This window comes from Salmo salar, chromosome 16 (assembly GCF_965601325.2).
Source record: "Salmo salar chromosome 16, fSalSal1, whole genome shotgun sequence".
NCBI lineage: Eukaryota > Metazoa > Chordata > Actinopteri > Salmoniformes > Salmonidae > Salmo > Salmo salar.
The window spans coordinates 96,119,064-96,187,485 of record NC_138306.1 but is presented as its reverse complement, the minus strand read 5'-3'; the positions used below and the strand labels follow the sequence as shown (position 1 = coordinate 96,187,485).

Genomic DNA, 68,422 nt, shown 5'->3' with positions numbered 1-68,422 from the left:
TCATTATAGTTGTTAGAACTTCAACCATAGTTACTATAGAAACCATCATTAGTTGTTAGAACTTCATCCATAGTTACTATAGAAACCATCATTATAGTTGTTAGAACTTCAACCATAGTTACTATAGAAACCATTATTGTAGTTGTTAGAACTTCAACCATAGTTACTATAGAAACCATCATTATAGTTGTTAGAACTTCAACCATAGTTACTATAGAAACCATCATTATAGTTGTTAGAACTTCAACCATAGTTACTATAGAAACCATCATTATAGTTGTTTGAACTTCAACCATAGTTACTATAGATACCATCATTATAGTTGTTAGAACTTCATCCATAGTTACTATAGAAACCATCATTGTAGTTGTTAGAACTTCAACCATAGTTACTATAGAAACCATCATTATAGTTGTTAGAACTTCAACCATAGTTACTATAGAAACCATCATTGTAGTTGGTAGAACTTCAACCAGTTACTATAGAAACCATCATTATAGATGTTAGAACTTCATCCATAGTTACTATAGAAACCATCATTATAGTTGTTAGAACTTCAACATCAGTTACTATAGAAACCATCATTATAGTTGTTAGAACTTCAACCATAGTTACTATAGAAACCATCATTATAGTTGTTAGAACTTCATCCATAGTTACTATAGAAACCATCATTATAGTTGTTAGAACTTCATCCATAGTTACTATAGAAACCATCATTATAGTTGTTAGAACGTCAACATCAGTTACTATAGAAACCATCATTATAGTTGTTAGAACTTCAACCATAGTTACTATAGAAACCATCATTATAGTTGTTTGAACTTCAACCATAGTTACTATAGATACCATCATTATAGTTGTTAGAACTTCATCCATAGTTACTATAGAAACCATCATTGTAGTTGTTAGAACTTCAACCATAGTTACTATAGAAACCATCATTATAATTGTTAGAACTTCAACCATAGTTACTATAGAAACCATCATTATTGTTGTTAGAACTTCATTAATCATCATTATTCTGTGAGTTCATTGGACTTCAAAAGGAAAAGAATTTGAGCTACTTTGTTAAGTCCTCGAAGTGAGCTGAATTTGAACAAGCTTGTTGAGTAAAATTACAAATTCATGTTTAATAAAAAACACTTTAATACCGCATCCATCCTCATCATATTTCCCAGCATGCTCTATTGTAGGTTGAATTTCAGAATTGTTGGTTTCAATACCTGTGTTTCTGCATATACATTGAGTGATTAATCTTATGCTACACAAAATTAAATAACATTCATTTTTCTAAACTAATTACAAGTTTGACTTATTGCCACTGTTACTGAGATGGCTGTTTCAGTTCATATGATTTAGGAAGTCTGATTAGTGAATTTTCCTTCCCTGGCAGTCATTCTTATACAGGTTGAGTGAGATTAAAGATTCCAACTGTTGGATCTTCTCAATCTGGCTGGATTACAATAATAATTAGAGCACATTTGCAAGCCAGAATAATGTGATTTGCAGCCCTGATGTGGTTTGTAAACCAGGAGTTTCAGACCACTGTGGTATCTCCCTCCTTCCTTCCATCCTAATCGTCATCAATGCTATCATCGTTATCTATGAATGTCATGTTCAATAGTAGACTGACTCACCGCTGGCCAGATGACAGCACCGTAAGAGTCCAAGGCCTCAAAGATGCTGATCTCCTGTCCTACGTAGCAGAACACCTCTTTACCAAACTTGGAGTAGGTAGTGGGGGCCCAGGCCTGCTTCTCCTGCTGCTGGGGTTCAGTCTCCTTGGCTTTGTCATCTGATTCCTCTTCACCGTCTATCACTGTTGTCTCGCTATCGTCTTCCTCCTCCTCCTCATCTTCATCTTCCTCCTCTTCGTCTTCCTCATCTTTCTCCTTCTCCTCCTCCTCTACTTTCATGAAAGCAGTGTCCTTCTCATCTTTGTGATTTGTGCCTGAAGGTTCCATAAAAATCTGAGATACGATTATTTTACTTCAACTGCTCTGATATACAGTAGCACTGATGTTGAAATGACAAGTTAGCTACTAATTGTACAGTCAGCACTCTCTTCAGTCTCTCCCACACTTTGTAAACACAGCGTCCAACACTTGAGTTTTTATCTCTCTCCCCCTCTCTCCCTAACTTCACCCCTCCCCGAACCATGTTTGGAAAACAACATATTTTTCCCCGCTTACAGCCTGTCAAAGCTAAGTACTGTAATGAAATCCTTACCCTCTTAGACACCCTTCCACAGCCCTCTTTCATTCCCCATATGGACTGCCTCACAGCGGAGTTGACGAGAGTGCAGAAACGGGCCACTTTTAAATCCTTTATCAAACCAATCCATCACCTACCTACTGCAGTCCTTGGATTTATTTGGGACGGTGGGTTTTGGGGTCAACCCTCCGCTCTTCTGTCTTGGTTTTTCCATCTCGTATGGATTAATTAAAGTATTTTTCTCTTCTTCTTGTTGAAGATCGTTGTAACTGCGTCTTAGGAAGTCTCAGAGTCGAGGTTTTAAGACTTTATCAGAATCCTGCAGGGTCGTCTCAGAGTCGAGGTTTTAAGACTTTATCGGAATCAGAATCCTTCATCACACCAACCCAACTCTATATTTAGAGACGGAACCATCTGAAACACACACACAAACACATTTTAGATTTAAACAAACAAATTGAAGTCACCGTAAACTGTCAACTCCATCTCCCTGATATACTAAGATAGGATATGAATTTTGGTTCAAATATGTTTATTTTAATTAGGTTTTAGAGTCATGAAGCAACTGAGGACAGGGCCTGAAATTAACACCAGCCACCCGCCAAATGTGGGTGGATTTTTGGCAATGGCGGGTAAAGATGTTTATTTCATCAGTCACGTTGGCGGGTGGTGAGGGGTCAGGGGTCAGGGCTACACAGTGCCAGCATTCCGCTGGCATTTGCAAATTAAAATAAAGTTCAAAAGTCAAGTATGAGCACATTTATGGCAAAATAAACTGTGTAGTAGCCGTTTTTTCAAATGATTTCTGCCATTTTGTTTCATAGCTGGTAATCACACAAAGAATTAGGAATCCTAAAACCCTCGTCGTGCAGCAACACTGCCTGGCTTTTGGGCTTGTGGGCTGTGAGCAGCTGTGAGCACTGTGAGCGAAGTGCTGAAAGACTGATTGTTTTAGAAGCGCTGCCACAGGCATAATAAACGTTGCTCTAATTTACTTGAAAGTGTTTCTTGTCTTGTTCAGCAGCCAGGTTGTTTTTCAGTGTTTCAGTTTGTTTCGACTGCTAGCAAAGAGACGTCAGCTACTAGTCAGAATCTCACAGGCACATTACCACGGTAACCTCCCGTCCTTAAAGGGGCAGCTGAACATTTTTGTTTGTCTGATCTGTGTGATATTTTGGTTAAAAGACTCAAATCACAAAAAAATTGGCAATATACCACATTACTTCTTACTAGTAATACATTTATTGTTTTAGAAACATTACAAAGCATGCTCATCAGTTTTTTGGGTGTAATTATGGCAGAAAAATATTTAGGCTGGTTAAAAAATCTGAGTGGCTGGTCCATTTTTTTAAATCGACCTGCCACATTGGCTGTTGGACACAAAAAGTTAGTTTCAGGCCCTGCGATCAGCTCCTTCTCACGCACCTAGAACCTAACGCTTCAATATAGCCTAAACATTTGTCATTTAACTTTTAAAATGTATTACCTTTTATGTGTGGCACAAACACAACCAGTCACAATGTTTTAATCTGATCAGGCTACATCAAAAGTCTCCTGTAGGCAACCTGTGTACGTTCATCCAGATGGTGGTGTCAAAAAACATAAACCATGATGTTGAAGCGCCCAATGTCGCTATGCTTTGCTTTCGGTTGTGGTGCATTAAAACGGTTGACAGTCAGATTTCCACCTTGCTGATCATTGTCCTCAGCCAGCTCTGATCGTGGTGTCGGTCCAATGAAAACAGGCAGGGAAAGTTAGCTTGTCCGTCCGTGGTGGTCGGCGAACTCTCAATCTTCTGGCCCCTGCTGTCACGCCCTGACCTTTGAGAGACGTTTTACTTCCTCTATTTTGGTTAGGTCAGGGTGTGATGTGGGGTGGGCAATCTAGTTTGTGTATTTCTTTGTGTTTTGGCTGAGTATGGTTCCTAATCGGAGGCAGCTGTCTTTCGTTGTCTCTGATTGGGAACCATACTTAGGCAGCCCTTTCTCCCCACTCCTTCAGTTGTGGGATCTTGTTTTCGTACAGCTCAGTAAGAAAAGAAAAGAAAAGAACGTGACGTTCGTTTGCCTTTGTTTGTTGTTTTGTTTAGTGTTCTGAGTTATAATAAAATTTATGATGAGCACTTACCACGCTGCACCTTGGTCTCCTCCTTACGACGATCGTAGCACCTGCGTGGTATTGAACGTGGCAAAAGTCGATATCCACGTTTATAAACACAGGGTTGCTACAGTTATTGTTATTTGTGGTCGAGAAGGTAATATTTGTTTCTATGAGAGGGGTGTGTGAAGATATCTTTTACTTTGGGAGGGGGGTAAAAATAATGTATGACATCGCCTCTGCCCCAATAAATTAGGAGACGGTTCCTTTACATGTGTGATAGTGATAGCTGATACTTTGGTTTATCAAAATATAGAATTTATCAAATGTTGTTAATATTAAGAACATATTTTTTGTGATTTTTGTTTTGTTCTGATTGTCCCGTATTTCAAGAATCCCTGAAGTAATTCAAATTATTCTCTAAAAGATTGGTGTCAAAATCATGGGGTTGGAACCGGTTCCGGGAACAGAACCAAAAACCCCGGAAAATAATGAACATTGTTAAGGAACAGAAACAGAACCTGGAACGAAAGTTATCCATACTGTCTGAATACTACTTTCATGAAGATTACAGTCTGAATAATCCCAACATTTCATGAAGGCTACAGTCTGAATAGTCCCAACATTTCATGAAGGCTACAGTCTGAATAATCCCAACATTTCATGAAGGCTACAGTCTGAATACTCCAACATTTCATGAAGGCTACAGTCTGAATACTCACAACATTTCATGAAGGCTACAGTCTGAATACTCACAACATTTCATGAAGGCTACAGTCTGAATACTCCAACATTTCATGAAGGCTACAGTCTAAACAACACATACACAACAACACAAATACAATCCATGTAATATCTGTCCTGAGTCGTGACCTGTGTTGGCTTGACTCTGGTATATCTGGACCAGGTGTTCTTAATGTTCTGTCCACTCAGTGTATGTGGCTTGTAATATCTGTCCTGAGTCGTGACCTGTGTTGGCTTGACTCTGGTATATCTGGACCAGGTGTTCTTAATGTTTTGTACACTCAGTATATGTGGCTGTAATATCTGTCCTGAGTCGTGACCTGTGTTGCCTTGACTCTGGTATATCTGGAGCAGGTTTAGTAACAGTCTTATCCTCTGGGTCTGATTTAGCCTCCTTGTAGGGGACACTTAGAAATGAGGGCTAATTAAAAACAGGGAGTTCTCTGGATCCCGGGTTCGTTTGGATCACTAAAATACCACTGTCTACATTACGGTGAGGTCAATGACTCATGTAGCTGTGTTGGAAGCATAGCTTTATGGAATGGGAGATTGAGGGGTATCCCCAGCCAAGAGGAAATCTATGGGAATCCCATATCACCACTTAGTGAGACTGAAATAGGATGAGGTATGACAGAGAGGATGAGGTATGTCTTAAGATGTCTCAGGATGATTGATGGATGAGTTATGTCTTCATGGATCTTTCTCGGGGGGGGGGGGGGAGGGGGGGGGGGCGTCGAAAGGGCAGACGAGGGCGGGGCCAAATCCCTGACGGACACCTTCAGGAAGCTGCAGAAGTGAGTGGAGGTGGGCTGACCCTCCCTTGACCTTAAAGGGATAGTCCACTCCAGAATGAAACTCCTATCAATTTTGGTGAGTCTATGTTCTATGAGTGGGTCAAAATAACAATCGTCACCGTGATTTATTAACTTCGAAGTGGGTCCGTCTGTGAAATCAGGAAAATCGTTTTGTTGCCCGAAATCTTTCACGATAAGGTTCTCGTCACTGGAGAAAAACGAACTGTTAAAACAACGACGGTCCAGATCACCAAATCAGCCGATAGATAGTATGGACAGACTGGTTTAGGACACGTCCATCTGTCTATATCGATAGATAGTATGGACAGACTGGTTTAGGACACGTCCATCTGTCTATATCGATAGATAGTATGGACAGACTGGTTTAGGACGCGTCCATCTGTCTATATCGATAGATAGTATGGACAGACTGGTTTAGGACGCGTCCATCTGTCTATATCGATAGATAGTATGGACAGACTGGTTTAGGACGCGTCCATCTGTCTATATCGATAGATAGTATGGACAGACTGGTTTAGGACACGTCCATCTGTCTATATCGATAGATAGTATGGACAGACTGGTTTAGGACACGTCCATCTGTCTATATCGATAGATAGTATGGACAGACTGGTTTAGGACACGTCCATCTGTCTATATCGATAGATAGTATGGACAGACTGGTTTAGGACACGTCCATCTGTCTATATCAATATAATATATAATAATAATATAATATAATATAATAATATATATATATATATATAATATATAATAATAATATATACAACTTAGTTTTTCGCTCCAACTATCATCGTTGCAATGTCACTTTCTTTTCTCTTCCCACTTGCCCTCAGAGCCGTTCACGTCAGCCTTTATTGTCCAACTTCCTGTGTCGTGACATCACGTCCTGTATTGTTTGTGGCCCTAAAAAGGGCTTTTGCCGGAGCAATGTCAGAGCCTATCCACTGCATACAATCTGCATCTTGAACATGTAGAGATTGTAGACTCCTAAAATGTATCGTTCCGTTTGTTAAAGGCGATGATTTTTACAGCTAGCTAGCTACTTCACATGCTGACATCGACCGCGGTATTATCGTGTTCAGGTACGTTTGCTGGCCCCAGAGAGATGGTACACCATTGTGGGTTTTGTAGTTGACTGGAGCCGCAACAGATTTCTGCAACGATTTTCACACATTGCTACCAACCTAATTATAGTGACAAAATGAAACGAATTAAATTAGTGTTTAACGCTGTAAATCATCGGAATGAGTGTTATTTAACACTGTAAATCATAGGAATGAGTGTTACTTGTGTGGATTATTCCTTTAATAACAAAGAGCATCAAAGTAAGCTCAGAGCCTTTATTGTCCAACTTCCTGTGTCGTGACATCACGTCCTGTATTGTGACCTCACGTCCTGTGTTTTGACCTCACTTCCGGGTATGGTGACATCACGTCCTGTGTGTTTCAGCTGGATCCGCTGTGCCACCTTCCCAGAGAACTGACTTCCCATAATGCATCAGGAGAACTACACACTCTTCTACATCTGAACTGGACAGAGGAAACCCTGTCTCAGTCGTCTGAAAACTTAACTCTGGGGGACAGACTTTGATTTTTCACTGGGACATTACAGACATTTTAATACCAAAGTTACACACAAGAATGACTTTCTAAAGAGGTGTTGAGTGTTTCTGAGTGGTCCAGTCTCAGGACTGACTTAAATTTGCTGGAAAATCAGAGACAAGGTTTGAATATTACTGTCCATCAATGATTCCCGACCTAATTTTACTGAGCTTGAGCAATTTTGACAAAAACAATGGATATACATCTACAATGGTCAGTTAACAAAAAACTGGTTCGCTCATACAGACATTGAGTCATGTGGCCGTGGCTCGCTATATAAAGCAGGCAAACAGGCATCGAGACATTCAGTTACTGATTGATTCAACGTTAGAATGCACAACTCGTCGGTCCTTGTCACGGATTGGCTATTGCAGCAGACGACCGGGTTCCATTCCCATCAGCTAAAAACAGCTACAAGCTTGAGTCCATGTCCCCGTCCTGCCTGCTGTCAACGGTACAGGCTGGTGGCGGTGGTGTAATGGTCTGGGGGAATGTTTTCCTACCACACGTTAGGTCCATTGATACCAATTGAACTACAGGCCAACCAATTGTTTCGGGTAATAAATCCCTAACTGAGCCACTTTCTCAATATGTGGACTGTCACATTAGGGATTTGGTGCATATGTTGCCCTCTTACCTCAAGCACACAACATACTTTTTTGAAGAAGTTAGAGACTTGTTCAGTGGACTCGAATGACTTGTTGTGTATTATGGACGTCTCTAGCCTTGTCATGAAACAATATTTGAATCAAATAACAAAACTGGATCACAAAAAATTTGATCATATTACTCCAGTGTTAGCCTCCCTACACTGGCTTCCTGTTAAGGCAAGGGCTGATTTCAAGGTTTTACTGCTAACCTACAAAGCATTACATGGGCTTGCTCCTACCTATCTTTCCGATTTGGTCCTGCCGTACATACCTACACGTACGCTACGGTCACAAGACGCAGGCCTCCTAATTGTCCCTAGAATTTCTAAGCAAACGGCTGGAGGTAGGGCTTTCTCCTATAGAGCTCCATTTTTATGGAATGGTCTGCCTACCAATGTGAGAGACGCAGACTCAGTCTCAACCTTTAAGTCTTTACTGAAGACTTATCTCTTCAGTAGGTCCTATGATTAAGTATAGTCTGGCCCAGGAGTGTGAAGGTGAACGGAAAGGCTGGAGCAACGAACCGCCCTTGCTGTCTCTGCCTTGCCGGTTCCCCTCTTTCCACTGGGATTCTCTGCCTCTAACCCTTTTACAGAGGCTGAGTCACTGGCCTACTGGTGTTCTTCCATGCCGTCCATGGGAGGGGTGCGTCACTTGAGTGGGTTGAGTCACTGACGTGGTCTTCCTGTCTGGGTTGGCGCCCCCCCCCCCCCCCCCCCCTTGGGTTGTGCCATGGCGGAGATCGTTGTGGGCTATACTCGGCCTTGTCTTAGGACGGTAAGTTGGTGGTTGGAGACATCCCTCTAGTGGTGTGGGGGCTGTGCTTTGGCAAAGTGGGTGGGGTTATATCCTGCCTGTTTGGCCCTGTCCGGGGGTATCATCGGATGGGGCCACAGTGTCTTCTGATCCCTCCTGTCTCAGCCTCCAGTATTTATGCTGCAGTAGTTTATGTGTCGGGGGGCTAGGGTCAGTCTGTTACATCTGGAGTATTTCTCTTGTCTTATCCGGTGTCCTGTGTGTATTTAAATATGCTCTCTCTAATTCTCTCTTTCTCTCTTTCTGTCTTTCTCTCGGAGGACCTGAGCCCTAGGACCATGCCTCAGGACTACCTGGTATGATGACTCCTTGCTGTCCCCAGTCCACCTGGCCGTGCTGCTGCTCCAGTTTCAACTGTTCTGCCTGCGGCTATGGAACCCTGACCTGTTCACCGGACGTGCTTGTTGCACCCTCGACAACTACTATGATTATTATTATTTGACCATGCTGGTCATTTATGAACATTTTAACATTTTAACATTTTGACCATGTTCTGTTTTAATATCCACCCTGCACAGCCAGAAGAGGACTGGCCACCCCTCATAGCCTGGTTCCTCTCTAGGTTTCTTCCTAGGTTTTTGGCCTTTCTAGGGAGTTTTTCCTAGGGAGTTTTTCCTAGCCACCGTGCTTCTTTCACATGCTTTGCTTGCTGTTTGGGGTTTTAGGCTGGGTTTCTGTACAGCACTTTGAGAATATCAGCTGATGTACGAAGGGCTATATAAAAATAAATTTGATTTGATTTGATTTGATCACCCCCACTGACTTCCTGTTGAGCTTGACTAATTAAATATTGGCGAATAATTATTTTAAGTTTGAAGACTGTTATTATCAGTTCAAGGAATTGCTATGGGTGTCAGGCTGTTCAAAGGATCGGACCAAAATGCAGACTCTGGTATATCTGGACCAGGTTTAATAACAGTCTTATCCTCTGGGTCTGATTTAGCCTCCTTGTAGGGGACACTTAGAAATGAGGGCTAATTAAAAACAGGGAGTTCTCTGGTTCCCGGGTTCGTTTGGATCACTAAAATACCACTGTCTCAAGTTTGTTAAGTTATGCCAAGCTTGAGGAATCCACTTGGTCAACTTTACTTGGCCATCTCCCGTCTCTTATCAATACATATTGGATATCGCACTGCTTCTTGACACACTGTCCACTTAACCCGGAAGTCAGCCGTACCAATGTGTCGGAGGAAACACCGTACAGCTGTCCCAGCGTGCACTGGGCCCGGCCCACCCACAGGAGTCGCTAGTGCGTGATGGGACAAGAACATCCTTGCCGGACTACGCGGGGCCAATTGTGCACCTCCCCACCACCCGGTCGCGGCCGGCTGAGACAGAGCCTGGACTGGTACCCAGCTAGCGCTGCGATGCAGGGCCTTAGACCACTGAGACAGAGCCTGGACTGGTACCCAGCTAGCGCTGCGATGCAGGGCCTTAGACCACTGTGACAGAGCCTGGACTGGTACCCAGCTAGCGCTGCGATGCAGGGCCTTAGACCACTGAGACAGAGCCTGGACTGGTACCCAGCTAGCGCTGCGATGCAGGGCCTTAGACCACTGTGACAGAGCCTGGACTGGTACCCAGCTAGCGCTGCGATGCAGGGCCTTAGACCACTGAGACAGAGCCTGGACTGGTACCCAGCTAGCGCTGCGATGCAGGGCCTTAGACCACTGAGACAGAGCCTGGACTGGTACCCAGCTAGCGCTGCGATGCAGGGCCTTAGACCACTGAGACAGAGCCTGGACTGGTACCCAGCTAGCGCTGCGATGCAGGGCCTTAGACCACTGAGACAGAGCCTGGACTGGTACCCAGCTAGCGCTGCGATGCAGGGCCTTAGACCACTGAGACAGAGCCTGGACTGGTACCCAGCTAGCGCTGCGATGCAGGGCCTTAGACCACTGAGACAGAGCCTGGACTGGTACCCAGCTAGCGCTGCGATGCAGGGCCTTAGACCACTGAGACAGAGCCTGGACTGGTACCCAGCTAGCGCTGCGATGCAGGGCCTTAGACCACTACGCCACTCGGGAGGCCAAATCAGTAATTTCTATGGAGGAATGTTGGCAAACACTCAAGGGAGTCACCAACATACTCTGCATTCTTGGCTTTTTAAAATCGTTTGGCTCATAGCTTCACTGGAAGACAGGGGTAATAGAACAGGGCTTTCTGCTAGCTGCTCTGCTCGTCATAGCTTCACCGGAGGACAGGGGTAATAGAACAGGGCTTTCTGCTAGCTGATCTGCTCGTCATAGCTTCACCAGAGGACAGGGGTAATAGAACAGGGCTGTCTGCTATCTGCTCTGCTCGTCATAGCTTCACCGGAGGACAGGGGTAATAGAACAGGGCTTGTCTGCAATCTGCTCTGCTCGTCATAGCTTCACCAGAGGACAGGGGTAATAGAACAGGGCTTTCTGCTAGCTGATCTGCTCGTCATAGCTTCACCGGAGGACAGGGGTAATAGAACAGGGCTGTCTGCTATCTGCTCTGCTCGTCATAGCTTCACCGGAGGACAGGGGTAATAGAACAGGGCTTTCTGCTAGCTGTTCTGCTCGTCATAGCTTCACCGGAGGACAGGGGTAATAGAACAGGGCTGTCTGCTAGCTGCTCTGCTCGTCATAGCTTCACCAGAGGACAGGGGTAATAGAACAGGGCTTTCTGCTAGCTGATCTGCTCGTCATAGCTTCACCGGAGGACAGGGGTAATAGAACAGGGCTTTCTGCTAGCTGTTCTGCTCGTCATAGCTTCACCGGAGGACAGGGGTAATAGAACAGGGCTTTCTGCTAGCTGTTCTGCTCGTCATAGCTTCACCGGAGGACAGGGGTAATAGAACAGGGCTGTCTGCTAGCTGCTCTGCTCGTCATAGCTTCACCGGAGGACAGGGGTAATAGAACAGGGCTGTCTGCTAGCTGCTCTGCACGTCATAGCTTCGCCGGGGGGCAGGGGTAATAGAACAGGGCTGTCTGCTATCTGCTCTGCTCGTCATAGCTTCACCGGAGGACAGGGGTAATAGAACAGGGCTGTCTGCTATCTGCTCTGCTCGTCATAGCTTCACCGGAGGACAGGGGTAATAGAATAGGGCTGTCTGCTATCTGCTCTGCTCGTCATAGCTTCACCGGAGGACAGGGGTAATAGAACAGGGCTGTCTGCTATCTGCTCTGCTCGTCATAGCTTCACCGGAGGACAGGGGTAATAGAATAGGGCTGTCTGCTATCTGCTCTGCTCGTCATAGCTTCACCAGAGGACAGGGGTAATTAATATGGCTTTCTGCAGTGCAATCTCACATGTCAGACCTTGGACAGACCCCAAGACAGGTCATCAGGGGGAATTTGTAACTCTGACCTCCATTAAAAACTGTTTTGATTTCGTCAGCGTTTGGCCTGGATACGAGAATTTGACCTGGATACGCCAGATCTCAGGTTTCTGGTATGACCGTTAAAACCAAATCTAATCCAGCCTGAAAACCTTTTTTTGTTGGAGGTCCTTGGTATCCCCCTGCCTCTGTCCTACATAGCTCGGTATGAGGGGGTCTGATGGGGGGGGGACAGGGCTAAAGGAAATGGCTGGTCCACAGAGAGTGATGTCCTACATAGCTCGGTATGAGGGGGTCTGATGAGGGGGGGGGGGGGGGGGGGACAGGGCTAAAGGAAATGGCTGGTCCACAGAGAGAGGGAGTGATGTCCTACATAGCTCGGTATGAGGGGGTCTGATGAGGGGGGGGGGGACAGGGCTAAAGGAAATGGCTGGTCCACAGAGAGAGGGAGTGATGTCCTACATAGCTCGGTATGAGGGGGTCTGATGAGGGGGGGGGGGGACAGGGCTAAAGGAAATGGCTGGTCCACAGAGAGAGGGAGTGATGTCCTACATAGCTCGGTATGAGGGGGTCTGATGAGGGGGGGGGGACAGGGCTAAAGGAAATGGCTGGTCCACAGAGAGAGGGAGTGATGTCCTACATAGCTCGGTATGAGGGGGTCTGATGGGGGGGGGGACAGGGCTAAAGGAAATGGCTGGTCCACAGAGAGAGGGAGTGATGTCCTACATAGCTCGGTATGAGGGGGTCTGATGAGGGGGGGGGGGGGACAGGGCTAAAGGAAATGGCTGGTCCACAGAGAGAGGGAGTGATGTCCTACATAGGTCGGTATGAAGGGGTCTGATGGGGGGGGGGACAGGGCTAAAGGAAATGGCTGGTCCACAGAGAGAGGGAGTGATGTCCTACATAGCTCGGTATGAGGGGGTCTGATGGGGGGGGGGACAGGGCTAAAGGAAATGGCTGGTCCACAGAGAGAGGGAGTGATGTCCTACATAGCTCGGTATGAGGGGGTCTGATGAGGGGGGGACAGGGTTAAAGGAAATGGCTGGTCCACAGAGAGAGGGAGTGATGTCCTACATAGCTCGGTATGAGGGGGTCTGATGGGGGGGACAGGGCTAAAGGAAATGGCTGGTCCACAGAGAGAGGGAGTGATGTCCTACATAGCTCGGTATGAGGGGGTCTGATGAGGGGGGGACAGGGTTAAAGGAAATGGCTGGTCCACAGAGAGAGGGAGTGATGTCCTACATAGCTCGGTATGAGGGGGTCTGATGGGGGGGGGACAGGGCTAAAGGAAATGGCTGGTCCACAGAGAGTGATGTCCTACATAGCTTGGTATGAGGGGGTCTGATGGGGGGGGGACAGGGCTAAAGGAAATGGCTGGTCCACAGAGAGAGGGAGTGATGTCCTACATAGCTCGGTATGAGGGGGTCTGATGGGGGGGGGGGGGACAGGGCTAAAGGAAATGGCTGGTCCACAGAGAGAGGGAGTGATGTCAGTATCTGATTCTGTTGTGGTATTGTTGTACTGTGACCTTTTATACTTGTTTTTGACTTGGTAACCAATAGCAGGCCATTTCTAGATTTAACCTATCATAGAGGGCAGAGGTTGCCGGGTAAACTGATTCAAATGGCAGATTGGAGGCAACCCCCATTCCAGTATGTTGTTGTTTGACGTTTAGATTTTCTGACCAGGTCAGTATATACAGTATCTCTCTTGGTAGTGTTATTGGGGGGGGGGGGGGGGGGGGGTCTGGTGTTGTAGTGTTATTGGGGGGGGGGGGTCTGGTGTTGTAGTGTTATTGGGGGGGGTCTGGTGTTGTAGTGTTATTGGGGGGGGGGTCTGGTGTTGTAGTGTTATTGGGGGGGGGTCTGGTGTTGTAGTGTTATTGGGGGGGGGGGTCTGGTGCTGTAGTGTTATTGGGGGGGGGGGGTCTGGTGTTGTAGTGTTATTGGGGGGGGGGGGTCTGGTGTTGTAGTGTTATTGGGGGGGGGTCTGGTGTTGTAGTGTTATTGGGGGGGGGGTCTGGTGTTGTAGTGTTATTGGGGGGGGGTCTGGTGTTGTAGTGTTATTGGGGGGGGTCTGGTGTTGTAGTGTTATTGGGGGGGGGTCTGGTGTTGTAGTGTTATTGGGGGGGGGGGGTCTGGTGTTGTAGTGTTATTGGGGGGGGGGGGTCTGGTGTTGTAGTGTTATTGGGGGGGGGTCTGGTGTTGTAGTGTTATTGGGGGGGGTCTGGTGTTGTAGTGTTATTGGGGGGGTTCTGGTGTTGTAGTGTTATTGGGGGGGGGGGGCTGGTGTTGTAGTGTTATTGGGGGGGGGGGGGCTGGTGTTGTAGTGTTATTGGGGGGGGGTCTGGTGTTGTAGTGTTATTGGGGGGGGGGGGTTTGGTGTTGTAGTGTTATTGGGGGGGGGGGTCTGGTGTTGTAGTGTTATTGGGGGGGGGGGTCTGGTGTTGTAGTGTTATTGAGGGGGGGGGGGTCTGGTGTTGTAGTGTTATTGAGGGGGGGGGGTCTGGTGTTGTAGTGTTATTGGGGGGGGGGTCTGGTGTTGTAGTGTTATTGGGGGGGGGGGTCTGGTGTTGTAGTGTTATTGAGGGGGGGGGGTCTGGTGTTGTAGTGTTATTGAGGGGGGGGGGGGTCTGGTGTTGTAGTGTTATTGGGGGGGGGTCTGGTGTTGTAGTGTTATTGGGGGGGGGGGTCTGGTGTTGTAGTGTTATTGGGGGGGGGGGTCTGGTGTTGTAGTGTTATTGGGGGGGGGTCTGGTGTTGTAGTGTTATTGGGGGGGGTCTGGTGTTGTAGTGTTATTGGGGGGGGGGTCTGGTGTTGTAGTGTTATTGGGGGGGGGGTCTGGTGTTGTAGTGTTATTGGGGGGGGGGGTCTGGTGTTGTAGTGTTATTGGGGGGGGGGGTCTGGTGTTGTAGTGTTATTGGGGGGGGGGTCTGGTGTTGTAGTGTTATTGGGGGGGGGTCTGGTGTTGTAGTGTTATTGGGGGGGGGGGTCTGGTGTTGTAGTGTTATTGGGGGGGGGGGTCTGGTGTTGTAGTGTTATTGGGGGGGGGGTCTGGTGTTGTAGTGTTATTGGGGGGGGGTCTGGTGTTGTAGTGTTATGGGGGGGGGGGTCTGGTGTTGTAGTGTTATTGGGGGGGGGGGGGTCTGGTGTTGTAGTGTTATTGGGGGGGGGTCTGGTGTTGTAGTGTTATTAGGGGGGGGGTCTGGTGTTGTAGTGTTATTTGGGGGGGGTCTGGTGTTGTAGTGTTATTGGGGGGGGGGTCTGGTGGTGTAGTGTTATTGGGGGGGGGTCTGGTGTTGTAGTGTTATTGGGGGGGGGGTCTGGTGTTGTAGTGTTATTGGGGGGGGGTCTGGTGTTGTAGTGTTATTGGGGGGGGGTCTGGTGTTGTAGTGTTATTAAGGGGGGGGTCTGGTGTTGTAGTGTTATTGGGGGTGGGGGTCTGGTGTTGTAGTGTTATTGGGGGGGGGTCTGGTGTTGTAGTGTTATTGGGGGGGGGTCTGGTGTTGTAGTGTTATTGGGGGGGGGGTCTGGTGTTGTAGTGTTATTGGGGGGGGGGTCTGGTGTTGTAGTGTTATTGGGGGGGGGGTCTGGTGTTGTAGTGTTATTGGGGGGGGGTCTGGTGTTGTAGTGTTATTGGGGGGGGGGGGGGTCTGGTGTTGTAGTGTTATTGGGGGGGGGGTCTGGTGTTGTAGTGTTATTGGGGGGGGGGGTCTGGTGTTGTAGTGTTATTGGGGGGGGGGTCTGGTGTTGTAGTGTTATTGGGGGGGGGGTCTGGTGTTGTAGTGTTATTGGGGGGGGGTCTGGTGTTGTAGTGTTATTGGGGGGGGGGTCTGGTGTTGTAGTGTTATTGGGGGGGGGGGTCTGGTGTTGTAGTGTTATTGGGGGGGGGGTCTGGTGTTGTAGTGTTATTGGGGGGGGGGTCTGGTGTTGTAGTGTTATTGGGGGGGGGGTCTGGTGTTGTAGTGTTATTGGGGGGGGGGGTCTGGTGTTGTAGTGTTATTGGGGGGGGGTCTGGTGTTGTAGTGTTATTGGGGGGGGGGTCTGGTGTTGTAGTGTTATTGGGGGGGGGGGTCTGGTGTTGTAGTGTTATTGGGGGGGGGGGTCTGGTGTTGTAGTGTTATTGGGGGGGGGGGTCTGGTGTTGTAGTGTTATTGGGGGGGGGTCTGGTGTTGTAGTGTTATTGGGGGGGGGTCTGGTGTTGTAGTGTTATTGGGGGGGGGTCTGGTGTTGTAGTGTTATTGGGGGGGGGTCTGGTGTTGTAGTGTTATTGGGGGGGGGTCTGGTGTTGTAGTGTTATTGGGGGGGGGTCTGGTGTTGTAGTGTTATTGGGGGGGGGTCTGGTGTTGTAGTGTTATTGGGGGGGGGTCTGGTGTTGTAGTGTTATTGGGGGGGGGGTCTGGTGTTGTAGTGTTATTGGGGGGGGGTCTGGTGTTGTAGTGTTATTGGGGGGGGGTCTGGTGTTGTAGTGTTATTGGGGGGGGGTCTGGTGTTGTAGTGTTATTGGGGGGGGGGTCTGGTGTTGTAGTGTTATTGGGGGGGGGGTCTGGTGTTGTAGTGTTATTGGGGGGGGGGTCTGGTGTTGTAGTGTTATTGGGGGGGGGGGTCTGGTGTTGTAGTGTTATTGGGGGGGGGGGTCTGGTGTTGTAGTGTTATTGGGGGGGGGGGGTCTGGTGTTGTAGTGTTATTGGGGGGGGGGGTCTGGTGTTGTAGTGTTATTGGGGGGGGGTCTGGTGTTGTAGTGTTATTGGGGGGGGGGGTCTGGTGTTGTAGTGTTATTGGGGGGGGGTCTGGTGTTGTAGTGTTATTGGGGGGGGGTCTGGTGTTGTAGTGTTATTGGGGGGGGGGTCTGGTGTTGTAGTGTTATTGGGGGGGGGGGTCTGGTGTTGTAGTGTTATTGGGGGGGGGGGTCTGGTGTTGTAGTGTTATTGGGGGGGGGGGTCTGGTGTTGTAGTGTTATTGGGGGGGGGGTCTGGTGTTGTAGTGTTATTGGGGGGGGGGTCTGGTGTTGTAGTGTTATTGGGGGGGGGGTCTGGTGTTGTAGTGTTATTGGGGGGGGGGTCTGGTGTTGTAGTGTTATTGGGGGGGGGTCTGGTGTTGTAGTGTTATTGGGGGGGGGTCTGGTGTTGTAGTGTTATTGGGGGGGGGTCTGGTGTTGTAGTGTTATTGGGGGGGGTCTGGTGTTGTAGTGTTATTGGGGGGGGGTCTGGTGTTGTAGTGTTATTGGGGGGGGTCTGGTGTTGTAGTGTTATTGGGGGGGGGGTCTGGTGTTGTAGTGTTATTGGGGGGGGGGTCTGGTGTTGTAGTGTTATTGGGGGGGGGGTCTGGTGTTGTAGTGTTATTGGGGGGGGGGTCTGGTGTTGTAGTGTTATTGGGGGGGGGGTCTGGTGTTGTAGTGTTATTGGGGGGGGGGTCTGGTGTTGTAGTGTTATTGGGGGGGGGGGTCTGGTGTTGTAGTGTTATTGGGGGGGGGGGTCTGGTGTTGTAGTGTTATTGGGGGGGGGGTCTGGTGTTGTAGTGTTATTGGGGGGGGTCTGGTGTTGTAGTGTTATTGGGGGGGGGTCTGGTGTTGTAGTGTTATTGGGGGGGGGGGTCTGGTGTTGTAGTGTTATTGGGGGGGGGGTCTGGTGTTGTAGTGTTATTGGGGGGGGGGTCTGGTGTTGTAGTGTTATTGGGGGGGGGGTCTGGTGTTGTAGTGTTATTGGGGGGGGGGTCTGGTGTTGTAGTGTTATTGGGGGGGGGTCTGGTGTTGTAGTGTTATTGGGGGGGGGGGGGGGGTCTGGTGTTGTAGTGTTATTGGGGGGGGTCTGGTGTTGTAGTGTTATTGGGGGGGGGGTCTGGTGTTGTAGTGTTATGGGGGGGGGGGGTCTGGTGTTGTAGTGTTATTGGGGGGGGGTCTGGTGTTGTAGTGTTATTGGGGGGGGGTCTGGTGTTGTAGTGTTATTGGGGGGGGGGTCTGGTGTTGTAGTGTTATTGGGGGGGGGTCTGGTGTTGTAGTGTTATTGGGGGGGGGGTCTGGTGTTGTAGTGTTATTGGGGGGGGGGGGTCTGGTGTTGTAGTGTTTTAGTGGGGGGGGGTCTGGTGTTGTAGTGTTAGTGGGGGGGGGTCTGGTGTTGTAGTGTTATTGGGGGGGGTCTGGTGTTGTAGTGTTATTGGGGGGGGGGTCTGGTGTTGTAGTGTTATTGGGGGGGGGTCTGGTGTTGTAGTGTTATTGGGGGGGGGTCTGGTGTTGTAGTGTTATTGGGGGGGGGGGTCTGGTGTTGTAGTGTTATTGGGGGGGGTCTGGTGTTGTAGTGTTATTGGGGGGGGGTCTGGTGTTGTAGTGTTATTGGGGGGGGGGTCTGGTGTTGTAGTGTTATTGGGGGGGGGGTCTGGTGTTGTAGTGTTATTGGGGGGGGGTCTGGTGTTGTAGTGTTATTGGGGGGGGGGGTCTGGTGTTGTAGTGTTATTGGGGGGGGGGGGTCTGGTGTTGTAGTGTTATTGGGGGGGGGGGTCTGGTGTTGTAGTGTTATGGGGGGGGGGTCTGGTGTTGTAGTGTTATTGGGGGGGGGGGGTCTGGTGTTGTAGTGTTATTGGGGGGGGGGGTCTGGTGTTGTAGTGTTATTGGGGGGGGGTCTGGTGTTGTAGTGTTATTGGGGGGGGGGTCTGGTGTTGTAGTGTTATTGGGGGGGGGGGTCTGGTGTTGTAGTGTTATTGGGGGGGGGTCTGGTGTTGTAGTGTTATTGGGGGGGGGTCTGGTGTTGTAGTGTTATTGGGGGGGGGGGTCTGGTGTTGTAGTGTTATTGGGGGGGGGGGGGTCTGGTGTTGTAGTGTTATTGGGGGGGGGGTCTGGTGTTGTAGTGTTATTGGGGGGGGGTCTGGTGTTGTAGTGTTATTGGGGGGGGGTCTGGTGTTGTAGTGTTATTGGGGGGGGGTCTGGTGTTGTAGTGTTATGGGGGGGGGGTCTGGTGTTGTAGTGTTATTGGGGGGGGGGGGTCTGGTGTTGTAGTGTTATTGGGGGGGGGGGTCTGGTGTTGTAGTGTTATTGGGGGGGGGGGTCTGGTGTTGTAGTGTTATTGGGGGGGGTCTGGTGTTGTAGTGTTATTGGGGGGGGGGTCTGGTGTTGTAGTGTTATTGGGGGGGGGGTCTGGTGTTGTAGTGTTATTGGGGGGGGGGTCTGGTGTTGTAGTGTTATTGGGGGGGGGTCTGGTGTTGTAGTGTTATTTGGGGGGGGTCTGGTGTTGTAGTGTTATTGGGGGGGGGTCTGGTGGTGTAGTGTTATTGGGGGGGGGTCTGGTGTTGTAGTGTTATTGGGGGGGGGTCTGGTGTTGTAGTGTTATTTGGGGGGGGTCTGGTGTTGTAGTGTTATTAGGGGGGGGGGTCTGGTGTTGTAGTGTTATTGGGGGGGGGGGTCTGGTGTTGTAGTGTTATTGGGGGGGGGGGTCTGGTGTTGTAGTGTTATTGGGGGGGGGTCTGGTGTTGTAGTGTTATTGGGGGGGGGTCTGGTGTTGTAGTGTTATTGGGGGGGGGGTCTGGTGTTGTAGTGTTATTGGGGGGGGGGGTCTGGTGTTGTAGTGTTATTGGGGGGGGTCTGGTGTTGTAGTGTTATTGGGGGGGGGGTCTGGTGTTGTAGTGTTATTGGGGGGGGCTCTGGTGTTGTAGTGTTATTGGGGGGGGGGGTCTGGTGTTGTAGTGTTATTGGGGGGGGGTCTGGTGTTGTAGTGTTATTGGGGGGGGGGGTCTGGTGTTGTAGTGTTATTGGGGGGGGGTCTGGTGTTGTAGTGTTATTGGGGGGGGGGTCTGGTGTTGTAGTGTTATTGGGGGGGGGTCTGTGTTGTAGTGTTATTGGGGGGGGTCTGGTGTTGTAGTGTTATTGGGGGGGGGGGTCTGGTGTTGTAGTGTTATTGGGGGGGGGTCTGGTGTTGTAGTGTTATTGGCGGGGGGTCTGGTGTTGTAGTGTTATTGGGGGGGGGGGTCTGGTGTTGTAGTGTTATTGGGGGGGGGTCTGGTGTTGTAGTGTTATTAAGGGGGGGGTCTGGTGTTGTAGTGTTATTGGGGGTGGGGGTCTGGTGTTGTAGTGTTATTGGGGGGGGGGTCTGGTGTTGTAGTGTTATTGGGGGGGGGGTCTGGTGTTGTAGTGTTATTGGGGGGGGGGTCTGGTGTTGTAGTGTTATTGGGGGGGGGGGGTCTGGTGTTGTAGTGTTATTGGGGGGGGGGGTCTGGTGTTGTAGTGTTATTGGGGGGGGGTCTGGTGTTGTAGTGTTATTGGGGGGGGGTCTGGTGTTGTAGTGTTATTGGGGGGGTTCTGGTGTTGTAGTGTTATTGGGGGGGGGTCTGGTGTTGTAGTGTTATTGGGGGGGGGGGTCTGGTGTTGTAGTGTTATTGGGGGGGGGGTCTGGTGTTGTAGTGTTATGGGGGGGGGGGTCTGGTGTTGTAGTGTTATTGGGGGGGGGGGTCTGGTGTTGTAGTGTTATGGGGGGGGGGGTCTGGTGTTGTAGTGTTATTGGGGGGGGGTCTGGTGTTGTAGTGTTATTGGGGGGGGGTCTGGTGTTGTAGTGTTATTGGGGGGGGGGTCTGGTGTTGTAGTGTTATTGGGGGGGGGTCTGGTGTTGTAGTGTTATTGGGGGGGGGGGTCTGGTGTTGTAGTGTTATTGGGGGGGTATGTTTAGTTTTGGTTGGGGGTCTGGTGTTGTAGTGTTATTGGGGGGGGGTCTGGTGTTGTAGTGTTATTGGGGGGGGGGGGTCTGGTGTTGTAGTGTTATTGGGGGGGGGGTCTGGTGTTGTAGTGTTATTGGGGGGGGGTCTGGTGTTGTAGTGTTATTGGGGGGGGGGGGGTCTGGTGTTGAAGTGTTATTGGGGGGGGGGTCTGGTGTTGTAGTGTTATTGGGGGGGGGGGTCTGGTGTTGTAGTGTTATTGGGGGGGGGGGTCTGGTGTTGTAGTGTTATGGGGGGGGTCTGGTGTTGTAGTGTTATTGGGGGGGGGGGGGGGTCTGGTGTTGTAGTGTTATTGGGGGGGGTTGGTATCCAGCCAAGAGGATATCACAGGAATCCCATCTCACCACAATGGAGACTGAAATAGGATGAGAGATGGATGAGGTATGTCTTCACGTCCCGTTGGGACCTAAAGGGCAGACGGGTCGTACTGACAGGTGGACCGTCTCACCTCAACCCCCCCCCCCCCCCCTCTCTGACCCATGTCCTTTCCTCTTCAGTAGACTGACGGATACAACCACTTCCTGTCCAGAACCATTTACAGACAAAAGGTGTTTATAATGTACTTTATTTCTCATTTGATAAATTACTGCATAAAGCAACAAATAACATATTACAAAATAAATAGTGTTTATTGTACGGACATGAGCTTTTTCCTCAAGCTTAAGGTCTTGATATGTACAGAAACACATCAGGTGAAGCAGGTCTCGATATGCTACAGCAACACATCAGGTGAAGCAGGTCTCGGTATGCTACAGCAACACATCAGCTGAAGCAGGTCTCGATATGCTACAGCAACACATCAGGTGAAGCAGGTCTCGGTATGCTACAGCAACACATCATGTGAAGCAGGTCTCGATATGCTACAGCAACACATCAGGTGAAGCAGGTCTCGATATGCTACAGCAACACATCAGGTGAAGCAGGTCTCGGTATGCTACAGCAACACACCAGGTGAAGCAGGTCTCGATATGCTACAGCAACACATCAGGTGAAGCAGGTCTCGATATGCTACAACAACACATCACGTGAAGCAGGTCTCGATATGCTACAGCAACACATCAGGTGAAGCAGGTCCACTATATGTCCTTCTGGTCATGTAGTGGACATCTTCAATCAGAAATACAACTGAATAATAGCAGAGAAAACAATAAAATACTGATCTGCCCAGCCATGAAGGGGAGGAGTGATCAAGGCCCAGACAGGAAGGGGAGGAGAGTTCAAGGCCCAGACAGGAAGGGGAGGAGGGTTCAAGGCCCAGACAGGAAGGGGAGGAGAGTTCAAGGCCCAGACATGAAGGGGAGGAGAGTTCAAGGCCCAGACAGGAAGGGGAGGAGAGATCCGTAAAGGGGACAGCAACCTCCGTAAAGGGGACAGTAACCTCCGTAAAGACGACAGCAACCTCCGTAAAGGGGACAGTAATCTCCGTAAAGACGACAGCAACCTCCGTAAAGACGACAGCAACCTCCGTAAAGGGGACAGTAACCTCCGTAAAGGGGACAGTAACCTCCGTAAAGAGGACAGCAACCTCCGTAAAGACGACAGTAACCTCCGTAAAGACGACAGTAACCTCCGTAAAGACGACAGCAACCTCCGTAAAGACGACAGCAACCTCCGTAAAGGGGACAGCAACCTCCGTAAAGGGGACAGTAACCTCCGTAAAGGGGACAGTAACCTCCGTAAAGGGGACAGTAACCTCCGTAAAGGGGACAGTAACCTCCGTAAAGACGACAGCAACCTCCGTAAAGACGACAGCAACCTCCGTAAAGACGACAGTAACCTCCGTAAAGACGACAGTAACCTCCGTAAAGAGGACAGCTACAACAAAACAAAGGGATGCAAGAAATTATTTTCTGGGCCATGACAGTACAATTTCCCCGAAATGCTGTGGATGTCGGCTCAAGGGTAATGACCTTCAATAGTTTAGGGTAATGACCTTCAATAGTTTAGGGTAATGACCTTCAATAGTTTAGGGTAATGACCTTCAATAGTTTAGGGTAATGACCTTCAATAGTTTAGGGTAATGACCTTCAATAGTTTAGGGTAATGACCTTCAATAGTTTAGGGTAATGACCTTCAATAGTTTAGGGTAATGACCTTCAATAGTTTAGGGTAATGACCTTCAATAGTTTAGGGTAATGACCTTCAATAGTTTAGGGTAATGACCTTCAATAGTTTAGGGTAATGACCTTCAATAGTTTAGGGTAATGACCTTCTCCACAATGCCTTTGTTGATTCTCTGAGTCTGTGGCTGGGATGCAATCAAATAACACACATTCACATGCATCTCTTCATCCATCTCTCCATCCATCCATCCATCTCTCTCTCCATCCATCCATCCATCTCTCCATCCATCTCTCTCTCCATCCATCCATCATCTCTCTCTCTCCATCCATCCATCTCTTCATCCATCTCTCCATCCATCCATCCATCTCTCCATCCATCCATCATCTCTCATCCATCCATCCATCTCTCCATCCATCCATCCATCTCTCCATCCATCTCTCTCTCCATCCATCCATCATCTCTCTCTCTCTCCATCCATCCATCTCTCCATCCATCCATCTCTCCATCCATCCATCATCTCTCCATCCATCCATCCATCCATCCATCATCTCTCATCCATCCATCCATCTCTCCATCCATCCATCTCTCCATCCATCCATCTCTCCATCCATCCATCCATCCCCCTGCATTGTCTCAGACTGCTTCCGTAGAGCATGGTAGTATTAAGCAGCCTCTCCATCCATCCATCCATCCATCCATCCATCCATCCATCCATCCATCCATCCATCCATCCATCCATCCATCCATCCATCCATCCATCCATCTCTCCATCCCCCTGCAGTGTCTCAGACTGCTTCCGTAGAGCATGGTAGTATTAAGCAGCCTCTCCATCCATCCATCCATCCATCCATCCATCCATCCATCCATCCATCCATCCATCCATCTCTCCATCCCCCTGCAGTGTCTCAGACTGCTTCCGTAGAGCATGGTAGTATTAAGCAGCCTCTCCATCCATCCATCCATCCATCCATCCATCCATCCATCCATCCATCCATCCATCCATCCATCCATCCATCCATCCATCCCCCTGCAGTGTCTCAGACTGCTTCCGTAGAGCATGGTAGTATTAAGCAGCCTCTCCATCCATCCATCCATCCATCCATCCATCCATCCATCCATCCATCCATCCATCCATCTCTCCATCCCCCTGCAGCCTCTCCAGACGGTGTCTTCCTTCCCATCTCCTTCCTTGATGCTCGGTACAGTTTGATACTGAGACTAGGCAGATCATACAGTTCTTCCAGATGGAACCTGGACCGGAACCGTTCTACGAACTGGTTCTCTCTGTCCAGACGGAACCTCATGGCCCAGAGGATCTCCGTCCCGTCCTGACACAGGTGATCGAAGGTGTCCAAGAGTTCCCCCAGGTAAGGGTGGCAGTACACCACGTCAGCGGCGAACACGTAGTCGTAGTGACAGGTAGCCTGAGGGAAGTGTTGTTCGAGCTCCTTCCCCCAGGACAGCTCAGTGACCTGAGGAGGGTGTCTACACTGCCCCCTGGTGTTACGGAGTACGTTATACTGCAGGTTACTCAGCACCTCCGGTAGGTCCGTGGACGTCACCTTGGCACCTAGGAAATAATAAAACAAACAAACACCAGTTACCAAACAGGAAGGAGATGTTCTGTCCTCTGAAGAGGGTGGTGTCACTGGACGTGCTACCTGTCCCGGACCTGCTACCTGTCCCAGACCTTGTACCTGTCCCAGACCTGCTACCTGTCTTAGACATGCTACATGTCCCAGACCCGCTACCTGTCCCAGACATGCTACCTGTCCCAGACATTCTACCTGTCTTAGACCTGCTACCTGTCCCAGACCTTCTACCTGTCCCAGATCTGCTACCTGTCCCAGACCTGCTACCTGTCCCAGACATGCTACCTGTCCCAGACATTCTACCTGTCTTAGACCTGCTACCTGTCCCAGACCTTCTACCTGTCCCAGACATGCTACCTGTCCCAGACCTGCTACCTGTCCCAGACCTTCTACCTGTCCCAGACCTGCTACCTGTCCAAGACCTCCTACCTGTCCCAGACCTGCTACCTGTCCCAGACCTGCTACCTGTCCCAGACCTGCCACCTGTCCCAGACCTGCCAACTGTCCCAGACCTGCCACCTGTTCCAGACCTGCTACCTGTCCCAGACCTGCCACCTGTTCACCGGACGTGCTACCTGTCCCAGACCTGCTGTTTTCAACTCTCTAGAGACAGCAGGAGCGGTAGAGATACTCTGAATGATCGGCTATGAAAAGCCAACTGACATTTACTCCTGAGGTGCTGACCTGTTGCACCCTCAACAACCACTGTGATTTATTATTATCTGACCCTGCTGGTCATTTATGAACATTTGAACATCTTGGCCATGTTCTGTTATAATCTCCACCCGGCACAGCCAGAAGAGGACTGGTCCACCCCTCATAGCCTGGTTCCTCTCTAGGTTTCTAATCTCCACCTGGCACAGCCAGAAGAGGACTGGTCCACCCCTCATAGCCTGGTTCCTCTCTAGGTTTCTAATCTCCACCCAGCACAGCCAGAAGAGGACTGGTCCACCCCTCATAGCCTGGTTCCTCTCTAGGTTTCTAATCTCCACCCAGCACAGCCAGAAGAGGACTGGTCCACCCCTCATAGCCTGGTTCCTCTCTAGGTTTCTAATCTCCACCCAGCACAGCCAGAAGAGGACTGGTCCACCCCTCATAGCCTGGTTCCTCTCTAGGTTTCTAATCTCCACCCAGCACAGCCAGAAGAGGACTGGCCACCCCTCATAGCCTGGTTCCTCTCTAGGTTTCTAATCTCCACCCGGCACAGCCAGAAGAGGACTGGTCCACCCCTCATAGCCTGGTTCCTCTCTAGGTTTCTAATCTCCACCCAGCACAGCCATGAAGAGGACTGGCCACCCCTCAGAGCCTGGTTCCTCTCTAGGTTTCTAATCTCCACCCGGCACAGCCAGAAGAGGACTGGTCCACCCCTCATAGCCTGGTTCCTCTCTAGGTTTCTAATCTCCACCCAGCACAGCCAGAAGAGGACTGGTCACCCTTCAGAGCCTGGTTCCTCTCTAGGTTTCTAATCTCCACCCAGCACAGCCAGAAGAGGACTGGTCACCCTTCAGAGCCTGGTTCCTCTCTAGGTTTCTTCCTAGGTTCTGGCCTTTCTAGGGAGTTTTTCCTAGCCACCGTGCTTCTACACCTGCATTGCTTGCTGTTTGGGGTTTTAGGCTGGGTTTCTGTACAGCACTTTGAGACATCAGCTGATGTAAGAAGGGCTTTATAAATACATTTGATTGATTGATTGATTGGATGGGCACGAAAAACTAAAACCTAAAAAACACTAACGAGGAGGGTATCTGAGACGACCCGTATGTAATATGTATGAGGAGGGAGTCTGGGACCACCCGTATGTAATATGTATGAGGAGGGAGTCTGGGACGACCCGTATGTAATATGTATGAGGAGGGAGTCTGGGACCACCCGTATGTAATATGTATGAGGAGGGAGTCTGGGACGACCCGTATGTAATATGTATGAGGAGGGAGTCTGGGACCACCCGTATGTAATATGTATGAGGAGGGAGTCTGGGACGACCCGTATGTAATATGTATGAGGAGGGAGTCTGGGACCACCCGTATGTAATATGTATGAGGAGGGAGTCTGGGACGACCCGTATGCAATATGTATGAGGAGGGAGTCTGGGACGACCCGTATGTAATATGTATGAGGAGGGAGTCTGGGACCACCCGTATGTAATATGTATGAGGAGGGAGTCTGGGACGACCCGTATGTAATATGTATGAGGAGGGAGTCTGGGACCACCCGTATGTAATATGTATGAGGAGGGAGTCTGGGACGACCCGTATGTAATATGTATGAGGAGGGAGTCTGGGACCACCCGTATGTAATATGTATGAGGAGGGAGTCTGGGACCACCCGTATGTAATATGTATGAGGAGGGAGTCTGGGACCACCCGTATGTAATATGTATGAGGAGGGAGTCTGGGACGACCCGTATGTAATATGTATGAGGAGGGAGTCTGGGACGACCCGTATGTAATATGTATGAGGAGGGAGTCTGAGACCACCCGTATGTAATATGTATGAGGAGGGAGTCTGTGACGACCCGTATGTAATATGTATGAGGAGGGAGTCTGGGACGACCCGTATGTAATATGTATGAGGAGGGAGTCTGGGACGACCCGTATGTAATATGTATGAGGAGGGAGTCTGGGACGACCCGTATGTAATATGTATGAGGAGGGAGTCTGAGACCACCCGTATGTAATATGTATGAGGAGGGAGTCTGGGACGACCCGTATGTAATATGTATGAGGAGGGAGTCTGGGACGACCCGTATGTAATATGTATGAGGAGGGAGTCTGGGACGACCCGTATGTAATATGTATGAGGAGGGAGTCTGGGACGACCCGTATGTAATATGTATGAGGAGGGAGTCTGAGACGACCCGTATGTAATATGTATGAGGAGGGAGTCTGGGACCACCCGTATGTAATATGTATGAGGGGGGAGTCTGGGACGACCCGTATGTAATATGTATGAGGAGGGAGTCTGGGACCACCCGTATGTAATATGCATGAGGGGGGAGTCTGGGACGACCCGTATGTAATATGTATGAGGAGGGAGTCTGGGACGACCCGTATGTAATATGCATGAGGAGGGAGTCTGGGACGACCCGTATGTAATATGTATGAGGAGGGAGTCTGGGACCACCCGTATGTAATATGTATGAGGAGGGAGTCTGGGACCACCCGTATGTAATATGTATGAGGAGGGAGTCTGGGACGACCCGTATGTAATATGTATGAGGAGGGAGTCTGGGACGACCCGTATGTAATATGTATGAGGAGGGAGTCTGGGACGACCCGTATGTAATATGTATGAGGAGGGAGTCTGGGACCACCCGTATGTAATATGTATGAGGAGGGAGTCTGGGACGACCCCGTATGTAATATGTATGAGGAGGGAGTCTGGGACGACCCGTATGTAATATGTATGAGGAGGGAGTCTGGGACGACCCGTATGTAATATGTATGAGGAGGGAGTCTGGGACCACCCGTATGTAATATGTATGAGGAGGGAGTCTGGGACGACCCGTATGTAATATGTATGAGGAGGGAGTCTGGGACGACCCATGCGACTTTGTAAAACACAAGATTGTCTCACCTAAAAGGCTGGTAACTACGGAGACCAGACCGGTCCCGGCGCCCAGCTCGATGACGTTCTTGTCCAGCAGGTTGTACGTGTCACGGTGCGTATCCAGGAAGTAACACAGCACTATGGCCTGATGGGAAATAACAGGACATTTTAAAAATGAAGTTACACATGGTGAGGAAAAAAGTGGAATTTAAAAGTAATGATTGTGACGAAGGTGAGCAGAAGGGTAGTAGTGTTAGTGAGGATGACGAAGGTGAGCGTAAGGGTAGTAGTGTTAGTGAGGATGACGAAGGTGAGCGTAAGGGTAGTAGTGTTAGTGAGGATGACGAAGGTGAGCGTAAGGGTAGTGTTAGTGAGGATGACGAAGGTGAGCGTAAGGGTAGTGTTAGTGAGGATGACGAAGGTGAGCGTAAGGGTAGTGTTAGTGAGGATGACGAAGGTGAGCGTAAGGGTAGTAGTGTTAGTGAGGATGACGAAGGTGAGCGTAAGGGTAGTAGTGTTAGTGAGGATGACGAAGGTGAGCGTAAGGGTAGTGTTAGTGAGGATGATGAAGGTGAGCAGAAGGGTAGTAGTGTTAGTGAGGACGACGAAGGTGAGCGTAAGGGTAGTGTTAGTGAGGATGACGAAGGTGAGCAGAAGGGTAGTAGTGTTAGTGAGGATGACGAAGGTGAGCAGAAGGGTAGTAGTGTTAGTGAGGATGACGAAGGTGAGCGTAAGGGTAGTAGTGTTAGTGAGGACGACGAAGGTGAGCGTAAGGGTAGTAGTGTTAGTGAGGATGACGAAGGTGAGCAGAAGGGTAGTAGTGTTAGTGAGGATGACGAAGGTGAGCGTAAGGGTAGTAGTGTTAGTGAGGATGACGAAGGTGAGCAGAAGGGTAGTAGTGTTAGTGAGGATGACGAAGGGGAGCAGAAGGGTAGTAGTGTTAGTGAGGATGACGAAGGGGAGCGTAAGGGTAGTGTTAGTGAGGATGACGAAGGTGAGCGTAAGGGTAGTAGTGTTAGTGAGGATGACGAAGGGGAGCGTAAGGGTAGTGTTAGTGAGGATGACGAAGGTGAGCGTAAGGGTAGTGTTAGTGAGGATGATGAAGGGGAGCGTAAGGGTAGTGTTAGTGAGGATGACGAAGGTGAGCGTAAGGGTAGTAGTGTTAGTGAGGATGACGAAGGTGAGCGTAAGGGTATTAGTGTTAGTGAGGATGACGAAGGTGAGCGTAAGGGTAGTGTTAGTGAGGATGACGAAGGTGAGCGTGAGGGTAGTAGTGTTAGTGAGGATGACGAAGGTGAGCATAAGGGTAGTGTTAGTGAGGACGACGAAGTTGAGCAGAAGGGTAGTAGTGTTAGTGAGGATGATGAAGGTGAGCGTAAGGGTAGTGTTAGTGAGGACGACGAAGTTGAGCAGAAGGGTAGTAGTGTTAGTGAGGATGACGAAGGTGAGCGTAAGGGTAGTAGTGTTAGTGAGGATGATGAAGGTGAGCGTAAGGGTAGTGTTAGTGAGGATGACGAAGGTGAGCAGAAGGGTAGTAGTGTTAGTGAGGATGACGAAGGTGAGCGTGAGGGTAGTAGTGTTAGTGAGGATGACGAAGGTGAGCGTAAGGGTAGTAGTGTTAGTGAGGATGACGAAGGTCAGCGTAAGGGTAGTAGTGTTAGTGAGGATGATGAAGGTGAGCGTAAGGGTAGTGTTAGTGAGGATGACGAAGGTGAGCAGAAGGGTAGTAGTGTTAGTGAGGATGACGAAGGTGAGCAGAAGGGTAGTAGTGTTAGTGAGGATGACGAAGGTGAGCGTAAGGGTAGTAGTGTTAGTGAGGATGACGAAGGTGAGCGTAAGGGTAGTAGTGTTAGTGAGGATGATGAAGGTGAGCGTAAGGGTAGTAGTGTTAGTGAGGATGATGAAGGTGAGCGTAAGGGTAGTGTTAGTGAGGACGACGAAGTTGAGCGTAAGGGTAGTAGTGTTAGTGAGGACGACGAAGGTGAGCGTAAGGGTAGTAGTGTTAGTGAGGATGATGAAGGTGAGCGTAAGGGTAGTAGTGTTAGTGAGGATGACGAAGGTGAGCGTAAGGGTAGTGTTAGTGAGGACGACGAAGGTGAGCGTAAGGGTAGTAGTGTTAGTGAGGATGACGAAGGTGAGCGTAAGGGTAGTAGTGTTAGTGAGGATGACGAAGGTGAGCGTAAGGGTAGTAGTGTTAGTGAGGATGACGAAGGTGAGCAGAAGGGTAGTAGTGTTAGTGAGGATGACGAAGGTGAGCGTAAGGGTAGTAGTGTTAGTGAGGATGACGAAGGTGAGCGTAAGGGTAGTAGTGTTAGTGAGGATGACGAAGGTGAGCGTAAGGGTAGTAGTGTTAGAGAGGATGACGAAGGTGAGCGTAAGGGTAGTAGTGTTAGTGAGGATGACGAAGGTGAGCGTAAGGGTAGTAGTGTTAGTGAGGATGACGAAGGTGAGCGTAAGGGTAGTGTTAGTGAGGATGACGAAGGTGAGCGTAAGGGTAGTAGTGTTAGTGAGGATGACGAAGGTGAGCGTAAGGGTAGTAGTGTTAGAGAGGATGACGAAGGTGAGCGTAAGGGTAGTAGTGTTAGTGAGGATGACGAAGGTGAGCGTAAGGGTAGTAGTGTTAGTGAGGATGACGAAGGTGAGCGTAAGGGTAGTGTTAGTGAGGATGACGAAGGTGAGCGTAAGGGTAGTAGTGTTAGTGAGGATGACGAAGGTGAGCAGAAGGGTAGTGTGTTAGTGAGGATGACGAAGGTGAGCGTAAGGGTAGTGTTAGTGAGGATGACGAAGGCGAGCGTAAAGGCAGTAGCGTCAGCGAGGACGACGAAGGCGAGCGTAAAGGCAGTAGCGTCAGCGAGGACGACGAAGGCGAGCGTAAAGGCGCCTGTCGTACCGAGGGCCACATCACAGCTCCGTAGAGGTCATGTGACTCCTTGATCCTGATCTGATGATCGGCGAAGGTGTAGCCCTCCCAGGCTTCCACGGTGATCAGAGACTGGATGATCGTCCTGGACATAATGGCAGCTGCCAGCTCAGCATCCGCAGCAACACCTGGCGAACCATAACGGAGAAGATGGATGCATTTCCCATCATCCTCTCTGTCAGTACAGTCTCAGGTTGTTGATGTATTTCCCATCATCCTCTCTCTCAGAGGAAAGAGTAGGGTAATGCCCCTCAGTAGGGTAATATAACTCCTCTACACGGCTAGCTGACCCAGCATCAGTACAGTAACCTAGCCCCTCAGTAGGGGTAATATAACCCCTCTACACGGCTAGCTGACCCAGCATCAGTACAGTAACCTAGCCCCTCAGTAGGGTAATATAACCCCTCTACACGGCTAGCTGACCCAGCATCAGTACAGTAACCTAGCCCCTCAGTAGGGGTAATATAACCCCTCTACACGGCTAGCTGACCCAGCATCAGTACAGTAACCTAGCCCCTCAGTAGGGGTAATATAACCCCTCTACACGGCTAGCTGACCCAGCATCAGTACAGTAACCTAGCCCCTCATTAGGGGTAATATAACCCCTCTACACGGCTAGCTGACCCAGCATCAGTACAGTAACCTAGCCCCTCATTAGGGGTAATATAACCCCTCTACACGGCTAGCTGACCCAGCATCAGTACAGTAACCTAGCCCCTCAGTAGGGGTAATATAACCCCTCTACACGGCTAGCTGACCCAGCATCAGTACAGTAACCTAGCCCCTCAGTAGGGGTAATATAACCCCTCTACACGGCTAGCTGACCCAGCATCAGTACAGTAACCTAGCCCCTCAGTAGGGTAATATAACCCCTCTACACGGCTAGCTGACCCAGCATCAGTACAGTAACCTAGCACCTCAGTAGGGGTAATATAACCCCTCTACACGGCTAGCTGACCCAGCATCAGTACAGTAACCTAGCCCCTCAGTAGGGTAATATAACCCCTCTACACGGCTAGCTGACCCAGCATCAGTACAGTAACCTAGCCCCTCAGTGGGGTAATATAACCCCTCTACACGGCTAGCTGACCCAGCATCAGTACAGTAACCTAGCCCCTCAGTAGGGTAATATAACCCCTCTACACGGTTAGCTGACCCAGCATCAGTACAGTAACCTAGCCCCTCAGTAGGGTAATATAACCCCTCTACACGGCTAGCTGACCCAGCATCAGTACAGTAACCTAGCCCCTCAGTAGGGTAATATAACCCCTCTACACGGCTAGCTGACCCAGCATCAGTACAGTAACCTAGTCCCTCAGTAAGGTAATATAACCCCTCTACAGGTCTAGCTGACCCAGCATCAGTACATTAACCTAGTCCCTCAGTAGGGGTAATATAACCCCTCTACACGGCTAGCTGACCCAGCATCAGTACAGTAACCTAGCCCCTCATTAGGGGTAATATAACCCCTCTACACGGCTAGCTGACCCAGCATCAGTACAGTAACCTAGCCCCTCAGTAGGGTAATATAACCCCTCTACACGGCTAGCTGACCCAGCATCAGTACAGTAACCTAGCCCCTCATTAGGGGTAATATAACCCCTCTACACGGCTAGCTGACCCAGCATCAGTACAGTAACCTAGCCCCTCAGTAGGGTAATATAACCCCTCTACACGGCTAGCTGACCCAGCATCAGTACAGTAACCTAGCCCCTCATTAGGGGTAATATAACCCCTCTACACGGCTAGCTGACCCAGCATCAGTACAGTAACCTAGCCCCTCAGTAGGGGTAATATAACCCCTCTACACGGCTAGCTGACCCAGCATCAGTACAGTAACCTAGCCCCTCAGTAGGGGTAATATAACCCCTCTACACGGCTAGCTGACCCAGCATCAGTACAGTAACCTAGCCCCTCATTAGGGGTAATATAACCCCTCTACACGGCTAGCTGACCCAGCATCAGTACAGTAACCTAGCCCCTCATTAGGGGTAATATAACCCCTCTACACGGCTAGCTGACCCAGCATCACTACAGTAACCTAGCCCCTCATTAGGGGTAATATAACCCCTCTACACGGCTAGCTGACCCAGCATCACTACAGTAACCTAGCCCCTCAGTAGGGGTAATATAACCCCTCTACACGGCTAGCTGACCCAGCATCAGTACAGTAACCTAGCCCCTCAGTAGGGGTAATATAACCCCTCTACACGGCTAGCTGATCCAGCATCAGTACAGTAACCTAGCCCCTCAGTAGGGGTAATATAACCCCTCTACACGGCTAGCTGACCCAGCATCAGTACAGTAACCTAGCCCCTCAGTAGGGGTAATATAACCCCTCTACACGGCTAGCTGACCCAGCATCAGTACAGTAACCTAGCCCCTCAGTAGGGGTAATATAACCCCTCTACACGGCTAGCTGACCCAGCATCAGTACAGTAACCTAGCCCCTCAGTAGGGTAATATAACCCCTCTACACGGCTAGCTGACCCAGCATCAGTACAGTAACCTAGCCCCTCATTAGGGGTAATATAACCCCTCTACACGGCTAGCTGACCCAGCATCAGTACAGTAACCTAGCCCCTCAGTAGGGTAATATAACCCCTCTACACGGCTAGCTGACCCAGCATCAGTACAGTAACCTAGCCCCTCAGTAGGGTAATATAACCCCTCTACACGGCTAGCTGACCCAGCATCAGTACAGTAACCTAGCCCCTCAGTAGGGGTAATATAACCCCTCTACACGGCTAGCTGACCCAGCATCAGTACAGTAACCTAGCCCCTCATTAGGGGTAATATAACCCCTCTACACGGCTAGCTGACCCAGCATCAGTGCAGTAACCTAGCCCCTCAGTAGGGTAATATAACCCCTCTACACGGCTAGCTGACCCAGCATCAGTACAGTAACCTAGCACCTCAGTAGGGGTAATATAACCCCTCTACACGGCTAGCTGACCCAGCATCAGTACAGTAACCTAGCCCCTCAGTAGGGTAATATAACCCCTCTACACGGCTAGCTGACCCAGCATCAGTACAGTAACCTAGCCCCTCATTAGGGTAATATAACCCCTCTATGTAGCTGATTAGTGTACTCGCTGCCAGGTTATTTGCGTCCTCTCTGACAGACAGACATGCAGCTGGTATACCAGTTATGTAAGCTAGTGAGGGGAGAGACGCAGAACTGCTCTTAAATCACTTCACAGCTTGTGTGTGTGTGTGTGTATGCCTGTGTGTGTGTGTGTGTGCCTGTGTGTGTGTGTGTCAATGTACCTTGATTACGATGCTATAAAGCAAGTCTACGAACCGCTATAAAAACACTCATAGTGACCCCATCAACCAACGAATACCACCAATCTACCCAGAGTGCACTTCAACTACCGACAACCGACGTTTCGTTACGTACAGCGATAAGCATAAAGTTGACGTAGTGAGTCATCCCATAAACCGACCCGTTTCGTTCTGTATCCCGTGTGGGTTCTGAAAGTTCTAGCTATGGTACCGTACCTTGGTGTGTTGTGGAGTGTTGTGGGTTAGCAGCAGTAAGGGGTGAGGAGTGTTGTGGGTTAGTAGCAGTAAGGGGTGAGGAGTGTTGTGGGTTAGTAGCAGTAAGGGGTGAGGAGTGTTGTGGGTTAGCAGCAGTAAGGGGTGAGGAGTGTTGTGGGTTAGCAGCGGTAAGGGGTGAGGAGTGTTGTGGGTTAGTAGCAGTAAGGGGTGAGGAGTGTTGTGGGTTAGTAGCAGTAAGGGGTGAGGAGTGTTGTGGGTTAGTAGCAGTAAGGGGTGAGGAGTGTTGTGGGTTAGCAGCGGTAAGGGGTGAGGAGTGTTGTGGGTTAGTAGCAGTAAGGGGTGAGGAGTGTTGTGGGTTAGTAGCAGTAAGGGGTGAGGAATGTTGTGGGTTAGTAGCAGTAAGGGGTGAGGAGTGTTGTGGGTTAGTAGCAGTAAGGGGTGAGGAGTGTTGTGGGTTAGTAGCAGTAAGGGGTGAGGAGTGTTGTGGGTTAGTAGCAGTAAGGGGTGAGGAGTGTTGTGGGTTAGCAGCAGTAAGGGGTGAGGAGTGTTGTGGGTTAGTAGCAGTAAGGGGTGAGGAGTGTTGTGGGTTAGTAGCAGTAAGGGGTGAGGAGTGTTGTGGGTTAGTAGCAGTAAGGGGTGAGGAATGTTGTGGGTTAGTAGCAGTAAGGGGTGAGGAGTGTTGTGGGTTAGTAGCGGTAAGGGGTGAGGAGGTTGTGGGTTAGTAGCAGTAAGGGGTGAGGAGGTTGTGGGTTAGTAGCGGTAAGGGGTGAGGAGTGTTGTGGGTTAGTAGCAGTAAGGGGTGAGGAGTGTTGTGGGTTAGTAGCAGTAAGGGGTGAGGAGTGTTGTGGGTTAGTAGCAGTAAGGGGTGAGGAGGTTGTGGGTTAGTAGCAGTAAGGGGTGAGGAGGTTGTGGGTTAGTAGCAGTAAGGGGTGAGGAGTGTTGTGGGTTAGTAGCAGTAAGGGGTGAGGAGTGTTGTGGGTTAGTAGCAGTAAGGGGTGAGGAGTGTTGTGGGTTAGCAGCAGTAAGGGGTGAGGAGTGTTGTGGGTTAGTAGCAGTAAGGGGTGAGGAATGTTGTGGGTTAGTAGCAGTAAGGGGTGAGGAGTGTTGTGGGTTAGTAGCAGTAAGGGGTGAGGAGTGTTGTGGGTTAGTAGCAGTAAGGGGTGAGGAGTGTTGTGGGTTAGTAGCAGTAAGGGGTGAGGAGTGTTGTGGGTTAGTAGCAGTAAGGGGTGAGGAGTGTTGTGGGTTAGCAGCAGTAAGGGGTGAGGAGTGTTGTGGGTTAGTAGCAGTAAGGGGTGAGGAGTGTTGTGGGTTAGTAGCAGTAAGGGGTGAGGAGTGTTGTGGGTTAGTAGCAGTAAGGGGTGAGGAGTGTTGTGGGTTAGTAGCAGTAAGGGGTGAGGAGTGTTGTGGGTTAGCAGCGGTAAGGGGTGAGGAGTGTTGTGGGTTAGTAGCAGTAAGGGGTGAGGAGTGTTGTGGGTTAGTAGCAGTAAGGGGTGAGGAGTGTTGTGGGTTAGTAGCAGTAAGGGGTGAGGAGTTTGTGGGTTAGTAGCAGTAAGGGGTGAGGAGTGTTGTGGGTTAGCAGCAGTAAGGGGTGAGGAGTGTTGTGGGTTAGCAGCAGTAAGGGGTGAGGAGTGTTGTGGGTTAGTAGCAGTAAGGGGTGAGGAGTGTTGTGGGTTAGCAGCGGTAAGGGGTGAGGAGTGTTGTGGGTTAGTAGCAGTAAGGGGTGAGGAGTGTTGTGGGTTAGTAGCAGTAAGGGGTGAGGAGTGTTGTGGGTTAGTAGCAGTAAGGGGTGAGGAGTGTTGTGGGTTAGTAGCAGTAAGGGGTGAGGAGTGTTGTGGGTTAGTAGCAGTAAGGGGTGAGGAGTGTTGTGGGTTAGTAGCGGTAAGGGGTGAGGAGTGTTGTGGGTTAGTAGCAGTAAGGGGTGAGGAGTGTTGTGGGTTAGTAGCAGTAAGGGGTGAGGAGGTTGTGGGTTAGTAGCAGTAATAAAATCGGACCGGGTTTCTCCAAAACGGAGCGTTAGATGTCCAGGGAACAGAGTTGGGTTCCTTTAGGCTTGGTGCTCCGGGGCTCAGTCAGGTCGGCTGGCTGTGTGTTGTGAGGGGTTGGTGTATGATTCTCTTTCTCCTTGCCTTCCCTCCCTCCCTCTATCTCTCTCTCTCTCTCTCTCCTTTCCTTCCCTCCCTCCGTTGGCATACTGGGTATGGTACACCCCTCCCTCCCGCTCTCCTTTCCTTCCTTCCCTCCCTCCGTTGGCATACTGCCTGGTGGGTCAGCCAAAGAGAGAGAGAGAGGGAAACGTGAATTAGAGAGAATGAAGAAAACAGGTGAGAGAAGGTTAGGAAGAGCTAGAGGGAGGAAGGGCTAGAGGGAGGAAGGGCTAGAGGGAGGAAGAGCTAGAGGGAGGAAGGGCTAGAGGGAGGAAGAGCTAGAGGGAGGAAGAGCTAGAGGGAGGAAGGGCTAGAGGGAGGAAGAGCTAGAGGGAGGAAGAGCTAGAGGGAGGAAGAGCTAGAGGGAGGAAGGGCTAGAGGGAGGAAGGGCTAGAGGGAGGAAGGGCTAGAGGGAGGAAGAGCTAGAGGGAGGAAGAGATAGAGGGAGGAAGGGCTAGAGGGAGGAAGGGCTAGAGGGAGGAAGAGCTAGAGGGAGGAAGAGATAGAGGGAGGAAGGGCTAGAGGGAGGAAGGGCTAGAGGGAGGAAGAGCTAGAGGGAGGAAGAGCTAGAGGGAGGAAGGGCTAGAGGGAGGAAGAGCTAGAGGGAGGAAGAGCTAGAGGGAGGAAGAGCTAGAGGGAGGAAGGGCTAGAGGGAGGAAGAGCTAGAGGGAGGAAGGGCTAGAGGGAGGAAGAGCTAGAGGGAGGAAGGGCTAGAGGGAGGAAGGGCTAGAGGGAGGAAGGGCTAGAGGGAGGAAGAGCTAGAGGGAGGAAGAGCTAGAGGGAGGAAGAGCTAGAGTGAGGAAGAGCTAGAGGGAGGAAGAGCTAGAGGGAGGAAGGGCTAGAGGGAGGAAGGGCTAGAGGGAGGAAGAGCTAGAGGGAGGAAGAGCTAGAGGGAGGAAGGGCTAGAGGGAGGAAGGGCTAGAGGGAGGAAGGGCTAGCGGGAGGAAGGGCTAGAGGGAGGAAGGGCTAGAGGGAGGAAGGGCTAGAGGGAGGAAGAGCTAGAGGGAGGAAGGGCTAGAGGGAGGAAGGGCTAGAGGGAGGAAGGGCTAGAGGGAGGAAGAGCTAGAGGGAGGAAGAGCGAGGGAGGAAGGGCTAGAGGGAGGAAGGGCTAGAGGGAGGAAGGGCTAGAGGGAGGAAGGGCTAGAGGGAGGAAGGGCTAGAGGGAGGAAGAGCTAGAGGGAGGAAGGGCTAGAGGGAGGAAGGGCTAGAGGGAGGAAGAGCTAGAGGGAGGAAGGGCTAGAGGGAGGAAGGGCTAGAGGGAGGAAGAGCTAGAGGGAGGAAGGGCTAGAGGGAGGAAGGGCTAGAGGGAGGAAGGGCTAGAGGGAGGAAGGGCTAGAGGGAGGAAGAGCTAGAGGGAGGAAGGGCTAGAGGGAGGAAGGGCTAGAGGGAGGAAGGGCTAGAGGGAGGAAGAGCTAGAGGGAGGAAGGGCTAGAGGGAGGAAGGGCTAGAGGGAGGAAGAGCTAGAGGGAGGAAGGGCTAGAGGGAGGAAGGGCTAGAGGGAGGAAGGGCTAGAGGGAGGAAGAGCTAGAGGGAGGAAGAGCGAGGGACAGAGGAAGAGCTAGAGGGAGGAAGAGCTAGAGGGAGGAAGAGCTAGAGGGAGGAAGAGCTAGAGGGAGGAAGAGCGAGGGACAGAGGAAGAGCTAGAGGGAGGAAGAGCTAGAGGGAGGAAGAGCTAGAGGGAGGAAGGGCTAGAGGGAGGAAGAGCTAGAGGGAGGAAGGGCTAGAGGGAGGAAGAGCGAGGGACAGAGGAAGAGCTAGAGGGAGGAAGAGCTAGAGGGAGGAAGAGCTAGAGGGAGGAAGAGCTAGAGGGAGGAAGAGCTAGAGGGAGGAAGGGCTAGAGGGAGGAAGGGCTAGAGGGAGGAAGAGCTAGAGGGAGGAAGAGCTAGAGGGAGGAAGAGCTAGAGGGAGGAAGGGCTAGAGGGAGGAAGGGCTAGAGGGAGGAAGAGCTAGAGGGAGGAAGAGCTAGAGGGAGGAAGGGCTAGAGGGAGGAAGGGCTAGAGGGAGGAAGGGCTAGAGGGAGGAAGGGCTAGAGGGAGGAAGAGCTAGAGGGAGGAAGGGCTAGAGGGAGGAAGGGCTAGAGGGAGGAAGGGCTAGAGGGAGGAAGAGCTAGAGGGAGGAAGAGCGAGGGAGGAAGGGCTAGAGGGAGGAAGGGCTAGAGGGAGGAAGGGCTAGAGGGAGGAAGGGCTAGAGGGAGGAAGGGCTAGAGGGAGGAAGGGCTAGAGGGAGGAAGAGCTAGAGGGAGGAAGGGCTAGAGGGAGGAAGGGCTAGAGGGAGGAAGAGCTAGAGGGAGGAAGGGCTAGAGGGAGGAAGGGCTAGAGGGAGGAAGAGCTAGAGGGAGGAAGGGCTAGAGGGAGGAAGGGCTAGAGGGAGGAAGGGCTAGAGGGAGGAAGGGCTAGAGGGAGGAAGAGCTAGAGGGAGGAAGGGCTAGAGGGAGGAAGGGCTAGAGGGAGGAAGAGCTAGAGGGAGGAAGGGCTGAAGGGAGGAAGGGCTAGAGGGAGGAAGAGCTAGAGGGAGGAAGGGCTAGAGGGAGGAAGGGCTAGAGGGAGGAAGAGCTAGAGGGAGGAAGGGCTAGAGGGAGGAAGAGCGAGGGACAGAGGAAGAGCTAGAGGGAGGAAGAGCTAGAGGGAGGAAGAGCTAGAGGGAGGAAGAGCTAGAGGGAGGAAGAGCGAGGGACAGAGGAAGAGCTAGAGGGAGGAAGAGCTAGAGGGAGGAAGAGCTAGAGGGAGGAAGGGCTAGAGGGAGGAAGGGCTAGAGGGAGGAAGAGCGAGGGACAGAGGAAGAGCTAGAGGGAGGAAGAGCTAGAGGGAGGAAGAGCTAGAGGGAGGAAGGGCTAGAGGGAGGAAGGGCTAGAGGGAGGAAGGGCTAGAGGGAGGAAGGGCTAGAGGGAGGAAGAGCTAGAGGGAGGAAGGGCTAGAGGGAGGAAGGGCTAGAGGGAGGAAGGGCTAGAGGGAGGAAGAGCTAGAGGGAGGAAGAGCTAGAGGGAGGAAGGGCTAGAGGGAGGAAGGGCTAGAGGGAGGAAGGGCTAGAGGGAGGAAGAGCTAGAGGGAGGAAGGGCTAGAGGGAGGAAGGGCTAGAGGGAGGAAGAGCTAGAGGGAGGAAGGGCTAGAGGGAGGAAGAGCGAGGGACAGAGGAAGAGCTAGAGGGAGGAAGGGCTAGAGGGAGGAAGAGCTAGAGGGAGGAAGAGCTAGAGGGAGGAAGAGCTAGAGGGAGGAAGAGAGAGAGAGAGAAGGGAAAAGAGAGCGAGAGACTAAGGGGAGAGTTCTAGCAGAGTTGGAAATAGAGTGGAGGGCTTGGGGTTAATACCTTGACAAATATTGAGACAAGGAGTGGAGATTATCATTCCAAACACAGTTTGCTACAGTTAGCCTAAATAAGAACGCTGTTTCTCTGAGGCATCCCTTCCTGCTGCATCCTAGCTGTTAAAGAACGATGCTGTCTCTCTGAGGCATCCCTTCCTGCTGCATCCTAGCTGTTAAAGAACGATGCTGTCTCTCTGAGGCATCCCTTCCTGCTGCATCCTAGCTGTTAAAGAACGATGCTGTCTCTCTGAGGCATCCCTTCCTGCTGCATCCTAGCTGTTAAAGAACGATGCTGTCTCTCTGAGGCATCCCTTCCTGCTGCATCCTAGCTGTTAAAGAACGATGCTGTCTCTCTGAGGCATCCCTTCCTGCTGCATCCTAACTGTTAAAGAACGATGCTGTCTCTCTGAGGCATCCCTTCCTGCTGCATTCTAGCTGTTAAAGAACGATGCTGTCTCTCTCAAGCATCCCTTCGTGTTGCATCCTAGCTGTTAAAGAACGATGCTGTCTCTCTCAAGCATCCCTTCGTGTTGCATCCTAGCTGTTAAAGAACGATGCTGTCTCTCTCAAGCATCCCTTCCTGCTGCATCCTAGCTGTTAAAGAACGATGCTGTCTCTCTGAGGCATCCCTTCCTGCTGCATCCTAGCTGTTAAAGAACGATGCTGTCTCTCTGAGGCATCCCTTCCTGCTGCATCCTAGCTGTTAAAGAACGATGTAAACAAGCAGAGACACATCGTGTAAACAAGCAGAGACACATCGTGTAAACAAGCAGAGAGACACATCGTGTAAACAAGCAGAGAGACACATCGTGTAAACAAGCAGAGAGACATCGTGTAAACAAGCAGAGAGACACATCGTGTAAACAAGCACAGACACATCGTGTAAACAAGCACAGACACATCGTGTAAACAAGCAGAGAGACATCGTGTAAACAAGCAGAGAGACATCGTGTAAACAAGCAGAGAGACATCGTGTAAACAAGCAGAGACACATCGTGTAAACAAGCAGAGAGACACATCGTGTAAACAAGCAGAGACACATCGTGTAAACAAGCAGAGACACATCGTGTAAACAAGCAGAGAGACATCGTGTAAACAAGCAGAGACACATCGTGTAAACAAGCAGAGAGACACATCGTGTAAACAAGCAGAGAGACATCGTGTAAACAAGCAGAGACACATCGTGTAAACAAGCAGAGAGACACATCGTGTAAACAAGCAGAGACACCGTGTAAACAAGCAGAGAGACACATCGTGTAAACAAGCAGAGAGACACATCGTGTAAACAAGCAGAGAGACACATCGTGTAAACAAGCAGAGAGACATCGTGTAAACAAGCAGAGACACATCGTGTAAACAAGCAGAGAGACATCGTGTAAACAAAATAACAAGACTGCCTTTGTAATACAAAAAAAAAATAACATTTTCATTATTCCAAAATCTTCATCCCAAAACATAGAAAATCCACCGACAGACAGACAGGCAGAGACGCATCCTTATCAACAACATCATGGCTTTAACGCCGCTACGTCTCCTCATCATTCAGAAACATCATTCAGAAACATCATCAAACGCTTCCCAGTGGGTTTCAGCGTCTGTTTATCGGTCGAATATATGCCTCTGATGACATCATCACCACCAGACGGTCCAGAGTTTTAAAAGTTCTCTCACAGCGTCTTCCTCCCTCTGCCCCTCACACCTCTCTTCCCCCCCCCCCCCCTCCCCCCCCCCTCTCCCTTCCCTCGGTTGGCCCCCGAACACGGACTGGGCCGTTACCACGGCGACCCCGCTGTCGCCGCCGCTCCGCTCCGTCCTACTGGGGAGGAGTTTAGGTACGCCGTTATTAGGAGGAGGCGCTTCCTTCCTCTGCTGGCTGGCCCCTCCCACAACCAGGTTGGCCCCTCCCGTATTCTGACTAACCACTCCTACTTCTTTCTTCCTTTCTTGGCTGGCCACTCCCACATCATGGCTGGCTCTTCCCATATCCTCTTGAGCGGGAGGGAGGGAGGGAGGGAGGGGAGGAGAGGAGAGGGAAGAGGAAGTAGGAGAGAGGGGAGGGAAGGGAGGAGAGGGAAGAGGGAGGGAGGGAGGGAGGGAGGGAGGGAGGGAGGGAGGGAGGGAGGGAGGGAAGAGGAAGTAGGAGAGGGAGGGAGGGAGGGAGGGAGAGAGGGGAGGGAAGGGAAGGGAGGAGAGGGAAGAGGAAGTAGGAGAGAGGGGAGGGAGGGAGGAGAGGGAAGAGGAGGGAGAGGAATGGAGGTATACAGGACAGATCAGAGGCAAATTGAGACACATTCACAATAAATTCACTATCCAAGTCATTCACAATAAATTCACTGTTATACCCCAAGTCATTCACAATAAATTCACTGTTATACCCCAAGTCATTCACAATAAATTAACTGTTATACCCCAAGTCATTCACAATAAATTCACTGTTATACCCCAAGTCATTCACAATAAATTCACTGTTATACCCCAAGTCATTCACAATAAATTAACTGTTATACCCCAAGTCATTCACAATAAATTCACTGTTATACCCCAAGTCATTCACAATAAATTCACTGTTATACCCCAAGTCATTCTCAATAAATTCACTGTTATACCCCAAGTCATTCACAATAAATTCACTGTTATACCCCAAGTCATTCACAATAAATTCACTGTTATACCCCAAGTCATTCACAATAAATTAACTGTTATACCCCAAGTCATTCACAATAAATTAACTGTTATACCCCAAGTCATTCACAATAAATTCACTGTTATACCCCAAGTCATTCTCAATCTGTACTTGTAATAATTAGGACCAACCATTGACCCAGACTGGTACCTGCTGTGAGCTGTTTGATAACAGGATGTAGAGTCTCTTCTGTCTTCCTGCTGTTCCAACCAAAACGACTCCCACAGAACGTTGGTTTAGGGTTAAGAAAACACACACACACTCACACACACACAGGGACACACACACACACGCAGAGACACACACACACGCAGAGACACACACACACGCAGAGACACACACACACACACACACACACACACACACACACACACACACACACACACACACACACACACACACACACACACGCAGACACACACACGCAGAAGCAGACACACACGAGGGGATGAGTTTGAACAGGTCAATGCGGAAAATCGCTAAATTTGATCGCTGACCCCCCCCCCCCCCCCCCTGCTAGCTGGTACTGGGAGAAGTCACCTGACCTCTGGGAGGGGGGGGGCTGGGTTAGGGGGTGGTACCTCAGGAGGTGTGTGGTACATGGTGTGTGGTACATGGTGTGTGGTACCTCAGGAGGTGTGTGGTACATGGTGTGTGGTACCTCAGGAGGTGTGTGGTACATGGTGTGTGGTACATGGTGTGTGGTACATGGTGTGTGGTACCTCAGGAGGTGTGTGGTACATGGTGTGTGGTACCTCAGGAGGTGTGTGGTACCTCAGGAGGTGTGTGGTACATGGTGTGTGGTACATGGTGTGTGGTACCTCAGGAGGTGTGTGGTACATGGTGTGTGGTACATGGTGTGTGGTACCTCAGGAGGTGTGTGGTACATGGTGTGTGGTACAAGGTGTGTGGTACCTCAGGAGGTGTGTGGTACATGGTGTGTGGTACCTCAGGAGGTGTGTGGTACATGGTGTGTGGTACATGGTGTGTGGTACATGGTGTGTGGTACCTCAGGAGGTGTGTGGTACATGGTGTGTGGTACCTCAGGAGGTGTGTGGTACCTCAGGAGGTGTGTGGTACCTCAGGAGGTGTGTGGTACATGGTGTGTGGTACATGGTGTGTGGTACCTCAGGAGGTGTGTGTGGTACATGGTGTGTGGTACCTCAGGAGGTGTGTGGTACATGGTGTGTGGTACATGGTGTGTGGTACCTCAGGAGGTGTGTGGTACATGGTGTGTGGTACCTCAGGAGGTGTGTGGTACATGGTGTGTGGTACCTCAGGAGGTGTGTGGTACATGATGTGTGGTACATGGTGTGTGGTACCTCAGGAGGTGTGTGGTACATGGTGTGTGGTACATGGTGTGTGGTACCTCAGGAGGTGTGTGGTACCTGGTGTGTGGTACCTCAGGAGGTGTGTGGTACATGGTGTGTGGTACCTCAGGAGGTGTGTGGTACATGGTGTGTGGTACCTCAGGAGGTGTGTGGTACATGGTGTGTGGTACCTCAGGAGGTGTGTGGTACCTCAGGAGGTGTGTGGTACATGGTGTGTGGTACCTCAGGAGGTGTGTGGTACATGGTGTGTGGTACATGGTGTGTGGTACCTCAGGAGGTGTGTGGTACATGGTGTGTGGTACCTCAGGAGGTGTGTGGTACATGGTGTGTGGTACATGGTGTGTGGTACATGGTGTGTGGTACCTCAGGAGGTGTGTGGTACATGGTGTGTGGTACCTCAGGAGGTGTGTGGTACATGGTGTGTGGTACCTCAGGAGGTGTGTGGTACCTCAGGAGGTGTGTGGTACATGGTGTGTGGTACCTCAGGAGGTGTGTGGTACATGGTGTGTGGTACATGGTGTGTGGTACCTCAGGAGGTGTGTGGTACATGGTGTGTGGTACCTCAGGAGGTGTGTGGTACATGGTGTGTGGTACATGGTGTGTGGTACATGGTGTGTGGTACCTCAGGAGGTGTGTGGTACATGGTGCGTCGTCTCTTGCTGAATTCCTTCATGTCTTTAAGAATCTCGTGTTTCACCTCAGGAGGCATGGCAGAAAACTCCTCAGAGTCCATGTCCACAGAGTCTTCATATAAATCCCCCTGACAGACAGACAGACAGACAGACAGACAGACAGACAGACAGACAGACAGACAGACAGACAGGCAGACAGGCAGACAGGCAGACAGACAGACAGAGGCAGCCAGACAGACAGAGGCAGCCAGCCAGCCAGCCAGCCAGCCAGCCAGCCAGCCAGCCAGCCAGACAGACAGAGGCAGCCAGCCAGCCAGCCAGCCAGACGTCACAAGGTAGCAAAACGTTATGAAACAAAAAGGAATACAGTGTTCTTATTGGACAAGTTGATAAAGCACCGCCCTCTCTGTTTTCTCCTCCATCACATGACGTGGGTGTTGACCTCACCTGGTAGATGTGATGGCTGTCGTCCTCCCCCTCCTGCTCCTCCTCTGAGCTGCTCCTCTCTCTCTCCTCCTCCTCCTCCTCCTGGGCTGGCAGGGCAGGCAGAATGTACATGTCCTCCTCTCTCCTCCCAGCAGACAGGCTGGGCAGATGATCCTGACTGGAGGAGGAACCCAACACAGAGAGATTGGTTACAGGTCTGTACACAGACCAGATCTCCTATGAAACATGGAATGGTCCGTGTTCATCTATCACCATCTTAGTGCTTGTAGATCTGTTATGAAGCTCTGAGCGGGCTTTCATTTAGGTCATGGTCTTCCTCCTCTCCTCTCCCTTCCTTCCTTCCTTCCTTACCTCCTCCCCTCTCCTCTCCCCTCCCCTCTCCTCTCCTCTCCTCTCCTCTCCTCCCCTCTCCTCCCCTCCCCCCTCCTCCTCTCCTCTCCTCCCCTCCTCTCTCCTCTCCTCTCCTCTCCTCTCCTCTCCTCTCCTCTCCCAGAGCAGCTTTGATGGCCTCTCTCTTCAGGAAGGGAGGAGTTTGTAATTGGTCTGTTTGGACTCCAGTCTTCTCCTCCTTCCTCTGTCTTCTGATGGCCTGGAGGGAAGCACAGGGTTAACACACACACACACACACACACACACACACACACACACACACACACACACACACACACACACACACACACACACACAGACAGACAGACCACATAAACACACACACACACACACACACACACACACACACACACACACACACACACACACACACACACACACACACACACACCACACACACACACACACACACACACACACACACACACACACAGACAGACAGACAGACAGACAGACCACATAAACACACACACACATAAACATAAAAACAGACAGAGAGACAGGCAGACAGACATGCAGACAGACATGCAGACAGACATGCAGACAGACAGACAGACAGACAGACAGACAGACAGACAGACAGACAGACACCAGGGTCTGTTTCTTGATCAGAGGTGCATCTCCATCGAACACGAAGACAGGTCTGATGTGATTTACAGAGGGTGGGTATAATTATTATTATTATTATTACAAATTATACCCACCCATTACAGAGGCGATGGAACAAGGTGAGGAGGTGGGCGTTCTAGATACTGTCTCCCTCCCTGTCTCTCACACCCTTCACCACCTGCTTCAACCAGATACTGATGTCTCCCTCCCTGTCTCTCACACCCTTCACCGCCTGCTTCAACCAGATACTGATGTCTGGGAGAGGGACAGGGTCAAGGATCTCTACTTGCACAATACACTGGAAACTAATTCTATGTCAGATGCAGACACATGCAAACAAACAACATGTTATGACTGGGATATGCAGGAGGTGTGGGTGGGAGATTGAGTGGAAGAAGTAGGGAACCCTACTTAAAAAAAAAAAATGCAAGAACAAGGAGAGAGAAAGTGTTTAAGAGTGCAATGGGGGGGGGGGGTGCCCGGAAGGATACCGACAGCCAGGATCTTGCCCTCGAGTGTCTCGGGATTGATGGGCTTCCCGGTGGTCTCAAGCAGCTTCCACAGCCCGTGTACCCCCATTGCTCTCCGAGTGACAACCTAGACAACATAAAGACAGAAAATAAGACTATTAGCAAATCGCCCACATCGTAGTAACTATTTGAAAATCTCGATTCAAATACAAACATGTGGCTATCAAACTCACCTGTACTAGAGAACAATAGTTTATTAACCAGAATTGATTATCTTCGGTACTTTGTACTAAGTTGTCTTCTGTGGGTGTAACAATATTTTATTTCCTACGGTGGAACATTGTAGCGCGGATAATAGTTCCGCATTATTCCACGGTTTGGTCATTTTGTAACGCTGTAGTCTCAACTTCCGTTTACTGATCGTGAATCAGATTTTGGGATATCTGTTTACTGTCACCTCTATCGATGAGAAATCGTAGGAGCTGATTCAGAGTCAGTTTTGTGCAGGACAGCCCGTCCGCCAAGCCAACAGTATCCGGGCGGTGACAACACAAACAAAATGGCGACCAACATTTATTAACAGAGGAAATCTTTTGTTTTTCTTCATCGGGTAACACAGTATGTACAATGTTTATTCTGACACCGTTACACTTCATTTGACACCGCTAATGTTAGCTAACAATGTCTATAAGTTTATGTCCAGGACACGGTTCGTTGTCAGTTACTGTTAGCTGAGGAAAGCTGAAGTCTGTTCTCTGAAATCCTTATCTAACCCGGCTGGGTGTTGATCATGTGCTGACAGTGCTGTTAATAAAGCTCATCCACACATAACTAGTGAGTTATTTTAACCTCGGAGCTCAGCCAGAGACTGAAGTCAACTAGTTAACTAGCCAAGTAAACAAATAGTTAGAAAGGTCAGCTGTTTTAACTCTAATTTGACCAATTCAAAACATATTTTTTTTAAGAAATTGAAGGCAGAAAAAGTCCATTAGTTATTTACAGGAACCTTGCGATATTCTCTCTCTACTTTCTTATTTTATTTGTTTAACATGGCTAACAGGTTGGTTAACTCAGAATCAATATTTGTTTGTCTGTCTTCAGGAGAGAGATCTAACTGCCATCCTGGAAGTCACCCATCGTCCTGTCCCTCTGTCATTCGACTGGACTGTTGTGAAAACTTCCTGTACCATCATGTCTACTGCCGCAGTAGCAGACAGAGGTAAGTAGTTATCACCTGTATCATTTCACAGACTGTTGTTTACATCCTCTCAGCCAATCACACAAAGCGATGCTGAGACCTGATAACTCTTCCAGTCAATACAATGAGAGAGAGAGAGAGAACATTCCAGATTGTCTGCTACGTTCCAGGTTCCGTCCGTCCAGTCAGGGGCCCCGGCGACGGCATGGAGACAGACGAGCCCCCAGTCGCTAAGGAGATCGGTGTCGTGGATACGCCTCTGTCTTCGGTGCCGCTACTTAAAGTAGCTAGTCCCAAACAAAGTCCCAAGACGACGCACCCTTCCCCCGCCAGCCTCCAGCACAGCCCCCACTCCACCCCCCAGCAGAGCCCCAGAGCCAGTCCCAGAGACATCGCGTCTGCCCCTCAGCTCCCCGGGGTGCTCCACCTGGGGAAGGTTCCCCGGGAGGCCTGCGTAGTGGTGGAGGCGGTGAGGATCGTTGTTCCCCGTGCCGCCATCAGCCGGAGTGGGGGTCATGTGGGTCCGGCTGAGGAGAAAGGAGAGGCCTGGGCTGGGCAGCAGATGGACGAACGACCCCCGTCTCCCTCCCTTCCTCTGGAGGACCTGAGAGGAGCCATGGAGAAGCTGCAGAACTCAGAGAGAAGACTGCTACAGGACAAGGAGGGACTCCTCAACCAGCTTCATGTACAGACTGAGGTGGGTAAATGAGTTAACGTAAAGGCCCAGTGCCATCAAAAACGTCAAATTACTGTGTTTTTATATATATTTCCACACTGAGTTTGGAGTACTACTGTGAAAATGATGATAAGGCCCTTTTAGTGTAAGAGCTATTTGAAATTTCAGCCTGTTTTGGTGGGGTTGAGGTTTGGCCTGCCTGGTGACCGAACAATCATTTAATAGACCAATAAGAAAGAGAGTTCCAAACCTCTCTGCCAATAACAGCTAGTTTTCCGTTTTCCCTTCCTTATTCTGACCACTCCCAGACAGTCCTAACTAAATTCTTGCTTGAGAAATTACTCTATTTCTGTTTCTTTAAAACCATTTTTAATTGAAGACATTCACGGTAAGGACCTTAATCGTTTCCCAGAAATGATAAAAAAAAAACGTCTGCATCTGGGCCTTTAACACTTTTAACCACAATATTTGGAATTGTTCAGCGACTGTTGGAGTTAATCTGAATCCTGAGTTTTGCAGCACTTGCCTTTGTCCCGATGAAATAAGGATAGTACTTCTGTTTTAACAATCTGTCGGCACATGAAACACAGTACTTCGGTCCGTATTTAAACCAACTCAACATCTGTATTCTCCTATAGGTGAACAGAGAGTTGAAGAAGCTGCTGGTAGCCTCTGTAGGAGACGACCTGCAGTACCACTTTGAGCGTCTGGCCAGAGAGAAGAACCAGATGATCTTAGAGAACGAGGCTCTGGGTCGCAGCCTGGCCTCCACGGCAGAACAGCTGGAACGCATGTCCATACAATGTGACGTCTGGAGGACCAAGTTCCTGGCGTCCAGGTGCGCGTGTGTGTGTGTGTGTGTGTGTGTGTGTGTAGTGTGTGTAGTGTGTGTGTGTGTGTGTGTGTGTAGTGTGTGTGTGTGTGTGTGTGTGTGTGTGTGTGTGTGTAGTGTGTGTGTGTGTGTGTGTGTGTGTGTGTGTGTGTGTGTAGTGTGTGTAGTGTGTGTGTGTGTGTGTGTGTGTGTGTGTGTGTGTGTGTGTGTAGTGTGTGTGTGTGTGTGTGTGTGTGTGTGTGTGTGTGTGTGTGTGTAGTGTGTGTGTGTGTGCGTGTGTAGTGTGTGTGTGTGTGTGTGTATTGACTGACTGTTTTGTGTGTGTGCGTGTGTGTGTAGTGTGTGTGTGTGTGTGTGTGTATTGACTGACTGTTTTGTGTGTGTGTGTGTGCGTGTGTGTGTAGTGTGTGTGTGTGTGTGTGTGTGTGTGTATTGACTGACTGTGTAGTGTGTGTTGTGTGTGTGTGTGTGTGTGTAGTGTATGTGTGTGTGTGTGTGTGCGTGTGTGTGTAGTGTGTGTGTGTGTGTGTGTGTTGACTGACTGTTTTGTGTGTGTGGTATCTCTTCAAGAGTGATGGCGGAGGAGCTGACCAATGCCAGGGTTTCTCTCCAGCACCAGACCAGAGAGGCTCAGAGCGTCATCACAGACCTGCTGAGTGAGAGAGACGAGTTCTCCAGAGACATGATGTTAACCCACAGGTACGACACTGATATATGAACCTGGTGCTCAGTTAAAACACTCAGACGTGATGTTAACTAACCCACAGGTACAGTAGGACTTCTGTGCTTCACATAGGAACATAAAGTTGCTGAGATACACACTTTCATTACCAGCGATACAGATGATGTGTTTGTGTTTTCTCTCTCCCAGGTCTCTGGAGCAGCTGCTGGTCTCTCTCCAGTGGGGTCGACAGCAGACCTACTACCCAAGTGCCCAGCCACTCAGCACGGGAGAACTTGCCCTAGCCAATCACAAGCTGGCAGAAGCCATCAACTCCCGCCTGCTGGGTAAGGTAGGGCCTGTAGGGAGCAGCAGCGGAGCCGGGCTGAGGAAAGGAAGACAGGCCTCAGAGCTCCCTATCACCTCACACACGCCTGCTGAGAAGATGGCTGAGAAGGTAGGAAGTGGAGTCGGACCTCCAGCAGGACACTCACACTGACCTCTACCCAGAAACCACCACCTCACTCTTTCTGTCTTTCTCTCCTTCTTCCCATCTCTCTCTCTCTCTCTCTCTCTCCCCCCACACTCCCTTCTCAGGTGTTGAAGATCCTGGACCCTATTTCCTGTTCAGACAACGAGGAAAAAACCTCCCCCCTCTCTATCTCTGACTCCTCGGCCTTCCTGACCACTAAGAAGAGCATCGGCCGGTTCCACCCTTACACTCGCTATGAGAACATCACCTTCAACTGCTGTGAGCGCTGCAGCGGAGACATCCTGGTACTCTAGTGGATCAGAGGGCAGGGGTCATGACCTTTTAACCTGGACAGGTCAACGGAGGCCGCTGTGAGGAACACCGGTCGGCTCTCTCTCTCTCTCTCCGTCGAACCGTCTGGTTTCACAGCGGCCTCAGAACGGGACTTGACCGGAAGTACGGCAGAACAACCGCTGGTTTTAATTGGCTGATCTCTCAGTCCATCACCGTCTCATAACCCTTAGAACCTCCCACTGCATTGTGGGCTTCAGAACGTGAGCAGAGCAAGTGATTTAAACGAGGAAGTGAGTTCGGAAAATCTGAAAGTACTCATCTTAGAATCATTTGGGCTTCCCAAAAATAATATGGTCAAAGTTATATAACACGCGTCAAAGCCATTCCACGGACGGCAGAGTGTCTGTGGGTCTCTGATCATTCCCTGGACTTGACTGATGAATTAAGGTCACTAATTAGTAAGGAACTGCCCTCACCTGGTCGTCTAGGTTACTAATTAGTAAGGAACTGCCCTCACCTGGTTGTCTAGGTTACTAATTAGTAAGGAACTCCCCTCACCTGGTCGTCTAGGTTACTAATTAGTAAGGAACTGCCCTCACCTGGTTGTCTAGGTTACTAATTAGTAAGGAACTCCCCTCACCTGGTCGTCTAGGTTACTAATTAGTAAGGAACTGTCCTCACCTGGTTGTCTAGGTTACTAATTAGTAAGGAACTGCCCTCACCTGGTTGTCTAGGTTACTAATTAGTAAGGAACTGTCCTCACCTGGTTGTCTAGGTTACTAATTAGTAAGGAACTGTCCTCACCTGGTCGTCTAGGTTACTAATTAGTAAGGAACTGTCCTCACCTGGTTGTCTAGGTTACTAATTAGTAAGGAACTGCCCTCACCTGGTTGTCTAGGTTACTAATTAGTAAGGAACTGCCCTCACCTGGTTGTCTAGGTTACTAATTAGTAAGGAACTCCCCTCACCTGGTTGTCTAGGTTACTAATTAGTAAGGAACTGCCCTCACCTGGTTGTCTAGGTTACTAATTAGTAAGGAACTCCCCTCACCTGGTTGTCTAGGTTACTAATTAGTAAGGAACTCCCTTCACCTGGTTGTCTAGGTTACTAATTAGTAAGGAACTGTCCTCACCTGGTTGTCTAGGTTACTAATTAGTAAGGAACTCCCTTCACCTGGTTGTCTAGGTTACTAATTAGTAAGGAACTGCCCTCACCTGGTCGTCTAGGTTACTAATTAGTAAGGAACTGTCCTCACCTGGTCGTCTAGGTTACTAATTAGTAAGGAACTGTCCTCACCTGGTTGTCTAGGTTACTAATTAGTAAGGAACTGTCCTCACCTGGTCGTCTAGGTTACTAATTAGTAAGGAACTGTCCTCACCTGGTTGTCTAGGTTACTAATTAGTAAGGAACTGCCCTCACCTGGTTGTCTAGGTTACTAATTAGTAAGGAACTGTCCTCACCTGGTTGTCTAGGTTACTAATTAGTAAGGAACTGTCCTCACCTGGTCGTCTAGGTTACTAATTAGTAAGGAACTGTCCTCACCTGGTTGTCTAGGTTACTAATTAGTAAGGAACTGCCCTCACCTGGTTGTCTAGGTTACTAATTAGTAAGGAACTGTCCTCACCTGGTTGTCTAGGTTACTAATTAGTAAGGAACTGTCCTCACCTGGTCGTCTAGGTTACTAATTAGTAAGGAACTGTCCTCACCTGGTTGTCTAGGTTACTAATTAGTAAGGAACTGCCCTCACCTGGTTGTCTAGGTTACTAATTAGTAAGGAACTGCCCTCACCTGGTTGTCTAGGTTACTAATTAGTAAGGAACTCCCCTCACCTGGTTGTCTAGGTTACTAATTAGTAAGGAACTGCCCTCACCTGGTTGTCTAGGTTACTAATTAGTAAGGAACTCCCCTCACCTGGTTGTCTAGGTTACTAATTAGTAAGGAACTCCCTTCACCTGGTTGTCTAGGTTACTAATTAGTAAGGAACTGTCCTCACCTGGTTGTCTAGGTTACTAATTAGTAAGGAACTCCCTTCACCTGGTTGTCTAGGTTACTAATTAGTAAGGAACTGCCCTCACCTGGTCGTCTAGGTTACTAATTAGTAAGGAACTGTCCTCACCTGGTCGTCTAGGTTACTAATTAGTAAGGAACTGTCCTCACCTGGTTGTCTAGGTTACTAATTAGTAAGGAACTGTCCTCACCTGGTCGTCTAGGTTACTAATTAGTAAGGAACTGTCCTCACCTGGTTGTCTAGGTTACTAATTAGTAAGGAACTGCCCTCACCTGGTTGTCTAGGTTACTAATTAGTAAGGAACTGTCCTCACCTGGTTGTCTAGGTTACTAATTAGTAAGGAACTGTCCTCACCTGGTTGTCTAGGTTACTAATTAGTAAGGAACTCCTCTCACCTGGTTGTCTAGGTTACTAATTAGTAAGGAACTGCCCTCACCTGGTTGTCTAGGTTACTAATTAGTAAGGAACTCCCCTCACCTGGTTGTCTAGGTTACTAATTAGTAAGGAACTCCCTTCACCTGGTTGTCTAGGTTACTAATTAGTAAGGAACTGTCCTCACCTGGTTGTCTAGGTTACTAATTAGTAAGGAACTCCCTTCACCTGGTTGTCTAGGTTACTAATTAGTAAGGAACTGCCCTCACCTGGTCGTCTAGGTTACTAATTAGTAAGGAACTGTCCTCACCTGGTCGTCTAGGTTACTAATTAGTAAGGAACTGTCCTCACCTGGTTGTCTAGGTTACTAATTAGTAAGGAACTGTCCTCACCTGGTCGTCTAGGTTACTAATTAGTAAGGAACTGTCCTCACCTGGTTGTCTAGGTTACTAATTAGTAAGGAACTGTCCTCACCTGGTTGTCTAGGTTACTAATTAGTAAGGAACTGTCCTCACCTGGTTGTCTAGGTTACTAATTAGTAAGGAACTGTCCTCACCTGGTTGTCTAGGTTACTAATTAGTAAGGAACTCCCCTCACCTGGTTGTCTAGGTTACTAATTAGTAAGGAACTGTCCTCACCTGGTTGTCTAGGTTACTAATTAGTAAGGAACTCCTCTCACCTGGTTGTCTAGGTTACTAATTAGTAAGGAACTCCCCTCACCTGGTTGTCTAGGTTACTAATTAGTAAGGAACTCCCCTCACCTGGTTGTCTAGGTCACTAATTAGTAAGGGACTCCCCTCACCTGGTTGTCTAGGTTACTAATTAGTAAGGAACTCCCCTCACCTGGTTGTCTAGGTCACTAATTAGTAAGGGACTCCCCTCACCTGGTTGTCTAGGTTACTAATTAGTAAGGAACTGCCCTCACCTGGTTGTCTTGGTTACTAATTAGTAAGGAACTGCTCTCACCTGGTTGTCTAGGTTACTAATTAGTAAGGAACTCCCCTCACCTGGTTGTCTAGGTTACTAATTAGTAAGGAACTCCCCTCACCTGGTTGTTTAACTCTTTGAGAGAGGTTACACCAGACCTGACATTAGACGGTCATTCATAAGGGAGGGAGATGAGGAAAGGAAACATTGTAAGACCGTTGGGACTAGCTTTTAGCTAACCACTAGGCTACCTGCTGGTTACTGGCCCAACGCTCTAACCACTAGGCTACCTGCTGGTTACTGGCCCAACGCTCTAACCACTAGGCTACCTGCTGGTTACTGGCCCAACGCTCTAACCACTAGGCTACCTGCTGGTTACTGGCCCAACGCTCTAACCACTAGGCTACCTGCTGGTTACTGGCCCAACGCTCTAACCACTAGGCTACCTGCTGGTTACTGGCCCAACGCTCTAACCACTAGGCTACCTGCTGGTTACTGGCCCAACGCTCTAACCACTAGGCTACCTGCTGGTTACTGGCCCAACGCTCTAACCACTAGGCTACCTGCTGGTTACTGGCCCAACGCTCTAACCACTAGGCTACCTGCTGGTTACTGGCCCAACGCTCTAACCACTAGGCTACCTGCTGGTTACTGGCCCAACGCTCTAACCACTAGGCTACCTGCTGTTTACTGGCCCAACGCTCTAACCACTAGGCTACCTGCTGGTTACTGGCCCAACGCTCTAACCACTAGGCTACCTGCTGGTTACTGGCCCAACGCTCTAACCACTAGGCTACCTGCTGGTTACTGGCCCAACGCTCTAACCACTAGGCTACCTGCTGGTTACTGGCCCAACGCTCTAACCACTAGGCTACCTGCTGGTTACTGGCCCAACGCTCTAACCACTAGGCTACCTGCTGTTTACTGGCCCAACGCTCTAACCACTAGGCTACCTGCTGGTTACTGGCCCAACGCTCTAACCACTAGGCTACCTGCTGGTTACTGGCCCAACGCTCTAACCACTAGGCTACCTGCTGGTTACTGGCCCAACGCTCTAACCACTAGGCTACCTGCTGGTTACTGGCCCAACGCTCTAACCACTAGGCTACCTGCTGGTTACTGGCCCAACGCTCTAACCACTAGGCTACCTGCTGGTTACTGGCCCAACGCTCTAACCACTAGGCTACCTGTCACCTCTACACTCTAACCACTAGGCTACCTGCTGGTTACTGGCCCAACGCTCTAACCACTAGGCTACCTGCTGGTTACTGGCCCAACGCTCTAACCACTAGGCTACCTGCTGGTTACTGGCCCAACGCTCTAACCACTAGGCTACCTGCTGGTTACTGGCCCAACGCTCTAACCACTAGGCTACCTGCTGGTTACTGGCCCAACGCTCTAACCACTAGGCTACCTGCTGGTTACTGGCCCAACGCTCTCTAACCACTAGGCTACCTGCTGGTTACTGGCCCAACGCTCTAACCACTAGGCTACCTGCTGGTTACTGGCCCAACGCTCTAACCACTAGGCTACCTGCTGGTTACTGGCCCAACGCTCTAACCACTAGGCTACCTGTCACCTCTACACTCTAACCACCAGGCTACCTGTCACCTCTACACTCTAACCACTAGGCTACCTGCCTCTACACTCTAACCACCAGGCTACCTGTCACCTCTACACTCTAACCACTAGGCTACCCGCCTCCCCAGCAGTATGATTGATTCAGCATCAGGTTTTTATTCTGAGTGTTATATTTATTGAATTGATCTGATGATAATCTCTGTATTATCTCTAAGGTCCCTCAGACGAGCAGTGAATTTCAAACACAGATTCAACCGCAAAGACCAGGGAGGTTTTCCAATGACTTGCAAAGAAGGGCCACCTATTGGTAGATGGGTCAAAATTGAATATCCCTTTGAGCATGGTGAAGGTGTTAATTACACTTTGGATGGTGTATCAATACACCCAGTCACTACAAAGATACAGACGTCCTTCCTAACTCAGTTGCCGGAGAGGAAGGAAACTGCTCAGGGATTTCACCATGAGGCCAATGGTGACTTTAAAACAGTTACAGAGTTGAATGGCTGTGATAGGAGAAAACTGAGGATGGATTAACAACATTGTAGTTACTCCACAATACTAACCTAAATGACAGAGGGAAAAGAAGGAAGTCTGTACAGAATAACAAATATTCCAAAACATACATCCTGTTTGCAACAAGGCACTAAAGTAATACTGCAAAAAATGTGGCAAAAAATGTACTTTTTGTCCTGAATACAAAGTGTTATGTTTAAGGCAAATCCAATGCAACACATTACTGAGTACCACTCTCCATATTTTCAAGCATAGTGGTGGCTGCATCATGTTATGGGTATGCTTGTCATCGTTAAGGACTGGGGAGTTTTTCAGGATAAAAAATAAACGGACTGGAGCCAAGCACAGGCAAAATCCTAGAGGAAAACCTGGTTCAGTCTGCTTTCCACCAGACACTGGGAGATTAATTCACCTTTCATCAGGACAATAACCTAAAACACAAGGCCAAATCTACACTGGAGTTACTTACCAAGAAGACAGTGAATGTTCCTGAGTGGTCTAGTTACAGTTTTGACTTAAATCGACTTCAGAATCTATAGAAAGACTTAGAAATGGTTGTCTAGCAACGATCAACAACCAATTTGACAGAGCTTGAATGATTTTGAAAAGAATAACGGGCAAATGTTGCACAATCCAGGCGTAGAAAGATCTTAAGAGACTTACTCGGAAAGACTCGCAGCTTTAGTCGCTGCCAAAGATGCTTCTACAAAGTATTGACCAAACATGTTTTCACTTTGTCATTATGGGGTATTGTGTGTAGATGGGTGAGAATTATTCAAATTGGTTGTTGATCCCATTGCTAAACAGCCATTTTTAGGTCTTTCTGTAGATGTTCAAGTAGAGTTTAAGTTTAAACTATCTAGGCCACTCAGTAACATCCACTGTCTTGGCCACAACTCGTAAGTGTAGATTTTGACCTTGTGTTTTAGGTGTGAATACATTTTAGATATTTTAGCTATTTCATTTTCAACACATTTGCTAAAATTTCTAAACACATTTTCACTGTCATTATGGAGCATTGTGTGTAGATGGGTGAGAGAAAAATATATAAATTGAATCCGTTTTGAATTCAGGTCAAAGGGTATGAATACTGTCCTTTCAGAAGGCATTGTCCCAATTTAGAGACTGAAAACATTTAACTTTTAAAGAAAACGTGTAATTAGATTAAAGAAAATAAGATTAATGTATTTTTTTTTTGTGCAACGGTTTGTTGTTGACCATTTTTCTCTTTGTAAAGATTTTTTCTAAATTCTTTCATGTCAGAGACCAGAATTAATTTGTTAAATCTATTTACTGTTTAGTGAGAATCTGTCCATCATAACGCTTGAATACAGGATGAATGGAAGTTAAACTGGAGTAAATGGTTTTTAACTTAAAACTAGACAATATAATGACATTAACATTTTTGTGGTTAAATATAAATATAACATTAAAATATCCGGCGACAGCTCTGGTGGACATTCCTGCAGTCAGCATGCCCACTGCACACTCCCTCAGGCCACTTTTAATAAAATGTGCAGTTTTGTCACACAGCTCAATGGCCACAGATGTCTCAAGTTTTGAGGGAGAGTGCAGTTGGCACGCTGACTGCAGGAATGTCCACCCGGAGCTGTTGCCAAAGTGGCCTTTTATTGTCCCCCAGCACGAGGTGCACCTGTGTAACGACCATGCTGTTTATTCAGCTTCTTGATATGCCACACCTGTCAGGTGGATGGATCATCTTGACAAATAAGAAATGCTCACTAACAGGGATGTAAACAAATTTGTGCAAAGATTTGAGAGAAATGATCCTTTTGTACATGTGGAAAATGTTCTCTAGTTATTTCAGCTCATAAAACATGGGACAAACACTTCACGTTGCGTTTATATGTATTTTTTCAGTTGTACATTGACACGAAGTATCAATACGCCAAAGATTCCTTAACAATCAACAGTCTCATTGAGTTGCTTATCAAAATGTTTAATGTTCAAGGCATTTAGAAGTGCTTTTTCATCAGTTCATCTCTGAATCCATTAACACAACATGGTGAAACGGAAGCACATTCAGAGGAGAAATGTCTGGTTGCTCTTCCTCTCCTCATTTCTTCCCGCTCTTGGCTGTACTGTTCCGATCCTCCATCTTGCTTTTTAGTGAGGTCCGTAGCCTGGTGGTGGTCTGCGTGTTCTGCCTGTCCTCTGAATCCCCTGTCGGTCCTGCTTCCTTACTGACTGTTACCCTGTCTCTGCTACTGAATACACTGTCCTTATGTCTCCTCTCCTCCGTACTATCTCTGTCCCTGTCTCCTCTGTCCCTGCTACTGAATACACTGTCCTTATGTCTGCTAGTGGATCCTCTCTCTCTGACCACAACATTCATCTGTCTCTGTCTCCACTCCTCCATACTATCTCTGTCTCCTCTGTCCCCAGTCCTGATTGCTCTGTCTCCTTCTCTGTCCCCAGTCCTGATTGATCTATCACTGTCTCGTTCTCTGTCCCTGTCTCCTCTGTCCCCAGTCCTGATTGATCTGTCTCTGTCTCTGTCCCTGTCTCCTCTGTCCCCAGTCCTGATTGATCCATCACTGTCCCCACTCTTCAATACACTGTCTCTCCTACTAAATGACCTCTCTCTGTCCCCACTTCTGAATGTTCTATCACAGTCTCTGTCCCCAGCCCTGAACCCCGTGTCTCCTCTGGTTCTGCCACTAAAAAACCTCCTGTCCTTATCTGATCCTCTGTCTCTGTCCTGCTGGGGTTTCTCCTGGTAGAATCCATCATGTTTCCTCTTGGGTACGTGCTCCAGGGCCTCTTCCCACCTCCCTCGCTCCTTCAGCGTCAGCAGAATGCGTACCATCTGATCCAGGGTCAGGTTCTTGGCCCCCGTCTCCCATTGGAGGAAGTCATCCAGCGGCAGACGTGCCGTGTTCAGCTTCAGACGCTTGGCGTTGGCCAAGGAGAGCCCTGATTGGATGGAGCGGTCCACCATGGAGCCCACGATGTAGACCTTAGAGTTGTCGAAGGTACGGAGGACGTTAGGGGAGTCAGCCGTCAGGTAGACCAGGTCGTCCCGGGGGAACAGGTCCACGTGACGTCGCTCCGTGGAGGTGACGAGGAGACGCTCCCAGGCCTCGGCGCCGTACCGTTTAACCAGCTCCCTGCGGTAGCCGCCGTCCGGCTGCAAGTTACAGAAGTGCAGGTGGAAGGGGTCCGCAGCTCGTCTGTTCCACCCCTCCACTTCCATCAGCTGGGACACAGTGTTTTCCACCTCCCGACGGGTCATCTGCTGTTCGTAGGACATATCAAACACCAGTGGCTGTCCGAACACCATGGCCTGGGCCGACCTCCAGCCCAGCAGCTTATCCAGGGAACGACCCCAAAACTGGAGCAGAAAGGTGTTCCTCAGTTCCCCCTCCTCTTCTCCTCCTCCTCTCAGACCACCAGGCCTGATCCTGTTGTCCTCCTGAATCCTCTCACTCCTCTCTGCCTTCTTCTTCTCCTGCTTCTGCTTGTGGCTTTTCTTGTGGCCCTCCTTGACGGCTAAGTATTTCAGGTACTTCTTCTTGGAGGATTTGGTTTGTAGCTCCGCCAGGATGCCCAGCTCTTCGTCAGTCATGGTCTCTGGCACCAGCTTCCCGGCATGACGCCACATCACTACCAGCTCTCTGGTGGCCTCCAGTGGTGAGATCTCCTCCTGCCCTGTTACACCTCCAGCAGCACAATCACCACCTCCCTCCTCACCTCCCAGTTTCTCCTCCTCCTCCTCCTCCACCCCTGGGACCTGCAACCTCATCACAGACTTCCATATGTCCAGGTCCAGTTTCTCTTCAGTCTGATCTGCTTTAGACTGAGGGAGGGGTACATCTTTTCTTAGCGTGGCCCCAGTATAGAGAGGCCGGCGTGGGGTTGCAGAATGGTGGGGTGGGAGAAGGCTGGTGATCGGTAGATGTTTATTTGCGACAGTAGATACCAGCGGGAGACGCCGCCGCAACTCGTTCAAAAGCGGTGTGGTGAGAAACCTCATCATTTCAATGGTTTGATGATACATATATATGGAGTCAAGATGTTGACACTCACGGCGTTTATATTAAAGTCCCAGAACTGGCCATGAGGAGAGGAGGAAATACCGTTCGACGTGCAGACAAGTTAGGAAGCGTTTGTTGTTCCGTAATCACGAAAAATAAATTATACAAACTGTAATTAAGGTCCACTCTCAACAAGGACAGAATGGATCATATCATCCAGGTAGTATTCCACTGAATGTCTTACATTTGTGTCAGTCTGAATTCAATTTTACATCCGTGCTTATCGAAAAATGTCGAAAGGTCACGTTGAAAACGTGTGCAACGCCATTATGGAGTCGTGCTGATGCAAGTGCAAAACTTATTTGTTCCGGGATTAATGTTCTGGGCATAACAATTTGTACGGAAGACCGTCTCACGTTTCACCAATCATACAAAAATATGTTATTTTCCTACGTCAATACATAGTAAACAACGTTAAATGCAAGAGAGAATTTAGAACCGGAAATGACCCTAAACTACCAACTGAGTTTAAAGTTCACCTGAGTCCTACTCAGTGGTTCGTATATACACTAGATGACTATTAGGGGGCGCTGTGTTGAAGCCACCGTGCCTCCATCTTGGCACTCCCCCACCGTTGTAAAACATTTTATTATTATTATTATTATTATTTTAAAATTTAAAATTTTATTAACAGTAACATTTAAAACATAAACATAACAGTCAGAGGTATTCCACAAAGAAATTATTAAAAAAATAATAATAATAAAACTAATCCACATTATATCAATTCAAATACAGACATGTAGCAAATACATTTTTTTTTTTACATTTTGTTTTGTATACGTTTCCGTTGTAAAACATATTTTGGAATCTATTGAAAGGGAGCTCCAAAAAAACCCGCTAAAAAACCCATTGCGCGTCTATTATCAGAATGCTAACAAAATTAGCACAATTAATAGCGAATTTCCATGGAGGCTGCTAGCTAAATATTCTACATTGTTTTTTTTTTGCCACGTTTATTCTATTACAGACACCTTAATGCATACTTTTAAATTATATTGTGTGAGCGAAACATAAAATAAATAAAAAATATTAAAACATTTTCCTTTCAAGTATAATTGTTTTAGATTACATATGTTATTGTCCCCACTAGAACAGGAAAATACTTAAATACTTTTGTCCTTGAAACATTTAAAGCTGCAATATATACATTTTTGGAATACCCCACCAAATTCACATAGAAATGCGTGTTATAGATCTGTCATTCTCATTGAAAGCAAGTCTAAGAATCAGTAGATGTGTCCTATGTGTGCTATTTCTATGCTTCCTGTAAGTTTCGTTTTTGTGTCCTTTACTTTAGGTTTTGTACACCAGCTTCAAACAGCTGAAAATAAAACATGTTGGTTATTGCTAATATATTTCACAGCGGTTTAGATGCTACAATGATTCTCTACACTATGACTTGCTTGTTTTGTCACATAAACTGAAATGAGGCAAACTATTCTAATGTTAACAACCAGGAAATGGTGGAGCGATTTCTGCATAGTGCATCTTTAATTGAAATACTGTAGAATTACATTCATTCCAATGGAAGACTGCGCCTACTGGGGAGTGGCAATATGGCCGACCAGTGGCTTCAAAGCCTCTCAATGGCCAATACGCAGAATCATCAATCCCATGGTTTAAATACATCTAGGGTTTATATACATCGCGTGGTGTTTTTTTTTAAACGTTTTATTGTATTCACAGGAATGTCCCTGTATTGATATGTAATATTGGTATTATTGCTGCAATAATAATAATACAAATTTGTGTATGTGACCAATAATATGTCATTTGATTTGAAAGAGCGGCATATGCCTGATTTGTGGAACCCGTTTTCCGAAACATCCAAAATTATGGCAAAAGCATTGAGTAAAGTCAAATCAGTGATGAGAATGAGAAGTGGGTTAGTTCGGATTTCTTGTGTTTCTGAGGAACAGAATAAATGTCTGTTGGACATCAAACAAGCTGATGAATATAATGTAGGACACCTGTCTAGGGAGGACACCTGTCTAGGGAGGACACCTGTCTAGGGAGGACACCTGTCTAGGGAGGACATCTGTCTAGGGAGGACAGGCGTCTAGGGAGGACACCTGTCTAGGGAGGACACCTGTCTAGGGAGGACACCTGTCTAGGGAGGACACCTGTCTAGGGAGGGCACCTGTCTAGGGAGGACACCTTATCTAGGGAGGACACCTGTCTAGGGAGGACACCTGTCTAGGGAGGACACCTTATCTAGGGAGGACACCTGTCTAGGGAGGACACCTGTCTAGGGAGGACACCTGTCTAGGGAGGACAGGCATCTAGGGAGGACACCTGTCTAGGGAGGACACCTGTCTAGGGGGTCAATCCTGGAGTCTCATAGGATTTTTTTAGCCATGAAACACCACTATGTATGAGATGCTAAATCTCTAGTAGAAGAGAATGGACAAGGACTGTGGTGGGGAGCATGAAGGCGCAATCATTGGAGTTCCCGATGTAGGGTGAAAGAGACTGAGGTTGCTAAAATCAGGGCAGTTGAGTGTCTCCTATGCAGAGGCTATCAAAAGGGGGTTGTAAGAGTGAGTATGAAGGTCCGGCGGTATTGCAGAATGGTATGCCTGCATTGGAGCCTTCACCACAGACTAAGAATCAACAGCAGGAACCAGCAATCCTTAATGTGAAGAAAGTGGACTCTGTGTCATTTATAGCATTGGTGATAAACGGAACTGCACAAGTTGAAAGTAAGTCAAGAAAGGTCGATATCATTGTTAATGTAGATGAACTATTTCTGGGATTAAAATATGTTTACATTATTATTATTATTATTCTTTTATTTTTTTTTGTGGTTAAAGTTTTTGTTTTCACCCCACCCAGTAGGTGGTGTGCAATACACCATTTTTGGATGTAGTCTCCCCGATTCTCCACCTCCCTCAGATGACCACTCAAGCCATGAATTTTCTATTAACTGTCAATCTCATTAATGTCTTGTTTTGTTTCTTTAAAGCGCTTTGAGATTCTTTATGTAATAAATAGCGCTATAACAGGTGAATAAATAATTATTAAATGTTGCTGTTTCCGGCGGACATTTTATGTGGTTGCAAACAATCTACGTGACTTCCGTTTTTGTCACTTCCGTTTGTTTGTTGTGATCCGCTAGTGGCGGTTGCTATGCGGCTCGGAGCGGGACCGTTGAAATTAATAAAAACAGCGACCACCAAAACATTTAGGGTTGTTTTCGCGAAGATAAGTGCTAAAAAAACTAACAATTTAATTTATGGATATGACAAAAAACTAATAATTTGTTACGGAATTAGCCAGCTAGCTAGGAAGCTACCTGTTGAACAGTGAACTTTTCCAACAGTTCGACGTTAGCTAACTATAACTAGGTAACTACTAGTACTGTACACTAGCTAACGGTTAATGTAACCACAGACAAAGAGCTAGTTACCAGTTAATATGTCGTGCAACAGTCGACGTCTTTAGCTAGCTTGTACAATCATGTAACTAGGCTAACTAACACCTTAATGTCCTTGAACTCTTGAGTTCGCTAATCCTTCTTAAATCTTCGGTAATACTAAAGGTATATGCTAGTAGTTAGCTGACAAAAGCAGATAACTACCTCGCTTTTGTCAAACAAGTAGTGAACGTTTTAAAAAAAAAATAAAAAAAAATCTAGCTTCAAAATGCCTCCGAAGAAGCAGAAAAACCCATCGGTGAACATCTCCAGCTCGCTAGAGGAGTCGGAAGAGTTGAGTCTGGAGACCACGGTGCCCACGGAAGACATCTCGTCTTCAGACGAACGAGACCGCACCGGGACCCAGAAAGTCACCCGACAACTCATCGAGAGGAAGGAGCTCCTGCACAACCTTCAGCTGTTGAAAATAGAGATGTCGCAGAAAAATCTCATCATAGATAACATGAAAGTGGACCACTTGACAAAGGTAAGTTAATTAGTTAGCTAGGATCTCATTTATTTTATCTTTAACTGTGCATTGTTTGGGAAATGACCTGTAAGTAAGCATTTCACTGTTACGTCTACACTTGTTGTCTATGGAGCATGTGACATAAAAAAAAAAACCCATCTGTCCTGCTCTGGGTTTACTCTTGATAGTTTAACTTTTTTTTTTAAAAACATTTTTTAGTCATTTAGCAGACGCTCTTATCCAGAGCGACTTACAGTAGTGAATACATACATTTCATTTTCATTTCATGCATATTTTTTTTTGTTGTACTGGCCCCCCGTGGGAATCAAACCCACAACCCTGGCGTTGCAAACACCATGCTGGCGTTGCAAACACCATGCTTTACCAACTGAGCCACAGGGAAGGTTTTAATAGTAGAATACACAAGGTGTAATGTCTAAATTGGGTAGTGCATCATCAGGTCCTCTTGTCATGTCCGTCATTACAGACCATAGAGAGATATTTATAACTTGTCAGAAATGTCCAGATCAACTAGCCCCATGTCAGCCAAAGTTAAAAAAAAACATTTACTCATAAAGTGTTAAAACAAATCAAAATATATTTTAGATTCTTCAAAGTAGCCACCCTTTGCCTTGATGACAGCTTTGCACACTCTTGGCATTCTCTCAACCAGCTTCACCTGGAATTATTTTTCCAACAATCTTGCTGAGTACTTGTTGGCTGCCTTTTCTTCCCCCCTCCCATCTATCTCCTGAACACCATCCAGTCCCATCCTTCAGCTCCCCTCAACCCCTCCCATCTATCTCCTGAACACCGTCCAGTTTGGATTTCTATTTGCCGTAAACAATTTTAACTGTGTTGTTTCACAAAAGTTGTGAACCTATATACATTTTACAGACCCAGGATAATTTCCAATTAGTTTACCTGTTGTTTTTTTAGTCCTAGTCTTTTAGCTCCAACCACAACCTGTCCTTTCAACGTGCATTTCTCATGGTATTGTAGTTAATCACAGGCTCCAGGTCATCTACAAGTCTCAGCTAGGTAAAGTCCCACCTTATCTCCGCTCGCTGGTCACCATAGCAGCATCCACTCGTAGCACGCGCTCCAGCAGGTATGTCTCACTGGTCACCCCCAAAGCCAATTCCTCTTTTGGTCGTCTCTCCTTCCAGTTCTCTGCTGCCAATGACTGGAACGAACTGCAAAAATCTCTGAAACTGGAGACTCATATCTCCCTCACTAGCTTTAAGCACCAGCTGTCAGAGCAGCTCACAGATCCCTGCACCTGTACATAGCCCATCTATAATTTAGCCCAAACAGCTACCTCTTCCTCTACTGTATTTATTTATTTATTTTGCTCCTTTGCACCCCAGTATTTCTACTTTGCACTCTCTTCCACTACAAATCTACCATTCCAGTGTTTTACTTGCTATATTGTATTTACTTACCACCATGGCCTTTTTTTGCCTTTACCTCCCTTATCTCACCTCATTTGCTCACATTGTATATAGACTTATTTTTCTACTGTATTATTGACTGTATGTTTGTTTTACTCCATGTGTAACTCTGTGTTGTTGTTTGTGTCGAACTGCTTTGCTTTATCTTGGCCAGGTCGCAGTTGTAAATGAGAACTTGTTCTCAACTGGCCTACCTGGTTAAATAAAGGACTTGTTCTCAACTAGCCTACCTGGTTAAATAAAGGACTTGTTCTCAACTAGCCTACCTGGTTAAATAAAGGACTTGTTCTCAACTAGCCTAACCTGGTTAAATAAAGGACTTGTTCTCAACTAGCCTACCTGGTTAAATAAAGGACTTGTTCTCAACTAGCCTACCTGGTTAAATAAAGGACTTGTTCTCAACTAGCCTAACCTGGTTAAATAAAGGACTTGTTCTCAACTAGCCTACCTGGTTAAATAAAGGACTTGTTCTCAACTAGCCTAACCTGGTTAAATAAAGGACTTGTTCTCAACTAGCCTACCTGGTTAAATAAAGGACTTGTTCTCAACTAGCCTACCTGGTTAAATAAAGGACTTGTTCTCAACTAGCCTACCTGGTTAAATAAAGGACTTGTTCTCAACTAGCCTAACCTGGTTAAATAAAGGACTTGTTCTCAACTAGCCTACCTGGTTAAATAAAGGACTTGTTCTCAACTAGCCTAACCTGGTTAAATAAAGGACTTGTTCTCAACTAGCCTACCTGGTTAAATAAAGGACTTGTTCTCAACTAGCCTACCTGGTTAAATAAAGGACTTGTTCTCAACTAGCCTACCTGGTTAAATAAAGGTGAAAATAAATAAATAAAATCAGGTAGAAACTGCTAAAGGAGGCCAAAAACGTGCTGCCGTTTTAGATTTATTCAGGTTATATATACTAGATATCACCAGAACGGGGTTTGTCCTGTCCGGCTGAAGTAGTGCACTATAATAAAGGGTCATTCGTGACACGCTGATGTATCACACTACTTGTTCTGTGCTCTGTGTTCCCTAGACGGAGGAGCTGGAGGAGAGGCTGAATGTTGCCCTGCACCAGAAACAAGTCCTGGCTCTGAGACTGGACAGCCAGCTCCAACTCACCCAGGATGAGAGCAGGTAGGAACAGAGCTGAGACCTTGACTAACAGGTACTGGCTCTGAGACTGGACAGCTCCAACTCACCCAGGATGAGAGCAGGTAGGAACAGAGCTGAGACCTTGACTAACCTTTAGCCATAATAATATATCTGATACAGAGTCTCTCTGATCGGTCGTAATGGTCGTAGAGGTCGACACACCTTGCTGAACCCAGACTCTAAAGGATTGGAAGATGTTCCTCCGAGCAGGCATGGAAAGGAAGCTCTCCTTGATATTTGCCTCGAGTCAAGTGTGGGTTCTCTGTCTGTCCTGTAGGAAGCAGCAGGCTCTGAGGAAGCAGGAGATGGATGTGATCCTACTGAGGCAGAAGCAGCTGGAGGAGACCAACAGACAGCTGTGTGACAAGGCAGGAGACCTGCGACGCAGCCTCAGGGACCTGGAGCTCACTGAGGACAAATACAAGGAGCTCCGAGATATCCCCGAGGAGAGACTGTCTATCACTGAATACGTAGCGGTGAGAACTGGGGACAGATCGGGTTAATGCAGTGGGTTAATGCAGTGTGTTGGGTTAATGCAGTGTGTTGGGTTAATGCAGTGTGTTAATGCAGTGTGTTGGGTTAATGCAGTGGGTTAATGCAGTGGGTTAATGCAGTGGCTTAATGCAGTGTGTTGTGTTAATGCACTGTGTTAATGCAGTGGCTTAATGCAGTGTGTTGTGTTAATGCAGTGTGTTGTGTTAATGCAGTGGGTTAATGCAGTGGGTTAATGCAGTGTGTTGTGTTAATGCAGTGTGTTGTGTTAATGCAGTGTGTTGTGTTAATGCAGTGGGTTAATGCAGTGGGTTAATGCAGTGGGGTGGGTTAATGCAGTGGGTTGTGTTAATGCAGTGGGTTAATGCAGTGTGTTAATGCAGTGTGTTGTGTTAATGCAGCGTGTTAATGCAGCGTGTTGTGTTAATGCAGCGTGTTAATGCAGTGTGTGGTGTTAATGCAGTGTGTGGTGTTAATGCACTGTGTGGTGTTAATGCACTGTGTGGGGTTAATGCAGCGTGTGGGGTTAATGCAGCGTGTGGGGTTAATGCAGCGTGTGGGGTTAATGCAGCGTGTGGTGTTAATGCAGTTTGTTGTGTTGTTAATGCAGTTTGTTGTTAATGCAGTGTGTGTTGTTAATGCAGTGTGCTGTGTTAATGCAGTGTGTGGTGTTAATGCAGTGTGTGGTGTTAATGCAGTGTTAATGCAGCGTGTTGTGTTAATGCAGTGTGTTGTGTTAATGCAGTGTTAATGCAGCGTGTTGTGTTAATGCAGTGTGTTGTGTTAATGCAGTGTTAATGCAGTGTGTTGTGTTAATGCAGCGTGTTGTGTAAATGCTGTGTGTTGTGTTAATGCAGTGTGTGGTGTTAATGATGTGTGTTGTGTTAATGCAGCGTGTTGTGTTAATGCAGCGTGTTGTGTTAATGCAGTGTGTGGTGTTAATGATGTGTGTTGTGTTAATGCAGTGTGTTGTGTTAATGCAGCGTGTTGTGTTAATGCAGTGTCAATGCAGCGTGTTGTGTTAATGCAGCGTGTTGTGTTAATGCCGCGTGTTGTGTAAATGCCGTGTGTTGTGTTAATGCAGTGTTAATGCAGCGTGTTGTGTTAATGCAGCGTGTGGTGTTAATGGTGTGTTAATGCAGTGTGTGGTGTTAATGATGTGTGTTGTGTTAATGCCGTGTGTTGTGTTAATGCAGTGTGTTAATGCAGTGTGCTAATGCAGTGGGTTGTGTTAATGCAGTGTGTTAATGCAGTGTGTTAATGCAGTGGGTTAAT

The 68,422-nt window shown here is 48.6% G+C and overlaps 6 protein-coding genes across 10 annotated transcripts in view; 2 read left to right on the top strand and 4 right to left on the bottom strand.

Annotated features, from left to right (window-relative positions):
- LOC145861166 (protein-lysine methyltransferase METTL21C-like) overlaps nt 1–2,584 on the bottom strand; it is a 5,224-nt gene extending 2,640 nt beyond the window's left edge. Inside the window, exon 1 of the mRNA XM_082963210.1 lies at nt 1,641–2,584. Within this exon, the coding sequence (XP_082819336.1) occupies nt 1,641–1,967 (327 nt within the window). The 5' untranslated portion in view covers nt 1,968–2,584. The remainder of the gene's footprint in view (nt 1–1,640) is intronic.
- Nucleotides 2,585–21,492: 18,908 nt separating this feature from the next.
- Nucleotides 21,493–32,401, bottom strand: LOC106575031 (methyltransferase-like protein 21E). The gene is made up of 3 exons (XM_082963207.1): nt 31,036–32,401; nt 28,173–28,290; nt 21,493–24,577 (listed from the first exon to the last, which is right to left on the bottom strand). Exons 1-3 carry the CDS (start codon nt 31,156–31,158, stop codon nt 24,045–24,047), a joined length of 774 nt encoding a protein of 257 aa, XP_082819333.1. The 5' UTR covers nt 31,159–32,401; the 3' UTR covers nt 21,493–24,044.
- LOC145861165 (DNA excision repair protein ERCC-5-like) lies at nt 31,151–46,895 on the bottom strand. Of its 2 annotated transcripts, XM_082963208.1 has the most exons (8): nt 46,808–46,895; nt 46,596–46,701; nt 46,200–46,359; nt 45,106–45,262; nt 44,649–44,786; nt 42,846–42,895; nt 41,933–41,998; nt 31,151–31,193 (listed from the first exon to the last, which is right to left on the bottom strand). In XM_082963208.1, exons 4-7 carry the CDS (start codon nt 45,214–45,216, stop codon nt 41,938–41,940), a joined length of 360 nt encoding a protein of 119 aa, XP_082819334.1. In that variant the 5' UTR covers nt 45,217–45,262; nt 46,200–46,359; nt 46,596–46,701; nt 46,808–46,895; the 3' UTR covers nt 31,151–31,193; nt 41,933–41,937. The 2 variants fall into 2 exon arrangements, with proteins under 2 accessions (XP_082819334.1, XP_082819335.1); XM_082963209.1 differs by lacking the exon at nt 31,151–31,193 and having other exon boundaries at nt 41,755–42,000.
- A 193-nt stretch (nt 46,896–47,088) lies between these two features.
- On the top strand, nt 47,089–57,963 carry LOC145861164 (golgin-45-like). 4 transcript variants are annotated; one of them, XR_014381029.1, is made up of 8 exons: nt 47,089–47,192; nt 47,676–47,793; nt 47,943–48,469; nt 49,087–49,286; nt 49,851–49,979; nt 50,152–50,398; nt 50,539–51,564; nt 51,811–57,963. XR_014381029.1 is itself a non-coding variant. In XM_082963206.1 (7 exons), exons 2-7 carry the CDS (start codon nt 47,766–47,768, stop codon nt 55,828–55,830), a joined length of 1,041 nt encoding a protein of 346 aa, XP_082819332.1. In that variant the 5' UTR covers nt 47,089–47,192; nt 47,676–47,765; the 3' UTR covers nt 55,831–57,963. The 4 variants fall into 4 exon arrangements, 2 of the variants coding, with proteins under 2 accessions (XP_082819332.1, XP_082819331.1); XR_014381028.1 differs by having other exon boundaries at nt 50,539–53,655; nt 53,697–57,963; XM_082963206.1 differs by lacking the exon at nt 50,539–51,564 and having other exon boundaries at nt 50,152–50,288; nt 55,811–57,963.
- On the bottom strand, nt 57,955–60,448 carry LOC145861163 (tRNA methyltransferase 10 homolog C). The gene has a single exon (XM_082963204.1). The coding sequence runs from the start codon at nt 60,127–60,129 to the stop codon at nt 58,186–58,188; it is 1,944 nt and encodes a 647-aa protein (XP_082819330.1). The 5' UTR covers nt 60,130–60,448; the 3' UTR covers nt 57,955–58,185.
- A 2,675-nt stretch (nt 60,449–63,123) lies between these two features.
- The window catches only part of pibf1 (progesterone immunomodulatory binding factor 1), a 56,265-nt gene continuing 50,966 nt past the window's right edge, over nt 63,124–68,422 (top strand). Inside the window, exons 1-3 of the mRNA XM_082962441.1 lie at nt 63,124–64,071; nt 66,537–66,637; nt 66,933–67,131. Coding sequence (XP_082818567.1) covers nt 63,814–64,071; nt 66,537–66,637; nt 66,933–67,131 — 558 coding nt within the window. The 5' untranslated portion in view covers nt 63,124–63,813. The remainder of the gene's footprint in view (nt 64,072–66,536; nt 66,638–66,932; nt 67,132–68,422) is intronic.

Bases quoted from the DNA above. Each gene is read 5' to 3' on its own strand.
- LOC145861163 (XM_082963204.1), bottom strand. From the start codon at position 60,129: ATGTATCATCAAACCATTGAAATGATGAGGTTTCTCACCACACCGCTT.
- LOC145861164 (XM_082963205.1), top strand. From the start codon at position 47,766: ATGTCTACTGCCGCAGTAGCAGACAGAG. The intron at 49,980-50,151 runs GTACGACACTGA...TCTCTCTCCCAG, and splicing joins GACATGATGTTAACCCACAG to GTCTCTGGAGCAGCTGCTGG. The intron at 50,399-50,538 runs GTAGGAAGTGGA...CTCCCTTCTCAG, and splicing joins CTGAGAAGATGGCTGAGAAG to GTGTTGAAGATCCTGGACCC.
- LOC145861165 (XM_082963208.1), bottom strand. From the start codon at position 45,216: ATGTACATTCTGCCTGCCCTGCCAGCCCAGGAGGAGGAGGAGGAGGAG. The intron at 44,787-45,105 runs GTGAGGTCAACA...TCTGTCTGTCAG, and splicing joins ACAGCCATCACATCTACCAG to GGGGATTTATATGAAGACTC. The intron at 41,999-42,845 runs GTACCAGTCTGG...CCCGCTCAAGAG, and splicing joins TATCAAACAGCTCACAGCAG to GATATGGGAAGAGCCAGCCA.
- LOC106575031 (XM_082963207.1), bottom strand. From the start codon at position 31,158: ATGTCCAGGACGATCATCCAGTCTCTGATCACCGTGGAAGCCTGGGAG. The intron at 28,291-31,035 runs GTACGACAGGCG...ATTTCCCATCAG, and splicing joins GAGCTGTGATGTGGCCCTCG to GCCATAGTGCTGTGTTACTT. The intron at 24,578-28,172 runs GTGAGACAATCT...ATTATTTCCTAG, and splicing joins CGTAGTTACCAGCCTTTTAG to GTGCCAAGGTGACGTCCACG.